This window comes from Spinacia oleracea, chromosome 4 (assembly GCF_020520425.1).
Source record: "Spinacia oleracea cultivar Varoflay chromosome 4, BTI_SOV_V1, whole genome shotgun sequence".
Classification (NCBI taxonomy): Eukaryota; Viridiplantae; Streptophyta; class Magnoliopsida; order Caryophyllales; family Amaranthaceae; genus Spinacia; species Spinacia oleracea.
The window spans coordinates 147,635,271-147,707,359 of NC_079490.1; the positions used below are offsets into that span (position 1 = coordinate 147,635,271).

General features: G+C 37.1%; 1 protein-coding gene, 1 long non-coding RNA gene and 1 other non-coding gene across 5 annotated transcripts; 1 reads left to right on the plus strand and 2 right to left on the minus strand.

Moving 5' to 3' along the window:
• Window positions 1–1,609: 1,609 nt before the first annotated feature.
• LOC130459838 (uncharacterized) lies at window positions 1,610–8,514 on the minus strand. Its single transcript, XR_008919506.1, has 3 exons — window positions 8,305–8,514; window positions 2,273–2,698; window positions 1,610–2,000 (listed from the first exon to the last, which is right to left on the minus strand). It is a non-coding gene; the product is annotated as an uncharacterized lncRNA (long non-coding RNA).
• LOC110778619 (DNA repair protein REV1) lies at window positions 4,738–21,816 on the plus strand. Of its 3 annotated transcripts, none has more exons than XM_056827429.1 (25): window positions 4,739–5,059; window positions 5,354–5,498; window positions 5,679–5,794; window positions 5,888–5,964; window positions 8,508–8,980; window positions 10,838–10,981; window positions 11,152–11,284; window positions 11,379–11,467; window positions 11,600–11,654; window positions 11,738–11,937; window positions 12,497–12,616; window positions 12,793–12,885; window positions 14,251–14,310; window positions 14,397–14,483; window positions 14,743–14,826; window positions 14,902–14,974; window positions 15,626–15,694; window positions 15,926–16,006; window positions 16,997–17,251; window positions 17,325–17,398; window positions 18,131–18,714; window positions 19,670–19,730; window positions 20,526–20,635; window positions 20,822–21,181; window positions 21,271–21,816. In XM_056827429.1, the coding sequence occupies exons 1-23, from the start codon at window positions 4,878–4,880 to the stop codon at window positions 20,574–20,576; spliced, it is 3,306 nt and encodes a 1,101-aa protein (XP_056683407.1). In that variant the 5' UTR covers window positions 4,739–4,877; the 3' UTR covers window positions 20,577–20,635; window positions 20,822–21,181; window positions 21,271–21,816. The 3 variants fall into 3 exon arrangements, with proteins under 3 accessions (XP_056683408.1, XP_056683407.1, XP_056683406.1); XM_056827428.1 differs by having other exon boundaries at window positions 21,284–21,816; XM_056827430.1 differs by lacking the exon at window positions 11,600–11,654 and having other exon boundaries at window positions 4,738–5,059; window positions 11,734–11,937; window positions 21,284–21,816.
• A 34,380-nt stretch (window positions 21,817–56,196) lies between these two features.
• TRNAH-GUG (transfer RNA histidin (anticodon GUG)) lies at window positions 56,197–56,268 on the minus strand. Its single transcript has one exon. It is a non-coding gene; the product is annotated as a tRNA-His (tRNA).
• Window positions 56,269–72,089: the final 15,821 nt, after the last annotated feature.

Below are 72,089 nucleotides of genomic sequence, written 5' to 3' on the forward strand. Positions count from 1 at the left end.
ATGAGAAAGAAAATAAAAACGAAAGAGAAACAGAAGGAGGCTACCGTGCATGAGCCGGTGGTCAGGATCTGCGCGGCGGCTGCGCTGGTGGTTGCGCCGACGACGAGGAAAGCTCACGGAGCTTCTGTGGTTGCGTGAAACCGAACACGGTTAAGGAAGAACGAAGGATAAAAGGGAAACGAAAGAGAAAGGGAGAACGAAGGATTACAGGTGGTAAAGGAGAGCGAGGAGAGGGACGACGATGGAGAAGCAGGCGGCGGTCAGGCGATTGACGGCGGCCTGAAGCAAGGAGGGGCAGCAACGCACTTCACGTGGAACTAAAGAAAAGAAAGGGTTTTGGTTTTTGTTTTACGTGAAATAGAAAAGAGGAAGGAGGATTATTTTGGGTTTATTGATTTGGGCTTTACCCATTTGGGCCTAGAATTAGGATTTGGGTTTTAGTGTTTGAGTCAAACCGAATAGGATTGTTTTCTAAATTCAATCGTGTTTTCGTAATTCGATTTCTTTTCAACGTAAAATTATAAAATTACTTTTGATTTCATAAATCGTTAAAAATATTTAAAATGTAATAAAACAAATATACGTTAATTATATATTTATTAATAAAACTCGTAAATTCTATTTAAATATAATTAACTATACATTAAAATATATTAATAAAATTTATAAAATTACGGGGGATTACACAACTTATTCAAAATCTATGCGCTTTTACCAATTTTCTCCTGATATGTATTTCCAAATACATATCGTAATGAGGGCTCTCCGCCCTCGTTTTATGAGGGGTCCGGTAGAAAAAAATTAAGCAATATAATATATAATTATACAATTATGCACAATTTTTAGGGGGGCTGTAATTAAAAATACATTACAAATTTTTTTGGTGGTGCCCAAAACAAAGATCCGCCCCTGCACATCGTGCCATGTTTGGTGGTCGGAATGCATCATTTTTACATGTCATATCTAGGGTTGGCAAAGTTAAATGGATATCCATTTACCCGATCCACCCGCAATCATTAAATGATTAGATACCCGAACTAAACGGATGATATGCGGGTGGCAGATCGGGTCGGATATGGATGACCCTCGCTCCATCCGTTTATCATCCATCCACCCGTTTAATACAATTTTCACCCAAATTTTAATAAAAATGTTATATACTCAAGAAAATCTTTTTAATTCTTGTTGCAAAGTATTTTGTTCAAAACATTGGTTGTTTTTTTTACTGATGAAAATGACTATATGTTAAAGTTGATGTAATTTTTTAATAATAAAATATTCATCCATTATTCACCCGATCCACCCGTTTCATCTGGGGATGACAGATGGGTGGATGTGGGGTAATGGGTTAAGCGTGTGAAGGATGGATGCGGGTGGAACGAATTGATAAACGGGTGGATGCGGGTGAAACCACACCCGATCTGAATCCAATTCATTGCCATCACTAATCATATCGTGTGTTGTTGTATTTTTCCAACAAAAATGTCTCTCAGACACGACCTTACACGCCAATAATGTGTCGCGCTATACCCATCTCATGTAGATCCATTCCATACCATTCTTTCTTCATACTCCGTATTGAACCGTGTCATGTCTCGAACCAGGCAAATCCCATATTGGTAAATGATGCATTGATGCTCCATTCAAAATGTGTTACTCGTATTTAAAAACTAGTTTTGAAGCCCGTGCGATGCACGGGTTTCGTTTTATTTTTTCTTTTTAGTAACGGTTTTGTATTTATCTTTTCCTCTAGGTCTAATTCCGCCACATTACAATGAAACACTTTCGCTAGCTCGGCTCTAAGATGGGAAATGCGAACACCCACAAAAATGGAAACAAAGTCAATCAAACCCACGTCAATTGCAAGAATAATTAATTAGCTTATTTAGTGTACCATATATATGAACTATACCTCCATATGTCTTTCAATTTACGAACCTCCGGAACATCAAGATTTATATATATCTTGGTTGACGGTGAAGTGGTTAGATTAATTTTTCCTGTATAAAATAAAATAAAAAATATAAATATATGGTTCATAAAACAATTTTTAAGAAATACATGAGACATAATATGTGATACCATTACCTAAAAATTGTTTTACCATGGTAGAGGTAACAACTATAGCAAAAGGTTTAGTGGAATCACCAAGTTGGGTTTTTTGTTGCGAATTAATTAACTCTTTAGAATAAGAAGAAAAAACTAAATAATAATAACACCATAAATAATATATTTAATTAACTCTTTAGAATAAGAAAAAAAAAATGTGTACCACTGGTCTTCTATTTCGATAGAATCTTCAACTTCATTCACAACCATACCAACGACATCTAAAAAGAGAAAAAACAACCAAGGAAAAAAAAGACAAAGTATTTAGAAAAATTGTTACGCAATAACTCAAATAAACTTTACTACAGAATAAATAACAGAATTATACATATCAGGGAGTGAATAGTTTTTAACAAACTGATCCAAGTGTTGTAACTGTACACAATCAAATCGATGCATTGGTATTATCTATATTTCCAACGGCATTTTGAAAAAATTGTATCATTATTTAGTTGTCGCCGACAATACGATATTGTTCCTTATTAGGTTGGACCGAAAAATATCTGTTTGTGTAGATTTTCCCCTCAATTAATTTTGGACGAAAGTGTTGGACAAAATTTGCTTTAATTGAGGCATGCATATAATCATCCTGCAGTTAAATAATAGCATTATAAGTTAATTAAGAAGTTTATTTTAAAATCATAAAGTACATATTAGAAAAATTATATACCTCTTCGTCGATGAGGACCATGTCCAAACTTATTAAACTATTTTGTTTGCGAAAGTTCACCACATCAATCAAGCGCGAAACACGAATGAATTGAACAATACGATCAATTTATAGGACTTAATCAATTATAAATTTGAAAATGATTAGAACTTCCAATTCTTATAAATTTATCTAATAGGATTATCAATCTGACTATTGTGTTATAATAGGACTATAAGTAGGTAAGCAATAGTAATTAATTTGTTAATATCTAATAGGAGTTTACGTAGGAAAATTGTGTTATAATAGGAGTATACGTAGGAAGCAATACTAATTAATTTGTTAATGAATAGGAGTATACGGCCTAATTCATTAGATCTAAGTCTTTTTTTTAGTTTCATGTATCTAATAGGAGTACGGCTTAATTCATTAGATCTAAGTCTTTTTTTTTTTAATCAAAACTTGTGTTATGATTTTAACACGTGAGTTTATAACTTTTTTGATTGCATTAAAATATATCCACGTGTCATCTAATTAATTATATACGTGGAACTCAATTATTTTAATTCAAAAATAAATTAGAAATCTTATTTTTAATTGGCCGAAACCATTAGTAATCTTACGTGGCGCTCTAATATTTCGGCAAAAATGACTCATTTATATATATAATACTAGATTTTAGCCCGTGCGATGCACGGATTCTATTAAATTGTTATGGTTAAATAAAAATCCTATGTACATACCACTTTTATATATTAGATTAGATTAGCTTTTTATTTTGCATGGAATTTCATTTTTGATTTTTTTTAATTATGAAAGTGTTTGTTTTTGGATGAAATTGTATATGCGTAATATTAATAAATAATTAATAAAAAATATCTACGTGAAAGTTAATCATTTCTTTACGTGACACTCGACTTTTTTAATTCAAAATTAATTTTGAAATATTATTTTTCATTGGCCGAAACCATTAGATTTTTCTATGTGGCGCTCTAATATTGGATTAATGTTTGATTTTAAATTGAATTTTATTTGTTTTATTTTAGATTATTGTTTTATTTTGGATGAATTTTATTTTAGATTTATTTTTTAATTATTAGAGTATTTGATTTTAGACGGAGTTGTATAAATTAGTAATTAATTAAAATATCTACGTGGCACTTAATTAATTATCTACGTGGAAATCGATTATTTTTTAATTATTAGAGTGTTTGATTTTCGATGGAGTTGTACATATTAGTAATTAATTAATTAAAATATCTACATGGCACCTAATTAATTATCTACGTGTCACTTGATTTTTTAAATTCAAAAAGTAATTAGAAATATTATTTTTCATTGGCCGAAACCATTAGTAATCCTAGGTAGCGCTCTAATATTTCAGCAAATATTCCTCCATTGGCCGAAGCCATTAAATTTCTCTACGTGGCGCTCTAATATTGGATTAATGTTTGAATTTTATTTATTTTATTTTAGATTATTGTTTGATTTTGGATGAATTTTATTTTAGATTTATTTTTTAATTATTACAGTGTTTGATTTTAGATAGAGTTGTATATATTAGTAATTAATTAATTAATTAAAATATCTATGTAGCACATAATTAATTATCTACGTGGCAATCAATTATTTTTTAATTATTAGAGTGTTTGATTTTCGATGGAGTTGTATATATTAATAATTAATTAATTAAAATATCTATGTGGCAACTAATTAATTATCTAAGTGACACTTGATTTTTTTAATTCAAAAAGAAATTAGAAATCTTATTTTTCATTGGCCAAAACCATTAGTAATCCTAGGTGGCGCTTTAATCTTTTAGCAAATATGCCTCCTTTATCTATGTATATTAGAAACCATTAGTAATCCTAGGTGACGCTTTAATCTTTTAGCAAATATGCCTCCTTTATATATGTATATTAGATTAGATTTTGGCTTATTCACAAAATATAAATAGCAGAATTCGTATTTGCCGCTTCAAAAATACTCCGTATTCCGTAGAAATTCCCACTGACTCTCTCATCCCAAGCTTTCGTTGTAAGTTTGTTGTCTTCCCTTTCACTCTGCAAACAACCTTCATCTTCTCCCGCGTTTTTTTTCCTAACAATTTCCGACGAAAATGAGCCACGATGTAACTCGTTCTGGAAATTCCAAACGGAGCTTCAACTCTAATTCATCCAATAACACCAACAATAAGAAGAAGAATACCAATCAGAAAACCCTAGGCGCTGCTTGGGGAGCTAATTCTCTCTCCTCTTCTCGTTCTTCCTTTGGCAGTGCCCCATTTTCCGATTTCGGCAGGTAATTTCTTCTTTTTCCCGTCAAATTTGTTAAATTTCATTTCAATTTTCGTTCACAATCGCCGAAGTTTATGTGGATTGTGTTCTCATATTGCTTAATTGATTTCAATTTCAATTAGTACAAGAATTCGATTAATATCGCTGCAATTCGTCAGTATTTTAATTATATAGTGATCGATTCAGAATAGGCCTAATTTTTAGTTGCTTATCTAATTATGGAAAATTCTGGCACTTGGTTTTTTTAGGGTAATTGAAACTGAAGCTTAATTTTTTGGTAACGAAATGTGTTATGCAGTTATATGGCTGTGAAGAATAAGAAATTACATGAGCAGTTTGATGCAGAAGCTTCAAATTCTACTCACAGTGGTTCTGATTCTGTAAAGCCCATATTTCAGGGTGTTTCTATTTTTGTGGATGGGTTTACAATTCCCTCTAGTCAGGTTTGTTGTTAAAACTTCACCACCAGTTTTATCCTTGTGTTACTGACTTGTAAAATACTAGGGTAGTATAATGCTTAGTAATGGTGCTATCGTAATATAGAATTCCTTTTAGTTGGTCCTTGAAGTGATTTTGAAGTGATTAGTACTTTTCATGATTAACATAAATTATAACCCTTATAGGAGCTCCGGGCATACATGTTGAAGCATGGGGGACGGGTTGAGAATTACTTCTCGAGGCATCGTGTCACTCATATAATATGCAGTAACCTGCCTGACAGTAAAATTAAGAACCTCAGGTTTTCTTCTTTTATCAAATGTTTCTTCATATTGATGGTAGAATACCACAGGTTTTATGGGATGTGGTTCAATTGTTTGCGTCTTTGGTATAGATCTTTCAGCGGTGGACTTCCTGTTGTGAAACCCACTTGGGTGTTGGATTGTGTGGCAGCTAGGAAACTGTTGAACTGTGAGTTCTCATCTGCTTATCCTTACTATTGATTTCATTTTCTGACACTTTATAAATGTGTTCAAGATGGTTTTAATCTGCTCACTTGTATTTTGTGATACGTTCCCATCCTTTAGTGTTTAGCTAAAACTAAAGGAAAGAAAACAGAAATGTTCCTTACTGAAATAGAGCCTACAGGCTGAAGGCTCACATGTACGATATGGGCTATTGCTATAGTCCCAGTTTGTCTATGGACTCTATGCAACACTGTGTATTAAGAAAATGCGATAACTGTGAGGAGAGGAGTGGTGCATAAATGTGTTAGCTGGATCCGAGTGATAGGAGTATAATTTTTCAACAACAAGAAAAGTTCAAAGTAAACCTATTAAAATGGCAGAGAGGGTCATGGACTCGTGGGGCATTAACTTTCACCAATGTCTTATTTACTTTATATATTAAATTATGTTTTACGATTGGAGAATAGGGTTTTATATATTAAATACCTCTTGTACTCACTTTCATAATTTTTTCCCTTCCCAGTAGACCAGCGAGAACACTCTATGGAAGATTTCTATGGAAAAGGTTAAGGGAAAGTGGGAAACATATTTGTAAGAAGACATTGGACTATTGTTTTTCTCTTTTCCATAATTTGGACTAATCCAGAATTTGGCAGGGAATAAGAAGTTTTCCACCAAGGAGAGAAATGTCGTGTCTTAATGATTTTGACTTTTTTTCCGAAGGACCTGTTTTTGGGGAGAACGTTGGGGTCTTTTGGGGACGCTAGTTTCTCTTTATCCTTTCTACCGATCTAGCCTTTCCCAAATCTGAAGTAGAATTCTCTTTCCTGTTGTGATAATGATGATCTTATTAAGAAATATTTGTGTTGTATATTCCGCTTGTTATAACCAAACGCGTGCCACGAACGATTGGGAACAAACCCTACCAATACAATGTAGAACAAATAACAAAAATAATAATAAAAGACACAAGTGTTTATGAGGAAACTTAGGTTTCCTCCCCCAAATATTATCGTACTAGTCTTATATGCACGCTATGCGTGCGAGATTATATAAAAACTAAAAATCGCGTTATGGCAACTAATCACATTAAATAATATGCTAGAAAAACCGTTCAAAAAGTTCATATGAAGGAATTTTAGATATAGTCAATTAGTCTCTAGCATTTACATAGTTAAACAATGTAATAAACATATTATACGACGAAAAATCTAAATTGTAGTACTAAAGTAAAGAAAATTAACATATAGTGTCTTAGAGAAATTGGTAAAAATAACTTCGGAAATTGATTGACTTTTTTCTTAGAGAAATTGGAAAAAAGTATTTCGAAAATTAGGTTTTGATAGCGAGTAGAGAAAGAATGTCGTTAAGTGGATTATTTGGACTGCAGCATTAGAACGTAGGTTTTTTTTTTTTTTTTATAATTTTTTTATGAATAAAAATGGAGAGAATTAAGGGGTTATGAATTAAAATGGAGAGAAATAAAGGATTTGTCATCTTTTCTCAAGTTATTAGCAATTTAACATTAATAAACATACATTGTAGAGGAGTATATTAATGGGTAATTGATTGACTTTTTGACTCTTTTTTTTAATTTTTTTAATTATTTTTGTGTCATTAAGGTGGGTTAGTTGGTTGTAATTAAGTATTTGGTAAAATAAAATTCCTTTTAATTTTTGGCCCTGATTTTGGTGGATTAAGTTAGCTATAATTAAGTATTTGGTAAAAAAAATTCCCCTTTTAATTTTGACTTTTTGCCTACGTAATCTTTATTGTGATCAGTTATTTTTTTTGTAGTTTTCCTTATTTATTTCTGACTTTTTCGCTTTATGACATTATTTATTGTGGCTATTGATTGATTTTCTTTTTCTTTTTTATTGTATTTAATACTTATTGTTAATATAATTTATGGTTAGTAGGGACATGTTAGTCTTTTACATGAGGGACACCAAAAATAGGATTACCGAAATGCCCCTCCCATCTTCCCTTATGTAATAGAGATTATTAAGTTCCTGCAAAATAATACAATAGCCTTGATTGATGATTCCTCTCACCAATGTATTTTCCCTCTTTTATTTTTTAGCTAGGCTTAAACCCTCTTTTATAGGGTACACTAGAAACCCACATCTACTAGAATTATACTTGCTCCCCAAGTCTAAATAATTCTAGAGATTGTTACATACCAAAATATATCTAGTTTCCTAATTACAATTCTAATTAAACTAGGAAACTAATTAAACTAACTACCCTAAAAAACTATGGAACTTGTATTGTTGAAAGCTACAACCTATTGATGCCTAGTGATTGATGTCTTTGCCGCAATTAACATTGATTCATTACTTACCAAGTGATGCAGCAATGCTATATCATTACGCTTCAAATGCCTCCCACGAACAAGTGTCCGCACCCCACTTTGGTTAGTTTGCCTGACTTCGGGCATGACCCAACTTAGACTTTGGACCCCAAACTCCGACACGAGCCTTCACCGGTTTAATTAAGTTATGTTTATTTCCTAACACCGCTAACTTTGTTGAGTTCTTTCTGTAGGGGTTCCATACCAACTCGATCAGCTGGTCAATGAAGCAACCAATCAACCAAAGCTGTCTGCTTTCTTCACTTTGAAACGCAACCCAGCCAGTCAAGTTGTTTTGTCTGATTCAACTTGTATGTTGCAAGCTGAAGCAGAAGGTTCAGATGTGAGGGATGGTGATTTGCTTAATCATGCCTCTTCTGATTCAGATGGATTTTCTGAATGTTCTAGGCAAAGTCAAAAAGTGATGGAGGATGATAGATGTAAGCAATTTGATACAGAAAATACTCTGGAGCAAACAATTGGAGAAGAAGAATTTTCACAACTAGAAAATGGGAAGTCAGTGGACGAAGTTGAGTTTAGTCCAACCAACAGTCACGATTTATATACAAAGCCTAGTGGGGAATCATCTGGTTCGCTAGTCAAGGGATCTTCCTGCCGCCGTAACTCAACCCTTGAGGATCCAAATTTTGTCGAAAACTATTTTAAGGTGTGAATACTATACATGTTTTCCTATTCTCTTTCACTTTTTTTCTCCGCTCCTGTGGGTTTAGTGGCTGGATGTTGGGTGAGGCTAAGGTTTGTGTTTTTAAAGAGTTGTTCCTGCATTATAAAATATAATGATTCCGTTGGTGAAAATCATGAATTTTCATTCAAGACCTTGATATTTATAAGTGACATAGATTATCTTTATTACTCCCTCAGTCCCTTCTTATTTGCCCATAACCCTTTGCACATGATTTAGGAGAGTTAAAAAGTAGAGAGCAGAAAGTGGGAGGGTGGCTGTGGGACCCAACTTGAGAGAAAAAGAGGAAAAGTTTACCAAAAAGGAAATGGGGCAAGCTGGAACATACCAGCAAAATGGGGAAAGTAAAATGGGACGTAGGCAGTTCTTTGTTTTATACAGTGACTTAGTGATTCTTAAAGAAAACATTCTAAGTTGTGACTTGTGAGTTCCTTTGGAGTTGAGTAAACATTTGGTGCATTGGTTATTGGAAAAACGTTTCTTCGAAATATCTGATGTATACACAAGATCAACAACCAAAACATTTCTTTGGAGTATTAGGGGAATGTTGAGGTTGTTGATCATGTGTTCCCGTGTTGTCCCCAATTTGTTGCAGGCACGAATGAATTAGCATAATATAGCTCGCAGGTGCATTGGTTATGATTGCATATGACTTTCTTGACATCCATTGGTTGATTTGCTGTTATTTTTACATAATTTTGCTTTCAACTGCATTTCATGATATATCATGAGGCGATTACTAGGATGCTCGGACTCGTTCCACCACCCCGTCGTACCGGTGTCGACACGACACGACGCGGGTGCGGACACGGAATCCGGATCGGACCCGCCAAGTGAAAAACCGACTCGTCAGTTAGGGTTTTGAAAACCCAGATCTGAAAATTGGGGGTCCAAATCAGGAATATAGAGAACGAAAACTGGGGGCTTTTGCTCGCCTGACAAATCCGATCCCAAATTATCACTCGCTTGAGAAATCTAAGGCTTTTGGTCGCCGGAATCTTCCACATTAGTCACCGGAACCACCCTATCTACACTATAGAGGCATTTTCAGCCTTCCATTTTTAAAAAATAAGAGATTCACGTGGGTAGAGTTGGGGCTTGGGTAAGCAGGAGAAAAGTCAAATATATTTAAAGATTTACAGCTGTACATTAAAATAATAAAGGACTTTTTTTTTTTTGAATGTAAATAATAAAGGACTTCTTTTCCCCATAAAGGACATCTATTTTATTTTAAGCTAAAATAGTAAATGACTTATCTTTACCATAAAGTTACTGTAACATCTTTAACTCTTTTTTAGATTCCTCTGCCATTTAAATGCAAAGTATAATTATTTTGGGATAATAAAAAATAATGACAGGAATAAAATATTTATGCATATTTATATAATAAATAAATTACATTTGTCGTGTCCCCGAGTCCATATCCGAAGTTTGGACACTTCTATAACGTGTCCCCGAGTCCTTCATTTTAGAATATTTCGTGTCAGACTCTTGGACTCGTACTCGAGTCGGACACCCGTACCCGAGTCCGAGCATCCTAGGGCGATTATGCTATTGATCTGTCAAAATGCACCAAAATTTCTTTCTCAGGAAATTCCTTAAACGCCTATGTACTCTATAGGAATGGTTTTGTTACACACTGAATATTTTTCAGCACCAAATGCATGCTAACCCCCTCCCCCCCTGTCCCACTCTCTCCCAAAGTCTCTAACTTGATTGGACATGTCTAGGGTTATTTTTTTTTCAAAATTTTGAGTACAGTCTTTTTTGCATCGCCTGTCCTAACATGAAGTATGTTAACATTTTTTTGTGGATGAGCAGAGTTCAAGGTTGCACTTCATAGGAACTTGGAGGAATCGGTACCGTAAGCGATTTGCATGCCCTTCCAATAAAATGAAGCAAAAAAACATTGATGTTAATGCTTCTTCTACTTCCCGAAAAGCCACTATCATCCACATGGACATGGTACTTAAGGATTTGAATCTTTTTCTTAAATTTTCCTCGTTCTGTAATCTGTTATTAGTTCTAATTCTCAAGTCTCATACACACAAAAATGAAAATGTATCCCCCCTTCCTCAAAGCCCCAGTTACAATTTTCCACTATCTCGACCCTCTTGACAAATATTCCATTGCAGGACTGCTTTTTTGTGGCTGTCGTTATCAGGAACCGTCCAGAATTGATGGACAAGCCTGTAGCAGTGTGCCATTCAGACAGTCCTAGAGGAACTTCTGAAATTTCTTCTGCTAACTATCCTGCGCGAGATTATGGTTGTTTTAAAATCCTTGTGCCAGTAAGCATTTTGGTTTAAATACACACTTTTTTGTTATTCATAGTCAAGTGGTTTTGTGTTTCTCGGAATAGGGGTGAAAGCTGGAATGTTCGTCAGAGATGCCAAGGCTCGTTGTCCTCATCTGGAAATCGTACCTTACAATTTTGAAGCTTATGAAGAGGTATTGTACCAACCCCCCCCCCCCCCCCCCCCCCCCCCCCCCCCCCTCCAAAACATAAGGGGAGAGGGGGTAATATTGAAGTCCTGATTTTTGTGTCTTTAGAGCTATATGAAACATCTGTTGTTGTGATAGGTAGCTGACCAATTCTACAACATCTTGCATAAACACTGCGATAAAGTGCAGGCATGTGTTAAAATATCCTATACAATTTAATCTTTACTGTCAGTCTGTTAGTGTTCTTTGACAGAATATCCGTTTATCTGCAGGCAGTAAGTTGTGATGAAGCATTTCTGGATGTCACTGACTTAGAAGTGGCAGAGCCTGAGCTTTTAGTTTCAGAAATAAGAAAAGAGATCTTTGAAACTACAGGTTGCACAGCTAGTGCAGGGATTGCTGCAAATATGCTTATGGCTCGTCTTGCCACCAGAACTGCTAAACCAAATGGTCAATGCTACATTTCTCCGGAGAAGGTATTCCTAAGAGTTTCATGTAAAAGATTTTTGGAAAAAGAAACTCAATAAAGTTGCATGACTAGGGCTGTTAATGAGCTTGTGCAAAGCTCAACTCGATCTTGCTTAGTCAAGATTGCTTGATTATGATGCATGAAAGATTTAAATTTCTGCATGCACAAAGTTGTAATTACCTTATTCTAACTAATTTGAAGAATAATTTAGAAGGTATTAATTTAAGCCAAAGAGCTGAGCTGCAGTCCAGGCGAGCTTCATTCAGCTTCGGCTTTACGTAATCTATGGTTTAGGGATTTCTAAATTGGCTCGGGTTTTCCTTTGCTTTCTTCTTTCTTTCTTCTACCAGAGCAATTAATATTCCAGTGAACTTTCTGTCTCCAGACGGATGATTTAGAACATCTTGGGCTTTATTTGATTGTAGCTTATCGGGTTTGAGAGCTCGCTCGGTTTTCTCTTTGCTGTCTTGTGCACAGATCTTATTAAGTTCCTTTCTCCGTCTCTCTCTTGGAGCCATTGCTCCCTTACAGTTGATTTTCTCTCTCTGAAATTATCACTCTTACAGGTCGATGAGTATCTGTTACCACTCCCTATAAAGGCACTCCCAGGAATTGGACATGTGTTGGAGCAAAAGTTGAAAAAGAAAGGAGTTCAGACTTGCGGCCAGCTGCGAATGTTTCCCAAGGTCTAATATTTAGTGAGAAGCATCAGTGCTAACTTTGATGTTGTCTGATTGGAATATTGGTTGATTATTTCTTTTATCTGCCTCTTTGTTCCTCCTGGATGTAAGATTATGAAACCTTACCAGGGAGTTTTCTCTTACAAAATTTCTCAACAAGGTTTGCTGTATTGAAACTGCAGGAGGCTTTACAGAGGGACTTCGGAACAAAAACCGGTGAAATGTTGTGGAATTACTCCAGAGGTGTTGATAACCGGCTAGTTGGAGTCATTCAGGTTTGGCATAATATATGATACTTGTCTCTTTGGTTTACTTAAAATTTTGTATGGTGGTTGCTCATGAGGAATTGAGAGGTTATGTACCTACTTTCGATGCAGTTACATCTTGCAGCAAGACTAGCTACGGAAAAAACTTTAGGGGTTCACATATTCCTTATTCGTTCTTTAATACTCCGTATCTTTGATGATATATGTAGCTACAAAAATGCAGCCGGTATTTTTGTCGAGGAGCAAATGAGAAGGGAATTCACAGTGTTTTCTCTGTTGAAGTTTCCGTGGTGTATTGGTACTTGGTAGGGGCTACTAGGGGGTGTTTTATTATCCTTTCAATCGAAGGGATTTGGAATCGACGTTTAACTGTTTAAGATTAGGTTTAACATGAACAACTATGAATAGATATTTACGGAAGATATTCTAGATAGGAGGTATGTAAGCTAAAAACATGGCGAGTCATTTCTAGAAGTCTATGACTCTTATGGAAGATTGAACTCAGCCTTTTGTGGTTCCTATTTAAGTGTCCTTTGTTTGGATGGCTCCCACTTCTTTTGATTTATTTGAGTGTACTTTTTTATCTCCTTTTTTTTTGCTTCGGAGATGCACTGAAGATTCATTTGTTCTTTTGGTTGTGGGATGTAATGGACTAAATCAAAATGGCTCTTAAAACCTCTTTACTTCATTTCCATGAAGTAGAAGATGGTTGTCCCGTTGTCGTTACGTTATCGCTTTTGGGTCAATTATAAACAACCTCTCTGCAATTGCAGGGGTAACGTTGCGTACACCCGACCACCCCTTACCCCGCTTCTTGTGGTAGTCTCTTTGAGGCAATGGGGTAATGATAATGTTGATGATAATGATGAGATGCACCGAAGAAAAACTGTGTTGTGAATTCCCAGGGCAGTGTTTCAATTTTCAAGCTTTTTTCTTTGGATATTGATTCTGCTTATTGTCCATTTCCGATGGAGCCAAAGATTCATTTATTTTTTTGGCTGTGGGGTGTAATGGACTAAATCAAAATGGCTCTTAAAACCTTTTCGCTTACTTTCCATGAATTAGAAGATGGTCGTTTCGTTGTCGTCCCGCTATCGCTTTTTGGTCAATTGGAAACAACCTCTCTGCAATTGTGGGGGTAAGGTTGCGTACGTCCGACCCCCCCTTACCTCGCTTCTTGCGGGAGCCTCTTTGAGGCAATGGGGTAATGATAATGATAATGATGATTGATTCTGTACCCTGTTATGTTTGACAAGCTTAGTATATGCCTTTGCTAATATGTATTGTATTTTTAAATACCTAGCTTTTTGCGTATAAGTGTTATGCTGCTTCCATCGAGTAGTTGTTTTGATTAGTGAAACACATTTTCTGTAGGAAAGCAAGTCGATTGGTGCTGATGTAAATTGGGGTGTGCGCTTCAAGGATGTAAAAGATGTTGGTTCTTACTTAGTTCCTTTTATGAATTCAATATTCAGTTCTGTGCCCTTGGATATGTATGACAAATATTTTCTCATGTTCAGAGTGAACGCTTTCTCTTGAGCCTTTGCAAGGAGGTATCTTTGCGCTTGCAGGGATGTGGATTACACGGACGTACCTTTACGCTAAAGGTACATCTCTTTTCTTTTCTACAAAAACTAGCTTTCTATGTTACCTTTTTTTTTCTGAAAATGTTTTATGCTCTTTAAGTTTTTTCCTTTGGCCTTTTCTTTCTTCATTTTCTTTCTCTTTCGCATATACGCTCTGGACTTCTGGAGTACTTCACAATTTTGTTGACTCTATTATACTTGTTTGTTTGTTATTCAAGGTGTTAATGACTCTTACAATTAAGCTTCAATCTTTGTCTTGGTTTGCCTTGCCAATTCCCAGATCAAGAAGCGTATAAAAGATGCAGGGGAGCCAACAAAATACATGGGTCATGGAGCTTGTGAAAATCTTAGTCACTCTACAACAGTATGTTTAGATTAAAGTTTGTCATTTTTCGTGGAAATCTGTGATCATCATTGGATTTACTAATTCTTATTTCAGGTTCCAGTTGCAACCGATGATGTGGAAATTCTTCAAAGGAAAACTTTGCAGTTATTTGGATCTTTTCACATAGGTTAGCTTGTGTCTGGGATCTTTTACTTTTTTCCGTTAAGTAATACTGGCTGTTATTGATGATGAGTACAGATTAAATTTTGTCTATATTACATGATAAATTGTGAATTCTAAATATTTGAAGTTTGAATTGAAAAAATAAATCAAGTGTGCTAAATTAGTAAATTCTGTTTCATCTATTGTAAAAATTAGTTAAGGCTGCAATATGCCACAAAAGCTCCTCTATTTTTTCTTTTTGGGATAGCCAGACCCCATTGATACTAGCTCTCTGCCGGTGTAGAGCTGGGCTATTGTCTTCTTACGCCTTTATCTAAACCCAGCTAATAAGAAAAGTTAAAATGTTTCTACTTATGTCCTTGATTCCTTGCGAGAGATGGGATGGTCCATGTTGCCTTTTTGTATGCGTAAGGCATGCATGAGCGGGGAAGTCAGGATATAGAGGTTTGAACTGTAGAGTTAAGCAATCGGTTTTTTTCCCCTTAGATTCTCACAACTTCTGTCACTTGTAGAACTATTGGCTGTTCAAATGTTTGAGAAACATTAGGTGTTTTCTTTATGTAGTAGTGTTTTGTTGTCAACTTATCCTTCCATCCCTCTTACGATAAATTTGGATTTCACCTGAAATCTTATTCATTGACTTATTTCTGTCTAGATGTCAAAGATATCCGAGGAATCGGATTACAAGTGACCAAGCTCGAGAGTGTCGATACTTTGAAGCAAGGTTTGTGTGAGCCTGTTTGAACACCTTGTCTTTTATTAACAATATCAGTTTGAGCACCTTGTCTTTTATTAACAATTTCTTTTGGATTCTGATATTTTCTAATTTCCATCTTGTTTTCTTTATCCTTTAGTAAATTATGTCTTTGATTTGTGCACCATGGACATGGATTTGCTACTACATTTTTAATATTTCTGACAGTATCTATTGTCACCTTTCATTTTTGTTCAAAAGGGAAAGAAAGAAACACTCTTAGGTCGTGGCTTGGATCTGGCTCAGCAAGCTCCAATGAACAGAGTAAAGTACGCGATACAGGTATGTTAAATCTACCATCTTCATGCACCAGTGTTTTATTAATCTTCGTGCTGAATGTATTTTCTTAACATATTAGAGGCACATGTTTGCTTGGGACATCCTACTATTCTGCTTTCAATATGCCTTACTTTTTTATCGTTGAGTCATATAGATGTAATCATAAATATTGATTCTTGGAAGGCCTAATTGGCGTGGTTGGATGTGTTGCATTTATATCTATGGGGCTTATTTCATTTGTTTAACATTCTATACGCTGCATTCTTTTCTCTTGTTAGTACATCCTGAATCTCAATCACGATGCAGGTGCTGCAACATCATGCAATGCCAACTTTAGCTTCTTATGGCTAGTTTTAGATGTACGGGAACTAACTTTTCTAATGCTTTTTTATATATATTTTTAAAAAAATCTTGAAGGTTACAGGGATCTCTTTGTAGTTGTTGATTCAGTTACCAGTGAAAATGTCTGGAAACAAAGTGAAGATAGAGTATGATTGAGGGAATACTATCATATCACCCCTCTCAAACAATGTCTAGGTCCAGGAGTGGTTACCCATTTGTTCCTGCCAACATGGGGTGGTATGACATGATGATCTCTGCAAAAGAATGTGCTTGGAAAGGACATTGCTAGTGACTAGCAATAAGCCCATTTCATAGTTTTAGGAGACTAGAATAATACCTCAATTCAGATTGCCGTATATGCTATATAAAAGCTGTTATATGTTTGTTTAATTGTGGTGCATGCTATTTAGTCAGATGGATAACTCAGTAAGAAAACGTGATTAATTTGCAGGATGTAAAAAGAATTCATGTTTCTGGGATAGCAAAAAGTAGTTGTCTGTTCTTAGTTTCTTATATTGTCATTATTTCCGGTTTACTTGCTTAAAGATGAAATAGATGATTTATCTTTAACTTTGTAATTAAATGAAGTATTCAACCTTTTCAGCTTTTTGTTGAGACATTGTATTTCATTTCATGTTAATTTTGGTGTAGGTCAATCTCATCTTGAGCTTGCTGGACCTTCAGCAATGGTTTCAAATCCTCCGTACCATCAAACTCACTTAAACCCAGGTGTTGCGCTACCGTCATTAGATGATCTTGATCTGGGTGTTATTAAGAGCCTACCTCCAGAGTTGTTTTCAGAGATTAATGATATGTATGGAGGGAAGTTGACTGATCTCATCTCAAAAATGAAAGGCAAAGCTGGCTTTCATAGTGTCTGTTCTATGCCTATGGAGGAAGTTGAAGGTAAAAATCTGTCTAGAACTCTAGATATATTTGAAAAATCCTGTAGTACTATCTAACCTCAATGGTCATTTAGGTGAACTCCTCCATGAACATGAAGTTCGTGCTTCTGCTGGTGTTCAAACTGACAACATTAATGACAAAGACAAGGTAGCTTGTTTTCTGTTGCTGATTTTCTTGTTGCTGACATTTTAACGATGCTTATCATAAGAGTCATCTTGTAGTTTTGCTTCTCTCTTAAATCACTTCACATATTGATGACTCAACTATTCAAGTATAAATACATAGTAGGCAATTTTTTTTACTGTTGCATCAGAATAACAGCCTTAAGCAATGTTGTGATAATTTAAGGAACAAATATGTCATACTTCGTATATGATAGGGTTTGTTGTTAGAGCAAGGGTTTTTTTAATTCAGCTCAAGAGTATACTTCAGTCAAAAACATGGAAAATATTTCAGGATTCTGAATCTGTGAGAAGGAAGAGGTTGAATGTTAGAATAAGCATTTAAAAGTCCATCTTCCGGAAAGGAACGAAAACATAGGATAAAAAATTCAAGAGACGCAGCTAGAGAAATCAGTTAGGTAAAACGATACGTAGGTGCCTTTCTAAATGAAGTTTGAAAAAGTCTGCAGTATTTGCCGCGTTGAGTTTTCCTCCTTTTACAATTGATTCTGCATGATTTTGAAGTTGATTTTTTTCCCAAACTGCCGAGTACAATTAATTATTTTTTTTTTTTTTTTGAAATAATAGGGAAAATATTGTATTGCCGTCTCATTCAAACATGAAACATGTAGACATGCTGGTTTGCTGCATTTAGTTGTTGCCCTTGTATGTATGTTATGTTTTGTAATGATTTTTTGTTGTGGTGATGTGCTTGTAGGCTGGGTGTTCCAAGAATCAAGAAAAAGAGGTATTGCCTGCTATTGGCACATCAACTGCAGTTATCTCCAATTCTGTGGTAGAATCAGAAATTGTCGATCTAATGCCTTATTCACTAAGCCAAGTGGATATGTCTATACTACACCAATTGCCTGAGGAACTGAGAGCAGATATAGTTGGGGCACTTCCTTCACACCGGAGGCCAAATAGTATGCCTGAGTCTTGTAACGTTTATGGGAAAGTGCAGGAAGTGAGATGTGGTGGAGATGATACTGAATTCCTTGAATGTGCTAAAGATAATAACCTTTGGGTTGGAAGTCCTCCTTGTTGGGTCCATAAGTTCAAAGTTAGTAATTGTTTGATGTTGAACATCCTTGCAGAGATGTTTCTCAGGTCAAGGTCTACTGGGGTGTTGTCCTCTACTCTGCAATGTTGTCTCTCAAGATTCCAGACGTGTAATGATGAAAGTGATGATGTGGCCGATGAAGCTTCTTATAGCTTATGTGAGCTCTTGAGGCAGTATATCCAGCTGAAGCTGGAAGGAGACATAGAAGAAATCTATGTTTGTTTTCGTCTTTTAAAAAGGTATGTTAACATGACAACTTCTGCTTAAATAGTACTTCGTAAATGACGTTTTTACATTTTCACATTTTGATGCACGATCTTAGCTCTGACAGAAATTTATCAAAATATCAGCCTGTGTTGTCATTTTATGTTTGTCTTTTTATATTCTTGATGTTATACTGCGCACTTGGGAACACTTAATCCCCGCTCATTTAGGGGCAAACTCAGGTGTCCAACCCTTTATGTACATCCTCAGATCGTTGTCACGTGATCTGAATTTTACTCTGAGGTACTCCTAATAATTTGCCTATGTTTTCATGGAGCATCTCAACAAAAGGACAAGGCAGACGTTAATAATGAAGCTTTAGTATTTTTCTTGGCCTGTGGCTACTAAATAGAGAAATCATACTATGATCTTCAAGCCATGAATGTCAATATTGTTAAGTACTGCCGTACTGGTATTCAGATTAAAGTGGATTCCCTCAACATCCATATTGGAATTCAAATCTGAGTCAAAGATGGGTTAGGTTTAGAATTTCACATGTGCAGTTGTGGAATTACTGGTTAAGGGCTTTCATGTTTGCTATCTCTGCAATTATGCTTCCCTTGACAAGTTTCAAAAGAGAGTAAAAAAATCTGAGTAAGCCTTGGTCATTCATAATTGGGTCTCAGCCTCTCAGATGCTTGGAGCATAGCTGCACTTTTTGAAATTTGCTTCTGGTTGCAATTCATTCTGCTTGGATGAGTTTATCACCTTCCGGTAATTATGAAGACTTCGATAAAGGTATATTGTGATCTAATGAGCCAATAGCCAAGTTCGGACTCTGGCATTAGTTAATTTGGATTTTATGCTAACATGAGCTTGTTGAAGGTGTCCCCTTTCTGTATTATGTTGTTTCCTTGGCCTTTTTTTTTTATAATAATTATTATCATCTTTCTGGTAATTCCTTATCATAACATTTGGTTTTTGGATCAGGTTGACAATGAAATCGAAGACTTTTAAACATGCATATGATGCTGTCTTGCCTTATCTACAGGTTTGTGTTTCACTTTTAGTAAGCACATTGTCCGACTGACCGATTCTACTAATTGTTTAAAGTAATTGTTAAGAAATACGTAGTATGATTTTTGAAGCTTATTTTGATGACTTCTGTTTTTCTTCTTTTGAAGTTCTTTGCAACCATCTTCTCATAAAGGATCAGAGAACTTTCTTTCTAATTGCAGCAGTTAACCTTGTGCTACTTTTTATTTTTATTTTGGTTCGGACATTTTTTTTAAAAAAATGAGTCTTTTATGGATTTTTGTCATAAGAGATATATTTGGCAAAAAAGGGTTGAACTGTCTTTATCTGCAAGTTTGTAATGATGATTTGCAAGATTAATTGGTTCCATTCTTTTTCTAAAGTTAGTCTGACAGAAAAACTTTCTTCGGTTATAGTACTAATTATTCTATATAAAAATTTTAAAAAAACTAATGTTTTCCCAGCTAAATTAACGTCCTAAGAACTAAGAAGGGAATCAGGAGATTAGATTATCATGGGTTTGGTGCCATTTTGGAAGGTTCTTCTTTTGTCTTTTACTTACAGTACCAGGGTTTTTGGATGATAAAAGCATTACTTATCTTATTTATCCATGGTTTGGTTCTCTGAATAGCTGACATTAGCAGATAGCTTAATTAGCTGTGTTGGTTGTGCTGATTATGATACCTAACTGTATTCCAACTTTCAACTGTCTGCTTCAATATTTCCCTATTGTGCTCCCATGAAGGCTTTGAGTTTAATATCTGTTTTAATTGTACATACGCTAACTATTGCCTTAATTTTAACATGCCAGGCCTGTATTACTGAAGGCTATGGAGGACTCTTCAATCTGCCTGCAATGTAGTAAATACCTCTGATATTCTTTCCATACGTGGATCAACATTATTTGCCTTTCAGTGACAGGTAGGTCCTGAAATTATAACGAATTTGTTTTTTTGTTATCATTGTTCTTTGGAAGGGGTAGTTAATATTGTTCAGAAGATGTCCCTGTTTATGATATTGTGTTTGTTATGACTCTTCCCACCCCATTTGTAGTGGAGGGACTTTTTGCTTATTATGCTTATCTGAGAAAGTGCTTTCATGTTTTAGGAACTACTCGCTGTGAGTCAACTTACGCTGTTCTTGTATTCATCCTGTCTAATGAGGACCTTGTTTGAGGCTATGCTCATTCTGCATTGTGATTGTTGTGGTGGTGCATCTGTGTTTCTCCGAGCTTTGAGTTAAACATAAACAGCTCCTTTGAAAATTGTGTTCCTCTGTGACCTTACTCCAGCCCACAATGGAACATAAGATGGAGAAACGAATGGAAGATAGATGATGAGATCCAAAACCTGGATAAATGACCAAGTGGCGCCTGATCAATCGAGTTGAACTCATGTCCTTAACGCCACTGTCCACGAGGAGATGGATCTATCATGATGATGTAGAATCCCAGCCGTAACCACATTTGTAAGCTTCAGACCCTTGTCTCTTTACTTGAAAGATTATGTTAATGAATCACATACTTGCTTGACATATATTCTCATTTAATTGGATAGTATTTGATTGCAGAATTTGCAGGTGATACAAATTAAGAATGTCATTTTCTGCACTAATGGGAAGTGGGAACTTTCATTCCCTCATACAAGGATCAAGTTGTAGAATTCCCTGCACACCTAGATCGTTGAACGAAGTGGGTGAACTCTTGTCACAGCGCGCAAGTTATTCAATACACGTGTACATAATCGTGTGTAGATGAAGAAACAGCTGAAGTGCTGAACCCTTGCTAATTTCTCCCTCTCCTAATCATGTAATACATTGACATTCTACTACCAGCTCCATTTCTGGGAAATCATGCATGTCATAATGTCTTGACAATACTAGTTGAGAATTCTAATATCATCAACCAAAATCAAGGACGACTAGTTCAAATTTAGAAAGTTGATTTATTGCAAACTAATTCTTTGTTGAATTCAAACTTTCTGAACATGTGCTTTCCTTGACCCGTAGATTGTATAAAGCTGATTGTTTGTGTGTTGTACACTGTGGACTAAACATGATGCTTACGTCACGTTTAAAGTTATGGTACATTTAATTTGTAACAATTCTATGGAATTTGTTGAGCTCTCATTTTAGTCATATCTTTGCCATTCGCATTTGCCACAGTAGTGGTTATACACACGTCTAAAAGGGTTGGCCATTCACACTATTATTATTCTTCTTTTGCTCAGCTTGCTGTCATGTATACATATTGATACAAATTTAGGGGGATTTACAAATCTAATACTCCGGTGTAAATGGAACTTTATTATAATTCTATGACTTGTTTAATAAAGAAATTAAATATAGAGTTAAAAAAGCAAAAGAAAGAGAATATATTACTTCCTACTTACTACAGTATAAAAGGTTCACTTTGACTATAAAGGTTGATTTACATCAAAATTTCTGCAATTGTATTGTTAAAGATTTTGCGTTAAAGGTATTGTTAAAGATTAACAAGTGGTTGGTATATTAGTATTAATGTTGACCATAGGCTTCATGGCCAAAAGTTATGGATATAGGCATATAGCAATGGCATACTAGGATTCAATTGTCGTATAAGTAGTTATTTTCTCTCATCTTCGTCAAATATGACGAATAGACAATATACATGTGGATAATAAAGGGGTTTTGATAAATTGTCATTGCCATCGATCGTATATTTGTGTAACTATTTAATGTAATATATCAACTTTTACTAAATTGTAACTAAAGATATTAATGAATAAAGTTATGTATTACAGTGATAAGTGTAAAGTTATGTATTACAGTGATAAGCGTAAAACACCAATTGGTGGTGCAAGTAATAACGAACGAAGGAAGGACATTGACATTGATCCAACAACCTTTTACATAAATACATGTGGTTTTATAGGATTACTCGTAAGCAAAGAACAATGGTCATATAGTGAATGAATTGTGTAAAAGTCCAACATATCATGGGTGAGTTTGGTCCCCCAGTAAAAAAAAAATCCGTAGTGTAATTTTAGTTCCGACATCTCCTAAAATTTGAATATAATGCATAAATTTCATATTATACTTCATTATTTAATTCTACAATTGGCCCTCTCATAAAACCGTTTAAAATCCGCCACCACACTATATTACTCAGTACATATTACGATTATTCACACACAAAGGATCACACTTTTTAGAATTGAAAGGTTATGGTGTGACCTGAAAAAATGTCAAAATATATCATTAATTAACTAAAGTTTGCAACTATTGGTAATTAATAGTGGTAGTGTACTAGGAATGTAGTCCGTACAATTGTACTAATGTAGTAAATGTAGTGTAATTAAGATAGGCAGCTTAATGAGAAAACACCAATATAATTGTTGCAGCTTAACCAGCGTACCAACTCTCCCACCTTTTTTCCGACACTTTGACTTCCTCTTAATTATTTTTGGTGTATAAATAGTTTTGCATGCTTCAAACTTTAACTCTTCAACCTGCTTCCTTCACACTTCATACACGTTTAATTCAAACCCACAAATTCAAACCTTTGAAAATTAACTACCGTTTACTTATTCCCCAAACACTTTTATTTTTAATTTTTAAAATTTTATCATCTCACCAACTTATAAACCCACGTCAATTTCTACTATAAATATTCAAACCCTCCCTTTTCATTTCTCCAAATCTCTCAAAACACAATCTAATACCAAACCCATTACACATTCTTACAAAATATTATTCAAAACCAAAACCAAAACCAAAACCAATATTACATTTTTATTTCTTGAAAATAAAAATGAAGAGCCAAATTATTGTATCACACTTGAATATGATTCTTCTTGCTATTCTAATTCTACTCATTGTATGTGAGTGTATCTGTGTGGAAGGATCGAGGCCTTTACGAGATCAAGAACAACCCGTTGATTCGTCGTTTTTCCGTTATATTATCAGTAGAGCTTACTCCGGTCCAAGTCGCCGTGGTGCTGGCCATTGACCCGTTATTATTGAAGACACATTAATGGTTTCTTTTATTATTTTATTCTACTTCTAAACCAAATCATGCATATTGATCTAATGAATTTAAGGGTTGTTGTATTTAAGGGTTTTGAACTTTTGATAGGTCTCGAACCCAAGTCTCGTGGCTCAAAATTTTGAGACATGCAATATATACTTGGAGCTGGCCTCACATACTTTTTTTTTATTTTTTTTATTTTTTACTTTCAACTTTAAAATTGTAGATAACTTTCAATTCTTGTAAGAACTATTATTTAGAGCGGGATATTTAGATTTGTGTCTTTCAGGTTGTACAAATGGAGTGGATAAATGAACTATCCATCACATACAATGATACGTAGTACAATATATTGAAAATAATTAACTGTATTTTTCTTTTCTTCTGATTTATAATAGATTTTTTTGTTCCTATATGTTGTTTGCTTGTATAATTAATGAGTGAATTATGCATGGACAATATCTTGCTACTTCTACACATGCACACACACACAAAAAACAATATTTGTGTTATTTTGATCGGATTCCGGCCAATCAACAATTTTGATATTTCAGGTTTAAAATTAAAAATATTTATGTTAATCAAGTTATTTAAAATGCCTATGTCCAAAAAAAAAATTAAACAACTTCATAACATAAGCCCCTTAATTAAGCCCTAAATGCTTCGCTAAAGCGATTACCTTACCTATACTATATTCCTAATATGTCTAAATTAAAACAAAAATAGTGGGAATTGGAAATAAAATACTAATATTGATCTTAGACTATTCCATGGATAAAATAGTCAAAGATGATAATATTTGACTATATATACGGAGTATTATGTTCAATTCATATCATATGAATTGATTATGTCGTGCCAGGTAGGTAATAAATTCACGAGCAACAAAATAGTGTTCGACATTCCAACCGACTTGGTAGTATAGTACGGAATATATTGTCACGAACAATACACGCACCCACATTTTCTGGTGCCAACATATTGTCCAACCATTCACACCATAATGATGCACCATTTACGGTGTTTCCAAGTGCCGCCAAAACCAACACTTAACTCAAATACAATCCATGCTAGCTACTACTTAAATTTATCTTATTCAATTTAGCCATATGGATAGTCGATTAGATACAAATTCTACTACAAGAATTTGTATCTTTAACGACAACCTAATTACGATGGGCTAACAACCAAACAAAGACGGGAACAACCGTCGTAAATGTCTTTTTACGACGGATTAACGACGGGATTTTACATTAACGACGACCCCCTTTTATGACGGGTTCGCGACAGGAAATCCCGTCATTAATCAAAGATTGTTGGCCTTTAACGAGGGGACTTTCCGTCGTTAATGGTACTATTTTTTGTAGTGAAAAGGCGTATAATAATTAGGCAATAAAACAAATATTTTAATTCGATCGACTACACTAGGTATGTACTACTTGGTTAAGCAAAAAAATAATTCGTATCTTACAATGTTACGAGGCTTGTGAACTTGTGTCTTTTGGGACAATAAAACACTAGATAGACACTATATAAGGTTTCATTTGGTTTGGTAAAAAATATTTTCAGTGAAAATTGATTTTTCAAAGAAAAACGCAAATTCCAAATTAATTTGCTTTTGTTTGATTCCTTTAACAAAAAATAAATAGAGAAAGGGAAAATAAGAGTAGGTAGATGGGGATTGAGGGGAAGAGAGAAGAGGGATCGGAGGTAAGGAGAAAAATGAAAATCAAGATGATCTTTTCCATCCTTGAGAGAGTTATTGAAAAATTATTTTCCACATCTTGCTAAAACAAGTACTCCCTCCGTCCCTTAATACTAGACCTGTTTTGACGCTTTGCACTATTCACATAATTCACTTTGATCGTATTTTATTTCCAGTATATGAAAACAAATGTTAGTATATATTATATTGTTGGCTTCATCTTAATATATATTTTCGAAATATTAATATTTTATAAGTTTTTATAATATGTAGTTTAAGAAATTGGTGGTCAAAGTTGTGCATTGGCAAGCGTGTCCGATCAAAACAGGTCGAGTATTAAGGAACGAATGGAGTAAAATATACTCCCTCTGTCCCTTAATACTCACACCGGTTTGACCGGTGCGGAGTTGAAGACATTTGAATTAACTTATTAATTTAATGAGTGTTTGTTGATAGTGGGGTATTTTTTTAATATAGTTAGTGGGAAATAGGTAAGGGTGGGGAGTGGTGAGTGAGGGGTGTTGATTTTTAAATGATTTTTTGTAGGGAATAGGGGTGTATGTGGGGTAGTAGGTAAGTGTGAGAAATAATATAATATTGGTAAAGATTTCCATTTATAGAAGCGGTACAAGTATTAAGGGACGGCCGACGGCCCAAAAAAAAAAAGCGGTGCAAGTATTAAGAGACGGAGGGAGTACTTTGTACTAGTAGTACGTAGTACACGTATTGGTATTATGTGTTGATGTACTCTTTATGAGATTGAGATAGATGATTTTGTAGCTCATCTAAGAAGACAGATGGTGATGCCGAGGTTACTTTGATGGCTTATTTATTTGATGACTTGTTCTAACTTTAATTTTATTTGATCTGATTAGCAAATAGTAGGTGTATAACTAGGTGACGATCAGTAATTGCACACACAAAAACAGGATTTAGTAGGTGGTATTACTAGTTAACGTGTCTTATTGAGAATTGATTGCGATCGAAAATGAAAATAACAAAAAGAACTCGGGCCGTGTGGGCTGCTTGGATTCGAGCCCCTTAATTAAGCCCTAAGTGCTTTGCTTAAGCGATTACATTACATACACTATATTTCTTATACGTCTAAATTAAGAAAATCGATTCTAAAAATACAACCTTTAAGCGATTTGCTTAAAAAGGGTCGACTTTATTTTTATCTAAGAATAACACAATCTTTTGGACCTGTTTTCTTTTAAAAGGCTTCCCTCTATAATAACTTGCTAAAATAGGTAATAAGCTACAATATTGTTTAATCTCCTTGTTAATTATATAAAGAAAATTGTTTAATTTGTGAGGTTGATGTTCATATTACCTATTTTAGCAAATCATTTATGAGGGGAGCCCTTTAAAAGAATACAGGTCTAAAAGGTTGTGTTATTCTTAGTTAAATGAAAAGTCTTTTTAAGAAGATCGCTTAAAGGTTATATTTTTAGAATCAATTTTTCCTCTAAATTAAAACAAAAATAGTGGAAGTAGAAAAATAAAATAAATCTGGTGTCATTCATGTACACCATCAATCCGTGGACTATGGACCATGGTGCACATAGAGCATGGTGCACCATGTGCACCAAAAGAACACATGTGCATAAACAAAAGAACATGACACTACGACAAAAGAACATGCAATATAATGTTTTACATTTTTGTTATAAAAAATCACAATTTATTAAAAATATAAAAAAAAGTATGTCCATGTTCTTTTTACGTAACCAGATGTTCTTTTAATTATATAATAATGTTCTTAAGGTGCATCATACTCTATGTGCACCATAGTCCACCTTCTAAATTGCGGTATACCATAATCATGCACCATTTACGATGTTCAGTAACGAAATTGGTCCCCAACAATGCGCAACTAAAAGTGCCACCAAAACCAACACTTTTTTTTTTTTGATAGAAACCAAAACCAACACTTAACTCAAAGAAAATCTATGCAATTGAAATTTATCTTATTTAATTATACTTCATCCATTCCGGAAATATTGCACCATTTGTTTTTTACACTATTCAAACTATGACTATGACCAGTTTTTGTGATTCGTACATAAGGAAATTTTAGTCATGTAGGGTCATGTTAGATCCGTATCGGTACATATTTTTTAAATATTATTTTTTTATAATTTACGTGCACACGATGTGAGATATTAATATTCAAAGTAATGGTTAGAAGAGTAAAAGTCAACCATGGTGCAATATTTCCGGAACGAATGAAGCATAGTAGATTAGATACAAATTCTTATAAAAGACAGTTGATATGGAAATAGAAAACCTTTTAAAATTGACTACCCTAGGACCTAGGTATGTACGTACTTGGTTAAACAATAAGATGATCCATCCTTACAATTTTACGAGGTTGTGCACTTGTGTCTTTCGGGGCAATAACAGTTCCATTTGATTTGGTGGAAAACATTTGCAGGAAAACTACTACATTTCTAATTAGATGCAACGCCTAAAATCGTTGCAGTAGGCATAAAAATCCGTTGCATTAGATCTAATGCGACGACAAATGACCCTTGCATCCGGAGGTGTTGCATCAGACCTAATGCAACGCTCAGTGACCTAATACAACGGAAACGAATACCGTTGCATTAGCTGGACATCTAGTTCTTTAGCTAATGCGACTGATATTTTAGCTAATGCAACGGAAATGCTAATTAATGCGACGAACATTTTAGCTAATGCAACATGAGTTTTAGCTAATGCAACGGGTATCTGCGATGGCTTAATGAAATAATGCAACCCCTTTTGCCTAACGCAACGCTAATTTTTTGTCAAAAAATCCTGTTACACACCTAATGCAATGACTTATTTATTATTAATAATGATAATTAAAATTATTATTATAATTTAAGAAAGGATGTCAATAACAAAAGATTTGCATTGACTTAAATAGTAATATTATAACATTAGTGCCAAGAGGACACATGCATTACAAAATAGTTATTCACTAATTAATTTAGTATTTTAAATGAAAAAATACATAAAATTAAAATCTATAGCCTCCTAATTCAACATTACTAGAAATTACAAAATGACCCAAAAACAAACAAGAGCCTCCACCGTATCATTTGCTAAATCTACATTTCTTCTCCATTTAGCTCACCATGCTCCTGCAAGTATAAATCACGAATGGGCACAACTTAAAGATGGGACACTAGCTAAAACACGATAAATATTAATGTAATAACATTTGTGTTTACTCAAATAAAAATATTAAAGACTTTATCAGCATCCCACCAGTAAACGAAACTAATCGCCAGAAACTCCCTACAGAAAAATGCATAAACTAAAGAAATATCCATAGCTAAAACCTGTAATATAAAATACCAGGAATACATCAGAGTGTGAGAAACATTGAAACAATGCTTGAATCTGATATAATAATAAGCTACTCTACAAGGCCTATTTGATTGACAAGGGGTTTCAGTTTCACAAAATAGGTTATCAAAATCCAATCTTAACTGGGCACTATAGGTAAAGTCACTCATCCCAGTCACTATATAAGGAATATAAACACCCATTTGCTGACATGCACTGATATTAGAATACTCCGTATGTATTATAACCAGAATACTCCATCTAAGTACTTGACACTCTATGTCAGTTCCTAGGGATTGCCTCAAGGCTGTACATACATCACCAACTCCGAATCAGGAAACATAACTTTAAGCTCATTTTTCACAGAAAAAGATTAAACACTACCAAGCATATGATTTCCCAAATATGAAGAAAAAAATAGATCAGGACAGTATAATGCCAGTGAGCAACTTGGTGAATCTGTGCAATTTTAAAACTATAATTGATCATTTCAGAAAAGTGCAGTTTAGAATGACAATTGGCTTCAGCCTGTAGACAATCCAAATCGAAGAAGTATTTCCTAACAATAGAGAAAAGGAGAAAAGGAGTGAAGTATCTGTTAGGTTATGATACATATGACAATACATAAATCATGCGGAAACAACCATTAAGCCAGGAATACATATTATTTACACATAATCATATAGCATAATTTAGATGCATACTCTTTGTTGCGTGCCTTCCCTAGCTGCGCCCGAACCGAACAAGAACAAGTCTTTAGGACTCCAAGTGTCGTCCCTCCGTAGATAGTCCACAGCACGTCCGGATCCGCCTTAAGATTGACCAACTAGAATCGCCCTTAAGGTACTAGAATTTTCGGCACTCTTAGGTAAGAAATATGGGTGAATTTTTCTCTCAAAACTCACTTTGAATACTTAAATTAATCTCTGAAAATATGTGACCCTAGGCACGTATTTATAGTGTTATGGAAAGGGAATTGGAATCCTAGTAGGATACGATTTAATTAAACTTAGAATCCTACAAGAACTCTAATTAATTAATTTATCCTTTTAGGAATAGGATTTTAATCATATACTAATTCTAATAGTTTTAGGAATCGTGCATGAACACAAACTCACACACACACGGCAGCCACGATGGGCCGCCCATGCGTGTGCGTGCGAGCAGCAGCCCACGCAGCGAGGCCATGGCCTTGGCGCGCGCTGGGCCTGCCTTGCGGTGGGCCTGGGCGCTGCCTTGGCTGGGCGCGCGTTTGGCTTGCTGGGCGATGGCCCAACTTCGTGTTGGGCCTTCGTCCGGCAGGCCTCGTCCGATGCTAATTCGTACGATACGATTCCGATTAAATTCCCGGATCCGGAATTCATTTCCGATACGAACAATATTTAATATTTCCGATTCCGGAATCAATTTCTGTTTCGAACAAATATTTAATATTTCCGTTTCCGGAATTATTTTCCGATTCCGATAATATTTCCGATTCTGACAATATTTCTGTTTCCGGCAATATTTCCGATTCTGGTAATATTTCCATTTCCGATAATATTTTCCGATACGTACCATGTTTCCGTTTCCGGAAACATCTACGACTTGGATAATATTTATATTTCCGATACGATCCATATTTCCGTTTCCGGCAATATCATCGTTTCCGGAGTATTCATTTCTTGCCTGTGACGATCTCAGCTCCCACTGAAACCAAGATCCGTCGATTCCGAATATCCATAGATGGAGTATCTAATGCCATTAAATACTTGATCCGTTTACGTACTATTTGTGTGACCCTACGGGTTCAGTCAAGAGTAAGCTGTGGATTAATACCATTAATTCCACTTGAACTGAAGCGGCCTCTAGCTAGGCATTCAGCTCACTTGATCTCACTGAATTATTAACTTGTTAATTAATACTGAACCGCATTTATTAGACTTAACATAGAATGCATACTTGGGCCAAGGGCATTATTTCCTTCAGTCTCCCACTTGTCCTTAGGGACAAGTGTGCATTTCCTAATTCCTTTGTCGCTCGATGCTTGCTCTTGAACATAAGGTAAGAGTTGTCATCCTTATTATGTCCAGAGGTGTTCCTCGGTTTCAGAGTTCAACTGATCAAATAAACAGATAATCATAGCCTATGATTCATCCGAGCACGGCCATGCATTTCACAGTTTCTAGCTCTCCGAGTGGCCTTGTACAACTTTTAAGCATCTCATCCCGATTTATGGGAGGACAATCCCAATCTTGCGATCTTGAGATTAGACTTCGTTTGATAGGTGATTACCTGAGCGTTGCCTTTATAGCCTCCTTTTACGGTGCGACGGTTGGTCAACGTCAAAGCAACCAGTTCTCAAACAAGTAATCTCAAATCACTCAGGTATTGAGGATTTAGTGTCTAATAATTTTAATGAAATTTACTTATGACAGACTTTCATCTCTTACAGTAAAGTTTCATAGGTCTTGTCCGATACTAGTCTTCCCAAAGTAAGTATCTATGCAAATGATTATGACATTGCCATGTCCACATAGTTCAAGAAACAGAACTACTAGTCATCTTGCATTCTAGTCGTCTAACGTTTTCTATGCGTCCAATTTTATAGAAAACTCCGACTAGGGACCATTTTCAACCTTTGACATTCAAGTTCACTTGATAGACATTTCTTAGTCACAGGACTGGTCCTGACAGTCTATCTTGAATATATCGTCAAATTTGAAGGGACTCATCATTTAATACTGAAGGAAATAATGCCCTTGGTCCAAGTATGCATTCTATGTTAAGTCTAATAAATGCGGTTCAGTATTAATTAACAAGTTAATAATTCAGTGAGATCAAGTGAGCTGAATGCCTAGCTAGAGGCCGCTTCAGTTCAAGTGGAATTAATGATATTAATCCACAGCTTACTCTTGACTGAACCCGTAGGGTCACACAAATAGTACGTAAACGGATCAAGTATTTAATGGCATTAAATACTCTATCTATGGATATTCGGAACCGACGGATCTTGGTTTCAGTGGGAGCTGAGATCGTCACAAGCAAGAAATGAATACTCCGGAAACGATGATATTACCGGAAACGGAAATATGGATCGTATCGGAAATATAAATATTATCCAAGTCGTAGATGTTGCCGGAAACGGAAACATGGTACGTATCGGAAAATATTATCGGAAATGGAAATATTACCAGAATCGGAAATATTGCCGGAAACGGAAATATTGTCAGAATCGGAAATATTACCGGAATCGGAAAATAATTCCGGAAACGGAAATATTAAATATTTGTTCGAAACGGAAATTAATTCCGGAATCGGAAATGTTAAATATTGTTCGTATCGGAAATGAATTCCGGAATCGGAAATTTAATCGGAAGCGTATCGTACGAATAAGCATCGGACGAGGCCTGCCGGACGAGGCCCAGCACGAAGCCAGGCCATCGCCCAGCAAGCCAAGCGCGCCGCACAAACAGCCACGCCAGGCCCAGCGCAAGGCCAGGCCCAGCAGGCCGTGGCAGCGCGCACAGCGCGCGCAGCGCGCGCGGGAGCTGCGTGGGCTTGCAGCTCGCGCAGGCCTAGCTGCGTGGGCTGCTGCTCGTGCGCACGCATGGGCGGCCCATCGAGGCTGCCGTGTGTGCGTGTGTAAGTGTTTGTGTTCGTGCACGTTTCCTAAAACGTGCAGAGTTCGGTTAATGATGAAATTCCTAATTCTATTTGATAAATTAATTAAATTAGAGTTCTTGTAGGATTCTAGGTTTAATTAATTTGTATCTGAATAGGATTCCAATTCCCTTTCCATACCCCTATAAATATGTGGCCTGGGTTCACAATTTATGACGAGTTTTAAAAGTATTCAAAGTGAGTTTTTGAGAGAAAAATTCAGCCACACATCTTGCTCAAAAGTGCCGAAAATTCTAGTACCTTAAGGGCGATTCTAGTTGGTCAATCTTAAGGCGGATCCGGACGTGCTGTGGACTATCTACGGAGGGACGACACTTGGAGTCCTAAAGACTTGTTCTTGTTCGGTTCGGGCGCAGCTAGGGAGGGCACGCAACAAAGAGTATGCATCTAAATTATGCTATATGATTATGTGTAAATAATATGTAATCCTGGGTTAATGGTTGTTTCCGCATGATTTATGTAATATCATATGTATCATAACCTAACAGTGGTATCACGAGCCCCTTATTATTTTCATAATCTAAATTGCATGAACATGGTTAAATATTACAAATTTGCAAGAATTAAAAGGGGTGATTAATTTTCGTAATTGTTAATTAATTGCAAATTGCGTTTATTTAATTATACGTACGCAGTTTTTCGGCAGTTTCTTCGTTACTCATCCAAATCGAGTGATTTTTGTGTCAATTCCGCATGTAAAAGACATTCTAAAATTTTGACAAAATAAGTATTTTTCTGCCGAACCCAGAATTCTCAAATTCGAAGCCTAACTATGACTTTTCGAAGGTTTTAGTTTTTCGAATGCAAAATTTCGTAAATTTAAGATGTTAAATTAAATATTTGCGATTCTTGTTGATAAATCTTGAATTTTTGATTGACCTACTGTATATGTTTAACAAGTTTGAATGCCTAGCCTTGTTAATTATGCAATCTAATTTGTAATTATGATTAATTTGTTGAAAATTAGAATAATTTAGAATTAATTTGATTTTCATAATTAATTATAATTTAATTAGAAACCTATGATTAAAAACCACCATAAAAATTGTAAATTTATGATAAATTTTAAATTTTTATGACCTACACTTGAATCCATAACAATCGGAAATCAATTGAATAATAAATTTTCGATTTTTCGCCCTAAAAAATTATGAAATTAATAATATTTATTAATTTGTCATTAATTTTATAAATTTTAAATTTTTTATGCGATTCGTTCATATAACTTGCACGCACAAAGCAATGGACGCTTCGTGTCGTGTTACCCTTAAGGGGTGTTGTATAGTGCGGGCATGCGACGACGAGCAAGGGAGCTCGTCGCCCGTGCGGCACGAATACAATGAGCAAGGGCGTAGTGCACGAGCACAAGGCAGCAGCCCTGCCTTGTGTCGTGGGCCACGAGCAATGGACGAATGGGCATGGGCGAAGGGCGAGCCAAGGCAGTCGCGTGTGGGCAGCAAGCGAGCTGCGCCACAACGCGCACTGCCTCGCGCAAGAGCGCGCAGCCTCGCGCGCAGCGAGCGCAAGCTCGCGTGCCACGAGCGCTGCGCCCAGCATTGCTCGCGCGCACAGCGAGCGATGTCGCGCGCCCAGCGAGCGATGGCTCGCACGCACAGCGAGCGATGTCGCGCGCCCAGCGAGCGATGGGTCGCACGCACAGCGAGCGATGTCGCGCGCCCAGCGAGCGATGTCGCGCGCACAGCGAGCGATGGCTCGCGCGCACTGCGAGCGATGGCTCGCGTGCGACGAGCGTTGGCGCGCGCGCAGCGTGCGATGGCTTGCGATGGAAATGCAGCAGCTATGCGACGAGCGCATGGGCTGCGCGCACATGGCCAGCGATGGCTGTGTGCGTGCGGCCCATGGGCGTGCAATGTGTAGGGTGTTTGCGTTACGATTAGATCGTTTTGAATGTTTAATTTGAAAATTTCAGTTCACGTAATTTTAATTAATTTTAAAATTAATAATTTAAATTATTTTCTTGGATTTTAATTTTGAATATTGTAATTATAATAAATGTTATTTATTCTAATTATTTTACTAAAATTAAAATCATGAATTAATTTAAATAACGACTGAAATTAAATTAAACTTTTTGGATTCAATTATAAATTTATATGAGCTTTAAATTTTAATTAAATTTGTATGTTTCCGGTTAGACTAGAAATACATTTTTATGTTTAAAATTGGTAAAGCATATGAATTTATTGGTTTAAGTGGGAGCGCTTTTTAGTCATAAACTCTTGATTAGGTCTACAAATCCTTAAGGTTAAAACAACTTGATTAGAATTAATAAGGACTGAATAATTGGTAGATTATTGGTGCCCTTGATTAATTGCTGCAAATGTTTACGTGATGCATAATGTGTTTTACTAACCAGCTATGTGGGCCATTCATGATAATGAATGGGTGAATGGTATATATTGTATATGTACTGTTTTGCAGGTTATGAAGTGACTAGTATGGCCCAAATAGGATAGAAAATATGGTCTGCGTACCATTAATTTGAATGTAATTGGTCTGAAGTACCAAAGTTATTTTTCAATTCAAATATGGTCTGCGTACCATCAAATAGTTGTAATTAGTTATAGCTTATCCTATTTGAAGAAAATGGTGCCTCCCACGGAGATTTTCAAGACGGACTTTGAAGTTAAAGCTTCAAGATGAAGTCGGGCCATACTAGATCACAAATATCTTATGCATGTTTTAAGTTATTTATTGCTTTTAAATATGTCTTAAAATGCATGAGATCAAAAGCTTGATTATGTTGCATGATTAAGGATTTTAGTTCACTTAAAATCTAACCAACATAGTAAGAGCCTTAAGTTCCAAACTTAAAAAATTGAGTTAAAAGGTGCCATGCCAAAATATACACTTGCTTGGATATCCTTTACATCAATCTAGTAATAGTTTTCGCTCAGCGAGGTGTTACTTATTGGTCCTAAAGGGGCAAGGTACACAAATAATTGTGAGTACATGTTAGTTTTGGTGAAACTCAACGATATAAGTAAGGAGTCCTTTTATGTCGTGGCAAAATCGATAGGTTTACCTAATAAGTTCTTAGACGTACCTATCAACCAAGAATAGTTTCTAGACTATTAGCAAAAGGCTTTTGCTTACCTAAGATGTTCTAGGATTAAGTCGACAAACTGTGCTTAGTTCTTCAATGATTTTAGGATCTTGGAATCATTTTATTCACACCTGCCGGAACACATAATTTGAATAAAATGCTTAATAAACATTGAATTATGCATGTATGCTAGAATTTAAGTTTATTAAGAGAAACTGTGAATGGTTATTTATTTGTTTATTCTTTTCAATTGTAGTTTTTAATATGGCAAACAACAATTCATTCAACATTCGATCAATTCTCGAAAAGGAGAAGTTGAACGGGAAAAACTTCCTTGACTGGCAAAGGAACTTGCAAATAGTTCTTATGCAGGAAGAAAAGGAGTATGTCCTAGATGAGGCGATGCCCGAAGCTGCAGGCGACGGGGTCACTCAGGCAGCCCTCAATCGTTGGATTGATGCCAACAAGGATGTGAAATGTCTAATGCTCGCCACCATGAGTACGGATCTGCAGAAAACGTTCATCAACTCAGATGCTTTCACAATCATCAGTGAGTTGAAGAACATGTTCCAAGATCTGGCTCGAGTCGAAAGATTCGAGATTCATAGGCAAATTCTTGAGACCAAACTTAAGAAAGGCGAGCCCGTAAGTCCACATGTTCTCAAAATGATTGGACTCATTGAGAATATGAGTCGGCTGGATCAGCAATTTTCTCAGGAAATGGCTATAGACACCATCCTCCATTCTCTTCATAGCGGGTATGATCAGTTCAAACTGAACTACAGTATGAATAGTCTGGACAAAACGCTCACTGAGCTTCACGGTATGCTGAAGACCGCTGAAAAGACGCTCAAAAGTGATAAGCAGGATGTGCTTATGGTGCGTGGGGGCAAGTTCAAGAAATCTGGAAAGAAGAGGAATGCTAAGAAAGGTGGCAACAAGGCCAGCCCAACTAAGCAAACTGGCGCCAAATCTGCAAAGAGGAAGGTCAGTCAACCCACTTCTGAATCCGAATGCTTCTACTGCAAGAAGAAGGGGCATTGGAAAAGAGATTGCTTGAAGCTAAAGGAAGATCAGAAGAACGGAACAGTCGTTCCATCTTCAGGTATTTTCGTTATAGACTGTATACTTGCTAATTCAACTTCTTGGGTATTAGATACAGGTTGTGGCTCACACTTATGTTCCAATCCACAGGGACTAAGAAGAAGTAGAAAGTTAAGCAAGGGTGAAGTCGACCTACGAGTGGGAAATGGAGCACGGATTGCTGCATTAGCTGTAGGAACTTACTATTTGTCGTTGCCCTCCGGGCTAGTTTTGGAACTGGAAGAATGTTTCCATGTTCCAAGTCTTACTAAAAACATCATTTCAGTTTCTTGCTTAGATGCAAAGGGATTTTCTTTTTTAATAAAAGACAATAGTTGTTCGTTTTATTTTAAAGAGATGTTTTATGGATCTGCTAGATTAGTCAATGGACTTTATTTATTAGATCACGACAAACAAGTATATAACATAAATACCAAAAAGGCCAAAAATAATGATTCAGATCTCACCTATCTGTGGCATTGTCGATTAGGCCATATAAACTTGAAACGCTTAGAAAGACTTCAAAGGGAAGGAATTCTAGAACCATTTGACTTAGAGGATTATGGTAAATGCGAATCATGTTTACTTGGCAAAATGACAAAGCAACCTTTCACTAAAGTTGGAGAAAGAGCAAATGAACTATTGGGTTTAATCCATACAGATGTATGTGGACCAATGAGTACAAATGCTAGAGGTGGTTTCAGCTACTTTATCACTTTCACTGATGACTTCAGTAGGTATGGTTATGTCTACCTAATGAAGCATAAGTCTGAATCCTTTGACAAATTCAAGGAATTTCAGAGTGAAGTAGAGAATCAATTAGGCAAGAAGATTAAAGCACTGCGGTCTGATAGAGGCGGTGAATATCTGAGCTATGAATTTGATGACCATCTGAAAGAATGTGGAATTCTATCAGAATTGACTCCTCCTGGAACACCACAATGGAACGGTGTGTCGGAACGGAGGAACAGAACCTTGCTAGACATGGTCAGGTCAATGATGGGTCAGGCCGAACTTCCATTAGAATTTTGGGGACATGCACTAAATACAGCTGCACTCACTATAAATAGAGCTCCGTCTAAAGCTGTCGAAAAGACTCCATACGAATTATGGTTTGGAAAGCCTCCAAATGTGTCTTTTCTTAAGATTTGGGGATGTGAAGTATACGTCAAACGATTAATTTCAGACAAACTTCATCCAAAATCTGACAAATGTATCCTTGTGGGCTATCCAAAGGAAACAAAGGGGTATTACTTCTACAATACATCTGAGAACAAAGTGTTTGTTGCTCGAGATGGTGTCTTTTTGGAGAAAGATCACATTTCCAAAATGACAAGTGGGAGAAAAGTAGACCTCGAAGAAATTCGAGTCGAACAACAAACTCTAGAGAATGCTCAAGATGACATTCAGGATGAAACTCAGAGATCTTTAGAAGAATCTGGTGAGAATCATGGTCAATCTAGAAATGTTACCCCGCGTAGATCGCAAAGATATAGATCTCAACCGGAAAGGTACTTAGGTATTTTGATGAACGAGAGCTATGACGTTCTATTACTTGAAAGTGATGAACCTGCGACTTACAAACAAGCTATGACGAGCCCTAGCTCCAAGCAGTGGCAAGAAGCCATGCAATCTGAATTAGACTCCATGTCTGAAAACCAAGTATGGGATTTGGTCGATTTGCCAGATGGCTACCAAGCCATTGGAAGCAAATGGGTTTTCAAACTGAAAAAGGACAAGGATGGGAAACTTGAAGTTTTCAAAGCTAGATTGGTTGCAAAAGGTTACAGGCAAGTCCACGGTGTGGATTACGATGAAACCTTTTCACCAGTTGCAATGCTAAAGTCTATTCGAATAATGTTAGCAATCGCTGCATATTACGATTACGAAATATGGCAGATGGATGTCAAAATCGCTTTCTTAAACGGCGTTTTAACAGAAACTGTGTTTATGACACAACCTGAAGGTTTTGAGGATCCAAAGAATGCTAAAAAGGTATGCAAGCTAAAGAAGTCAATCTACGGATTGAAGCAGGCATCCAGGAGCTGGAATATACGTTTTGATGAAGCAGTCAGTGACTTTGGTTTCATCAAGAACGCAGACGAATCTTGTGTATACAAGAAGGTCAGTGGGAGCAAAATTGCTTTCCTAGAATTATATGTCGACGACATATTGCTTATCGGAAATGACATTCCTATGTTGAACTCTGTCAAGATTTGGCTTGGGAAATGTTTTTCGATGAAGGATCTAGGAGAAGCACAGTACATATTGGGCATCAAGATTTATAGAGATAGATCTAAAAAGATGATTGGACTTAGTCAAAGCACTTATATCAATAAGGTGCTTGATAGGTTCAAGATGGCGGACTCCAAGCGAGGCTACCTACCCATGTCTCATGGAATGACTCTAAGCAAGACTCAGTGCCCAAAAACACTTGATGAGCGTAGACGAATGAATGGGATTCCATATGCATCATTGATTGGTTCAATAATGTATGCTATGATATGTACACGCCCGGATGTTGCGTACGCACTCAGTGCTACGAGCAGATACCAGTCAGACCCAGGAGAGGCGCATTGGACTGCTGCCAAGAACATTCTGAAGTACCTGAAAAGGCACAAAGATGACTTCCTGGTCTATGGTGGAGATGATGAATTAATTGTTAAAGGCTATACGGACGCAAGTTTCCAAACCGACAAAGATGATTTTAGATCACAGTCTGGGTTTGTCTTCTGCCTCAACGGAGGAGCAGTAAGCTGGAAAAGTGCTAAGCAAAGCACCATTGCGGATTCTACAACTGAAGCGGAGTACATTGCTGCACATGAAGCAGCAAAGGAAGCTATATGGCTAAGGAAGTTCATAGGTGAACTTGGTGTAGTCCCCTCCATTAAAGGACCAATAGCCCTGTATTGTGATAATAACGGAGCTATTGCACAGGCAAAAGAGCCTAGACACCACCAGAGAGTCAAGCATGTACTTCGTAGATTTCACCTTCTACGAGAGTTCGTTGAAAGAAAAGAAGTCGAGATAAGCAAAATTGGAACTGATGACAACATATCAGATCCATTAACTAAACCTCTGCCGCAGGCGAAGCACAACTCGCACACTACAGCTATGGGAATCAAGCATATTGGAGAATGGCTTTGATGTCTCTGTTTAATGTTTTAAAGTTTTAGAGTTTAAATCTTTGTAAAACATTATTGGTTAATCATTCACAATAAATGAAAAGAATTCATTTTTCCATTTAATTTGTGGTTTATTAAATGATGAGTCCCTTCAATTTGACGATATATTCAAGATAGACTGTCAGGACCAGTCCTGTGACTAAGAAATGTCTATCAAGTGAACTTGAATGTCAAAGGTTGAAAAAGGTCCCTAGTCGGAGTTTTCTATAAAATTGGACGCATAGAAAACGTTAGACGATTAGAATGCAAGATGACTAGTAGTTCTGTTTCTTGAACTATGTGGACATGGCAATGTCATAATCATTTGCATAGATACTTACTTTGGGAAGACTAGTATCGGACAAGACCTATGAAACTTTACTGTAAGAGATGAAAGTCTGTCATAAGTAAATTTCATTAAATTATTAGACACTAAATCCTCAATACCTGAGAGATTTGAGATTACTTGTTTGAGAACTGGTTGCTTTGACGTTGACCAAACGTCGCACCGTAAAAGGAGGCTATAAAGGCAACGCTCAGGTAATCACCTATCAAACGAAGTCTAATCTCAAGATCGCAAGATTGGGATTGTCCTCCCATGAATCGGGATGAGATGCTTAAAAGTTGTACAAGGCCACTCGGAGAGCTAGAAACTGTGAAATGCATGGCCGTGCTCGGATGAATCATAGGCTATGATTATCTGTTTATTTGATCAGTTGAACTCTGAAACCGAGGAACACCTCTGGACATAATAAGGATGACAACTCTTACCTTATGTTCAAGAGCAAGCATCGAGCGACAAAGGAATTAGGAAATGCACACTTGTCCCTAAGGACAAGTGGGAGACTGAAGGAAATAATGCCCTTGGTCCAAGTATGCATTCTATGTTAAGTCTAATAAATGCGGTTCAGTATTAATTAACAAGTTAATAATTCAGTGAGATCAAGTGAGCTGAATGCCTAGCTAGAGGCCGCTTCAGTTCAAGTGGAATTAATGATATTAATCCACAGCTTACTCTTGACTGAACCCGTAGGGTCACACAAATAGTACGTTAACGGATCAAGTATTTAATGGCATTAAATACTCTATCTATGGATATTCGGAACCGACGGATCTTGGTTTCAGTGGGAGCTGAGATCGTCACAAGCAAGAAATGAATACTCCGGAAACGATGATATTACCGGAAACGGAAATATGGATCGTATCGGAAATATAAATATTATCCAAGTCGTAGATGTTGCCGGAAACGGAAACATGGTACGTATCGGAAAATATTATCGGAAATGGAAATATTACCAGAATCGGAAATATTGCCGGAAACGGAAATATTGTCAGAATCGGAAATATTACCGGAATCGGAAAATAATTCCGGAAACGGAAATATTAAATATTTGTTCGAAACGGAAATTAATTCCGGAATCGGAAATGTTAAATATTGTTCGTATCGGAAATGAATTCCGGAATCGGAAATTTAATCGGAAGCGTATCGTACGAATAAGCATCGGACGAGGCCTGCCGGACGAGGCCCAGCACGAAGCCAGGCCATCGCCCAGAAAGCCAAGCGCGCCGCACAAACAGCCACGCCAGGCCCAGCGCAAGGCCAGGCCCAGCAGGCCGTGGCAGCGCGCACAGCGCGCGCAGCGCGCGCGGGAGCTGCGTGGGCTTGCAGCTCGCGCAGGCCTCGCTGCGTGGGCTGCTGCTCGTGCGCACGCATGGGCGGCCCATCGAGGCTGCCGTGTGTGCGTGTGTAAGTGTTTGTGTTCGTGCACGTTTCCTAAAACGTGCAGAGTTCGGTTAATGATTAAATTCCTAATTCTATTTGATAAATTAATTAAATTAGAGTTCTTGTAGGATTCTAGGTTTAATTAATTTGTATCTGAATAGGATTCCAATTCTCTTTCCATACCCCTATAAATATGTGGCCTGGGTTCACAATTTATGACGAGTTTTAAAAGTATTCAAAGTGAGTTTTTGAGAGAAAAATTCAGCCACACATCTTGCTCAAAAGTGCCGAAAATTCTAGTACCTTAAGGGCGATTCTAGTTGGTCAATCTTAAGGCGGATCCGGACGTGCTGTGGACTATCTACGGAGGGACGACACTTGGAGTCCTAAAGACTTGTTCTTGTTCGGTTCGGGCGCAGCTAGGGAGGGCACGCAACAAAGAGTATGCATCTAAATTATGCTATATGATTATGTGTAAATAATATGTAATCCTGGGTTAATGGTTGTTTCCGCATGATTTATGTAATATCATATGTATCATAACCTAACAAATACTAAACCAAGATTAAATGGAATATGAAAATACATTTCATATATGATAAATGTTCAACCCCAATGTTTTACAACCATGGGCCTCAAACCCATCTTCTAAAACAATTCATGGAATTCAAAGCTATGCTTGATTTCCAGTGCTACAACGTGAGTGTTTCTTCTCACTTGTTGTATAGGTTTAGTTATCATGCTTTGCCAATCTTAATATCCTTTTCATCGAATGTTCTTCGAGATATGATGATAAGATCTTTTCGAGTTTGTTTATTATGTGATCTAGTCTTTCTTACTTCGATGGTGGTTTTACTCATTTTGCAATGAAGAACCATCAAGTTAGCAGACGTTTTTCTTGCTTCAAGAGTGGTTCTACGCATTTTTCAATGAAGAACCATCAAGCCAGCAGATAGGTGATCTACCCAAGTTCAGTGAAGAACTTTAAACAACTCTGTTTTATTGCTTTGTAGGCAATAATTACTTTTACTTCAACTTTATAGGTTGCTAGTGATGCTTTGTTTGGATTTACTTATCCAAGCAGTTCACAGACATGTGGAAGACTTTCCAGCTGTATCTTAGAACATAGAAATTAATATTTTAATTTCCCACGCAACAACTCATGGTCTCCAATCCATGTTGCCATTTTCAAAACACGATGCTCTATAGCTCGTCCTTATCAATGGTTAACTCCAAAGGGTCTTGCTTGATCCTTTGCCAGTGTTTATGCGTGTAGCATCAATATTTAGCATATCTTTATTTCCTTGAATCAAGAACTATTCCTATGTACCATTTCAAGTACCATAAGTATTTTTGATCTCAATCTAGTTGATCTTTACTTAGATCAATAGAGATTGGTATATGTTCGTCATGGCTAAAGTCATACGATACGTTTTTGGCGATCCTCATATTATATCATACATGATAAATTCTTTTTGCAGAATAATTCCCAATTGAATTCTATTCATGTAACTTTAGCTCATCTAGTTTCAGTAGATACTAAATCCAGCTAAATTCTTTGACATATAATATAGGTTTAAGAATCTTACTTAGATTCTTTGATGTTTAACTTAGTAAATGCTTATACATAGTTAAAACATCCTTTACTTAGATTTATTCACATGGGTTGAATATCTCCAATGGAACTTTCGTGTTTGATTTAGTAAATGCCATTACTTAATCCAAAACAATATCATAAGATCTTTGTAAATAGATCTTAATACCCAGTATGTACTAAGTTTCGCCTTGGTCCATCATTGATAAATAATTTCAAATCTAAGTCATTAGCATTTGAATGTTATTTCACAATAGAGAGATATGTGTGTGATACACACAGGACCAATTAAGTTTTATGTACTCCCACTAAACTTCTTATATATCTATAAGAATCATGTACATTTTATGAAACTAAAATACTTATTAGCTTTCACTAAAATACATTTCTAATTCCCAATTGCTTGCTTAAATCTGTACTTAGATTTTATAAGCTAGCTTTCCTTTTCAAGCATTTATTTGGATCCACAAATCCTATGACATACCATGTACATATTTTATTCCAACATTTGATTGAGGAATATGTTTTGTCATCCAATTGCCATATGTACCAATATGCAATCATTGCTTGAATTATAGACTTAAGCATTACGATTATGCATGAGGTTTCAACACAATCCACGCCGTGAATTTGCTTGTAACCTTTAGCAACTAATCTAGCTTTGTGTGTGAACACAATTCAATGTTTGATGGTTTTTATCCTTAAAACAAACTTGCAACCAATAGGTGTGAAACTATTCTTGCAGATCAACAAAATTTCAATTTTGTCATCAAAACATTGAGTATGTTTTATGGCCTCTAACCATTTAAAACATTTGAGTCTATATATGGCCTCTAACCATTTTAGGGAATCTGGGTTTCGTCATAGCTTTCTTACAAGTCACAAACTCATTAATCTACATGATAACAGTTTGACTGCAAGTTGTAGGTTTCTTCACTATCTAATGGAAGAATCGCATAGCTTCAATGACCTGAACTCCATGTTTCTTCACTATCTAATAGAAGAATCTCATAGTTCCAGTGACTTGAACTCTATGCCTACTAGGGTATAAAACATCAAACAATAGAATATCCATAGCTACTTGAAAGTCCTTTGAATATTCTGTTCTCCTTGAAGCACTTGTAAAGTCTTCTAAGAGATGTCTATTCTTTAAAGCCACTTCTAAAGTCCTTAAAGAATAAGTTCGGATTTTCTGAAGCACTTCGAAAAGCCTCGGGAATGTCCGTTTATGTTTGTTGTTCGCCTCGAAGACTTTCGAGGTCTATTTTCTCCCACTTGTCATTTTGGAAACGAATCTCCAAAAGGAAATTATTTCGAGCAAACAAACATTATGTTCTCAAAAATTCGTGGTAGAAACAATACCCTTGTGTCTCATTTGAATAAATCACAATGAAACATATATCTATACTTGGGCCTTAGTTTGTCGAATGACAAACACTAAGTTCCCACTGAGTTTTGCAACTCTCTAGATATATTTTATGAAAAGTTATTCTGAAATTTCTTTTCAATAGCTTTGACGAATTTGGTTTAGTTTGGTGGTAGTTGAGCATTTTGTTTTAGAAATTATAGGAAAAGTCTTTATGATTCATCATTGATCGAATCAAGTACCAATTGACTTCGATCATTCCAACGTAGATATGCCATATCTTATGTAGCTAGATTGTGAAATTACAACACACAATCATTGATGATCATATTTGGTCTCAAGTAATCATCAACATGATCTAACCTAGATCTTTATGATTTCTTGCCAAGTGGATTTTATACTTCTGAATCTTTGAACTAGCCAAACAGATTTAACTTATATCACATTTGAGTAAATAAACCTATATTCACTCAAATCCATGTGAAATAATAAAGTCATAAAACCTTTCTTTAGCTTTGAACTCTATCGTCTAGGCGTTCTAACAATAGTTCATATTCTTTGTTACTTTCAACAAGTAAGACTAGCTTGTCTTAAGTTGATCTAGAAATCAACCAACTTTCAAAAAGTCCATCAAAATAGAGCTTATGAATGTTAACTTGTTGATATGGTCTAAGCAACAATGCCAAAGATTAATGGAACTCAAATCAAGGGTTTGATTTGAACCTAGTAAAGTTCTTTAAAGAGTTGTTTGTTTTAATCAAGCATATTGACTCAACCTGTAATTGACCATTTCATTCAAATAAACAAACAAACAAGCATTGTTTTTGTTCTTCTGAATGTGAGTCTTTCTGTGTTTGAAGCAGAAATTTAGGTATGCTGATTATGGAACAAAATATCCATTAAGTTCCAGCCTTTGAAAGGATTTAAAACAAACTAGATGACCCTACAACTAATGTAGCATTTCCATGCTTCATTTCCCACTTGTAGGTCATTAGTGTATCCTAGCTTCCATTGTTTGAGTTATTACCGAAGTAAGAACCTCAAGCGGTATATGATACCAAGGAAGTTTGATTGCTAGGTCACTTCTCTTTAAACATAAACTTATAGGTAGAAACGAAATCGTAAATTCCTTTCATTTGTTCCTCGTTTTCCTATTTCTTGTACCTTTTCTTATAGTCTTAAGAATTGAATTCTTTAGTGTTGACTTTTATACTTTGTTAGACATGTCCAATGTCACCAACAAGGTTCTTTACCATTTTAATTTATGTTGAATATTTTGTTTCAACTAGATGATCTTACCAGAAGCTTCTAAAGTTCTCTAAGCATCGATCTATTCGAATGTCTAGGAACTAGACTCATTCGAGAATTAAATGGACAAAGATATTAGGTTGTTAACCATTGGTAAAGCTGAGCGTATTAAACTCAATGCTTTATGATCTCAAAACTACAGTGTATTTTGAATTCACAAGCACCAATTGGTTTGCCATTCGATTTTGACGTTCGAAAACAACCATAAAAGTCGCTATAAGAAACGTACATTTTAAATTGCTCACTTTCTCTCATTTCCGTGAATCGTTCTTGGATTCACTACCAATCGAGGAAATTTACTGTTACCTTTCTAAAAGGATTTATTGCAGTGCAAGATATTTAATTATAAACAATAATTAAAACATACATTGAAGCATGCAAAGTCTAAACATTTATCATGAATAATAACTTGAAATTAAAGCAACCATGCAATTCAAACAAGTTATTAGCATTTTATTCGATTTTATTGTTCCGGCAGGTGTGAATAAAATGATTCCAAGACCCTAAAACCATTGAAGAATTAAGCACAGTTTGTCGACTCAATTCTAAAACATTTTAGGTAAGCAAAAGCCTTTTGCTAATAGTCTAGAAACTACTCTTGGTTGATAGGTACGTCTAAGAACTTATTAGGTAAACCTATCGATTTTGCCACGACATAAAAGGACTCCTTACTTATATCGTTGAGTTTCACCAAAACTAACATGTACTCACAATTATTTGTGTACCTTGCCCCTTTAGGACCAATAAGTAACACCTCGCTGAGCGAAAACTATTACTAGATTGATGTAAAGGATATCCAAGCAAGTGTATATTTTGGCATGGCACCTTTTAACTCAATTTTTTTTTTAAGTTTGGAACTTAAGGCTCTTACTATGTTGGTTAGATTTTAAGTGAACTAAAATCCTTAATCATGCAACATAATCAAGCTTTTGATCTCATGCATTTTAAGACATATTTAAAAGCAATAAATAACTTAAAACATGCATAAGATAACTTCAAAGTCCGTCTTGAAAATCTCCGTGGGAGGCACCATTTTCTTCAAATAGAATAAGCTATAATTAAAACTAATTACAACTATTTGATGGTACGCAGACCATATTTGAATTAAAAAACAACTTTGGTACTTTAGACCAATTACATTCAAATTAATGGTACGCAGACCATATTTTCTATTCTATTTGGGCCATACTAGTCACTTCATAACCTGCAAAACAGTATATATACAATATATACCATTCACCCATTCATTATCATGAATGGCCCACATAGCTGGTTAGTAAAACACATTATGCATCACGTAAATATTTGCAGCAATTAATCAAGGGCACCAATAATCTACCAATTATTCAGTCCTTATTAATTCTAATCAAGTTGTTTTAACCTTAAGGATTTGTAGACCTAATCAAGAGTTTATGACTAAAAGGGCTCCCACTTAAACCAATAAATTCATATGCTTTACTAATTTTAAACATAAAAATGTATTTCAAGTCTAACCGGAAACATACAAATTTAATTAAAATTTAAAGCTCATATAAATTTATAATCGAATCCAAAAAGTTTAATTTAATTTCAGTCGTATTTAAATTAATTCATGATTTTAATTTTAGTTAAATAATTAGAATAAATAAAATTTATTATAATTACAATATTCAAAATTAAAATCCAAGAAAATAATTTAAATTATTAATTTTAAAATTAATTAAAATTACGTAAACTGAAAATTTTCAAATTAAACATTCAAAACGATCTAATCGCAACGCAAACACCCTACGCATCGCACGCCCATGGGCCACACGCACACAGCCATTGCTGGCCATGTGCGCGCAGCCCATGCGCTCGTCGCATAGCTGCTGCATCTTCCATCGCAAGCCATCGCACGCTGTGGTGCTCGCTGCGCGCGCGCCAGCGCTCGACGCACGCGAGCCATCGCTCGCTGTGCGCGCTCGCCAGCGCTCGCTGCGCGCGCTCCATCGCTCGCTGTGCGCGCGAGCCATTGCTCGCTGTGCGCGCGAGCCATCGCTCGCTGTGCGCGCGAGCCATCGCTCGCTGTGCGCGAGCAATTCCGCGCGATCAACGCTGGGCGCAGCGCTCGTGGCACGCGAGCTTGCGCTCGCTGCACGCGAGGCTGCGCGCCCTTGCGCGAGGCAGTGCGCGTTGTGGCGCAGCTCGCTTGCTGGCCACACGCGACTGCCTTGGCTTGCCTTTCGCCCATGCCCATTTGTTCATAGCTCGTGGCCCACGACACAAGGCAGGGCTGCTGCCTTGTGCTCGTGCACCATGCCTTGCTCATTGCATTCGTGCCGCACGGGCGACGAGCTCCCTTGCTCGTCGTCGCATGCCCACACTATACAACACCCCTTAAGGGTAACACGAAGCGTCCATTGCTTTGTGCGTGCAAGTTATATGAACGAATCGCATAAAATTTAAAATTTATATTTAAAATTAATGACAAATTAATAAATAATATTAATTTCATAATTTTAGGGCGAAAAATCGAAAATTTATTATTCAATTGATTTCCGATTGTCATGGATTCAAGTCTAGGTCATAAAAATTTAAAATTTATCATAAATTTACAATTTTTATGGTGGTTTTTAATCATAGGTTTCTAATTAAATTATAATTAATTATGAAAATAATAAGGGGCTCGTGATACCACTGTTAGGTTATGATACATATGACAATACATAAATCATGCGGAAACAACCATTAAGCCAGGAATACATATTATTTACACATAATCATATAGCATAATTTAGATGCATACTCTTTGTTGCGTGCCTTCCCTAGCTGCGCCCGAACCGAACAAGAACAAGTCTTTAGGACTCCAAGTGTCGTCCCTCCGTAGATAGTCCACATCACGTCCGGATCCGCCTTAAGATTGACCAACTAGAATCGCCCTTAAGGTACTAGAATTTTCGGCACTCTTAGGTAAGAAATATGGGTGAATTTTTCTCTCAAAACTCACTTTGAATACTTAAATTAATCTCTGAAAATATGTGACCCTAGGCACGTATTTATAGTGTTATGGAAAGGGAATTAGAATCCTAGTAGGATACGATTTAATTAAACTTAGAATCCTACAAGAACTCTAATTAATTAATTTATCCTTTTAGGAATAGGATTTTAATCATATACTAATTCTAATAGTTTTAGGAATCGTGCATGAACACAAACTCACACACACACGGCAGCCACGATGGGCCGCCCATGCGTGTGCGTGCGAGCAGCAGCCCACGCAGCGAGGCCATGGCCTTGGCGCGCGCTGGGCCTGCCTTGCGGTTGGCCTGGGCGCTGCCTTGGCTGGGCGCGCGTTTGGCTGGGCGCGCGTTTGGCTTGCTGGGCGATGGCCCAACTTCGTGCTGGGCCTTCGTCCGGCAGGCCTCGTCCGATGCTAATTCGTACGATACGATTCCGATTAAATTCCCGGTTCCGGAATTCATTTCCGATACGAACAATATTTAATATTTCCGATTCCGGAATCAATTTCCGTTTCGAACAAATATTTAATATTTCCGTTTCCGGAATTATTTTCCGATTCCGATAATATTTCCGATTCTGACAATATTTCCGTTTCCGGCAATATTTCCGATTCTGGTAATATTTCCATTTCCGATAATATTTTCCGATACGTACCATGTTTCCGTTTCCGGCAACATCTACGACTTGGATAATATTTATATTTCCGATACGATCCATATTTCCGTTTCCGGCAATATCATCGTTTCCGGAGTATTCATTTCTTGCCTGTGACGATCTCAGCTCCCACTGAAACCAAGATCCGTCGATTTCGAATATCCATAGATGGAGTATCTAATGCCATTAAATACTTGATCCGTTTACGTACTATTTGTGTGACCCTACGGGTTAAGTCAAGAGTAAGCTGTGGATTAATACCATTAATTCCACTTGAACTGAAGCGGCCTCTAGCTAGGCATTCAGCTCACTTGATCTCACTGAATTATTAACTTGTTAATTAATACTGAACCGCATTTATTAGACTTAACATAGAATGCATACTTGGACCAAGGGCATTATTTCCTTCAGTATCTCCTCATGTTTGTGAGAGCAGATAGAGACTCTGTCAAGACTCTTTTTAATGCTTTCACTAAGTTTTCTAATGCTTCTGGTTTGGTTGCAAACCTTGATGCTGTTGCTAGCCATATTGTGTCTGACTTGGATATCCCTAAAGGGTCTTTCCCTTTTAAGTACTTGGGTGTGCCTCTTACTACTAGGAAACTCTCTTACACTGACTGAAAACCTCTTATTGAAAAGACTGTGGTGAGAATCAAAAGCTGGACCTCCAAATTGTTGTCATATGCAGAAGATTGCAGCTTATTAGATCAGTTCTTTTTGGCATTCAGCTTTATTGGTCCCAGATCTTTGTTATGCCCAAGAAATTGATGAAATAAATTCAAAGGATCTGCAGAACCTTTGTTTGGACTGGAACTGATGCTACTTCGAAGAAAGCTCATGTCTCTTGGGAGAATTTATGCCTCCCTAAATCCTGTGGGGTATGGAACTTGATGGACTTATTTGTGTGGAATAAAGCTGCAGTCATGAAACATTGCTGGGCTCTCTCCATTAAGCAAGATAGGTTATGGGTAAGGTGGATTCACACCTATTATGTGAAAACAAAATATTTCTGGAGCATAGATATCCCTAATGGGCTCACGTGGTCAATGAGGAAAGTCTAGAGCACTAGAACCTTACTGCAGAATGCTGGTGATTTTTCAAATTTTACTCATGCAGGCAAGTTTAAAATTAAGAAAATGTACTCCCATTTAAGGCATGAAGGAACTGTTGTTCCTTGGAAGAGAATAACCCGCAATAGTAGGGCAAGCCCTAAGAACACTTTTTTCACTTGGCTAGCTGTGCAGGATAAACTTGCCACCAAGAATAGGATGGTTAGATGGAACCTAAATGTGGATGATAAGTGTGTGTTCTTCCAGACTCACATTGAAACTGTTGCTCATTTATTCTTTGATTGTGTCTATTCTGCTGAGATCTGGAGGCAAGTTCTTTTGAAATGTGGTTTTGCTAGGCCTATCAAGGGCTGGCAGGATGAGATACAATGGGCTGGGAAGCTCTGCAGAAGCACCAGGAACAAGGGCAAAGTTGGTGGCATGGCTTTTGTGGAATCTGTTTATGCTATTTGGCTACAAAGGAACTCCAAAGTCTTCTCAAATAAGCTGGATAATTCCTCCACATTTGTGAACAGAATCATCTTTAGTATTGCTTGTAGGAGTACTGATGAAATGAAAGCATGTATGATGTAGTAGATTGTTTGTGTTTTGCTGTGTTGTTTCAGTCTGTTGACTGTTGGTGTGTATTGTGTACTTTTGATCAGTTGTAATCCTTTCTCTTGGTTAGTAATAATATAATTCTTATTTGCCAAAAAAACTAAATGAAGGGGAATAAAAAAATTTAGGGTTTAAGACTTCAGATTAATGATTTTGATATTCTAGCGTTTGGAATTTCAGATTAATTGAAGGTGGACTTTGAATTGAAAACCCCATTAAGTTGAAGAGCTCAACCCTTTTCATAAGAATTTCTTCTTCTTTTTCTTTCAGGTATGGGTAGAATAGAGGAGGAGTCTTGTTTTTGGTAGAGTAGAACGGAAGAGGTATAGTAGAACATAAGAGAAAGGTAAGGGTTTGATATTTTGGGCGAAAAAATAGAGGGGGAATAAAATTTTTGGGAAATTCCCACTAGTACACTTGTACTATTGGCTTTTGCCAATGATATACTCAATATAAATTGATTTGCTAATAGTACACTTACCATATTATTACGATGAACTTTTTCGTTAGATAGTGTAACTGCGGTTAATCATTGGTTAATTAAAAACAAAAAACCAAAAGACAAAAAAAAGACTTTGATTTGAACGCAGAACCCTAAAAGGATTGTCTTCTTGTTTTCTTCCTTTCTTCTTCCTCCGTCATCTAAAAACCTAAATTATTGTGAAAATATTCAACTTGACCTCAGTTGTTGAGCATTTTCGCTGCCACTTTGGTCGAGTATAAGTGAAGCGATCATTGACGGTGGAACAGGGAGTTCCGGTAAGAGGAGGAACAAGACCCACGCTTTGTGTGTGAGGTGTGGCTGCCGCAGTTTTCACCTTCAGAAGAGCCGGTGCTTTGGTTGTGGATTTCCTGCTGCTCGCAAGAGGAAGTGTTAGTTACTCTATCTCTCGATTTCACTCTCTTTGTGAATTTTTTCCGCCGTTTTTGAATCATTTTTGAGCTAAGATTTGTATGATCTTTTATCAAATTATGCGTATTTGGTCACTATTATGTGAATTGTATGATGTTTTTGTTATAGATGCATGATTGATCATGAAATGAAGTATTCTAGGTAGCTTGATTTTGAGAAATTGGGTGTTTTGGGATGATTTCAGGTTCTTTTGGGGTCAATTAAGGAGGAAATTAGCGTCTAAATGAAATTTATTGAACACGGAATAATTGGGTGGGAAAGTGGATGGTTTGTTCTAATATGTAATGATAACAAGTGATAATTGTGCATCTGAGTTTGGAATTAGAGGCATAAATTTGAAGCGGAAGGGATTAGATAACTTGTAGATTGAATTAATCATGCTCTCTAATTCACCAGACCGTGTAGATTGAATTAATTATGCTCTCTAATTCACCAGACCGTGTAGAAATTTCCCTAGCCGGTTTGGAATGGATTACCCCATAGAAATGATGTTTTCCAAATCAAGTGTTACGGACCTATGATCACTAATTTGGGACATTTTGAGGAATTCAGAACATTATGACCTTACACTATGGCTTGGATATTGAATGATCATGCTCTTTAATTCACCGGCCTATGTAGCGATTTCCCTAGCCGGTTTGGAATGATTATTCCCTAACAATTATGTTCTCCTAATTAATTGTTATGAACGTATGCTTACTAGACTTGGATATATTTATACAGTGTAACTTGGGACATTTTGAGGAAATTTAAATATATTTGCTAATTTGCTTGTTATTTTGCAAGTTAGAGAAGACGCAATCACCTATAGTAACATCTCTCATATCTTTTTATTGCAACTAGTGATCAAAGTTGATGGCTCTAAGTTCATGGATGAGGTACCTACGTAATGTTCCCAGGACGTTCAAGACCGGTTTCAGAGAAGGTACTCAAGCAGTTCCAAGAAGCACGTCACAGATGCATATTAACACTACAATAATTTGTATCTTTAATGACAACCTAATAACGAAGGGTCAAAAATTCCGTCGCAAAATCCTTTTGTGACGGGGCTAACTGAAGGAAATAATGCCCTTGGTCCAAGTATGCATTCAATGCTAAGTCTAATAAATGCGGTTCAATATTAATTAATTATGCAAGTTAAAAATTCAGTGAGATCAAGTGAGTTGAATGCCTAACTAGAGGACGCTTCAGTCCGAGTGGAATTAATAATATTAATCCACAACTTACTCTTGACTGAACCCGTAGGGTCACACAAATAGTACGTGAACGGATCAAGTATTTAAGTGAATTAAATACTCTAATTATGAATATTCGGAATCTACAGATCTCGGTTTCCTGTGGGAGCTGAAATCGTCAAAAGGCAAAATATGAATACTTCGGAAATGATGATATTGCTGGAAACGGAGATATGGATCATAACGGAAATATAAATATTATCCAAGTCGTAGATGTTGCCGGAAACGGAAACATAGTGCGTATCGGAAAATATTATTGGAAATAGAAATATTGCCGGAAACGGAAATATTACTGGAATCGGAAATATTGTCGGAATCGGAAATATTAAATATTTGTTCGAATCGGAAATATTAAATATTGTTCGAATCGAAAATGAATTCCGGAATCGGAAACGAATCGGAAGCGCGACGTACGAAACGATCGTCGGACGAGCTTGCTAGACGCAATGCCCAACACGAAGCCAGGCCCACGCCTAGCGAAGGCCGCGGGCACAGCAAGCAGCGAGCAACCCAGCGCGCAAGCAGCGAGCAACCCAGCGCGCAAGCAGCGAGCTAGGCAGGCCCAGACGCAAGCGCGCAAGGCCAGGACCAGCAGCAGCGCCCACGGATGGGCCGCGTGCTGCCAGCGCCTGCCTTGGGCCGAGCCGCGCACAACGCCCCTCGTGGGCTGCGTGTGTGTGTGTGCGCAATGCTACGAATCCTTGGTCGTTTAGGATTGCTTGATTAATCGTTTTCCTAATTCCACCAGAATTAAATGTTTTGTGGTTAATTAAACATTAAATTCTAATGGATTAATTTAACTAGAATTCTGAAAGAATTAGTTAATTGAATCCTAGTGGAAATCTAAGTCCGATATTTCCTCCCTATAAATAGGTGATTCATAATCACAATCAATAAGTATTCATATAGTTTAAGTTTAAGAATGAATTTAATAATTTGCCTAAAACTAATAACTAAGCTTTCGAATAAACATAATACCTTAGATAATATTCTAGTTAATTAAATTTAAGGCAGATCCAAACGTGCTGTGGACTATCTACGGAGGGGCAACATTTGGAGTCCTAAACTTGTTCTTGTTCGGTTCGGGAGCAGCTATGGAAGGCAAGCGTCACATGTATGTATCCTAAATTATGCTAATTGACTATGTGGCAATTAATTTGGATTCCTGGCTTTGTGGTTTTTCCGCATGAAATATATGTTTTATATTTGTCATAACCTAACACTAACAACCAAACAAAGACGGGAACAACCGTCGGAAATGTCTTTTACGACAGGTTAACGACGAGATTTTCCATTAATGACGGCCCCCTTTTATGACGGGTCCACGACAGGAAATCCCGTCGTTAATCAACGATTGTTGGCCTTTAGCGACGGGATTTCCCGTCATTAATGGTACAATTTCTTGTAGTGTAATTATGGAATCGCTGAAATTTTGTTGGGCTGACATTTTATCTTTAGGGTGTTAGAGTTTTCCATTAAGACTGTGAGATAGCCAATTTTGGATAATTTGTTGGAGAGCTGCAAAATTTGTATTAGGAATTAAATGTTCAAAATTCTGGGAAGTTCAGTTGTTTATCTAAATGGCATGATACCACAAACTAAAGTATTAGCCTCAGGTCTTTTGTTCAAGATATATTTTTGGTTGGAGTCTCGTTTACGTTATTGATGGCCAAGGATAGTTTTGTGTGACAGTTTTAACCTTTTTATTTTTAACCCAGCTAACCACAATTAAATTATTTAATGGAATAAGTCATGGTAATAAGGAATTCAATACATTAAGTACCATTGACAATATAATTAAAAATAAGTGTATAGTTGGAAGAAGCCAATTGTACAAGTGTACTTGTACTATTGAGAAATTCCCTAAAATTTATTAGGCGCTAGCCCAGCTGTCGTTGCAATAGGCAAGACTAATGCAACGACCTTGAAGAGCCCTTTGTATTAGCCTTAATTTTAAAATGACAATGAAGAAGCCGTTGCATTAGCCTACTCTATCACAACGGTGGCAAGGAGGTCGTCGCGTTAGGCCCTTTTGGGCCGTTGCATTTGTTAAAAAATGTAGTAGTTAAACGTTTGCAGGAAAAATTGATTTTCCATGTAAAACATCTTAATTCCAAGAAGAAACACAATTCCAATTTAATTTATTTTTGTGTGATTCCTTACAAGCTGAAAATTAATAGAGAAAAGGAAAATGAGAGTAGATAGGTGTTGGATAGACGGAAAGAGAGAAGAGGGAGGTAAGGAGAATAAATGAAAATTACGATGGTTTTCCTTCTTTTCAAATCTAATTTTTTTCACATTGAGAGATTTATGGGAAAATTGCTTTCCACACCTAACCAAAACAAACGACGTAAAATTATTAAAAGGGATACCATACCAAACACTCTCTAACAATACAAAGTAAAATATACAAGTAATATATACGTAGCGGAGTACTAGCTAGTACGTATTGTTATTACTGGTTGAAGTATCCTTTATGAGATTGAGATATACATAGTATGGTTTTGTAATTCATCCTAAGAAGACAGAAGGAGATGCCTAGGTTATTTTGAACTCTATGTATTTGATGACTTGTTCTAACTTTTATTTGATCTAATTAATTAGTAGCATGGTAGGTGTATAACTAGGTGAGGATCAGTAATTCCACACACAAAAATAGGGTTTAGTAGGTGCTATTACTACTAGTTAACGTGTTTAAAATGAACAATTAATTGCACCTTTAAAAAAAAAATTGACAATTAATTGCGATCAAACATGAAAAAAACAAAAAAAAAATAGGGTTTAGTAGGTGCTATTACTACTAGTTAACGTGTTTAAAATGAACAATTAATTGCACCTTTAAAAAAAATTGAACAATTAATTGCGATCAAACATGAAAAAAACAAAAAAAAAATAGGGTTTAGTAGGTGCTATTACTACTAGTTAACGTGTTTAAAATGAACAATTAATTGCACCTTTAAAAAAAAATTGAACAACTAATTGCGATCAAACATGAAAAAAACAAAAAAAACCATGTGGCTGCTGGGATTCGAGCCCAGGTCTCCACAGCCACAACGTGGAATTCTTACCACTAAACTACAGCCACTTTGATATAATAGTGTTGCAGAAGAACAATTAAATGGTCTTTATACTCAATATAAACGTACCTACCCTACTATCTAGAGATGGACAACGTGGCGAGTTGGGTGGATCATGGGTTGGTTTGGTGGGTCGTGTGTCGGGGATAAATTGACATACAACCCGCCTTAGTTAAACTAGGGTGGGTCAAGTTCTTGATTGTGTCGGAAAAAATGGACCCAGTACATGATGGGTCGTGGGTTATGTAGACACCTACTTTTGTCCCCATTCCCGAAAGGGAAGGTTCGATGATGAGAACATAAAATCTCCACTTGGAAACGCATCTCCTATAAAATAACGAATCTCAATCACCCTTTTCATTTCACCCGAACCTGCTATTTATAGAAACCTGCTAAAATAGTAACTTCCGTAACGGGTAGTTGCTAAAAGTGGCAAGACATAAAAGATAGAAACCTGTCAGAATTAGGTGTTGCACTCCAACATAAATCCTAAAAGAGATATAATTTGCAAGAGGAATCCTGTTCCTAGTATAACTCGAAAATAAGAGTTACGTATTAATTAAAATCCTAACGAACTTGGAGTTCGTAACGGGCCCAGACGCATTCCGTCATAAAGTTAATACGCACTAAAAGACTCGGATAAGTCTCAAAGACTTCGTATTTCACGAGTCCAAATCTGACAAGGAAATACGGCCCAGACCCTATTTTCAACGCCTAGCTCTGGGCGCCGAAATCTTCGGCGCCCAGCCCTGGGCGTTGAAATTACCTGGGTACGTATTCTCTCCTAATTCTTCTTGGATTAGAGCTCTAAAATTCTATCTTTCCACGAACTCTTCCCTATAAATACAGCCCCAAATTCGACGTGGACACAATTCATATTCTGAGTATTGACTCCAACCCCTAAGCCTAAGCCTCACGCTGCGAAATTGATCCCGCGTTCTGTCACAATCGATCCAAAAATCGAACAGAACTTATCCTGTCCCTTGTAGCTGAAAAATTAAGCCCGGAAACTTGAGATTCGTTAAATAAAAGGAGAAATAGCAAAGCCAAAGTGGTTAGTTTTCTGAGAACCGTGACGCACCTCTCAAGGGTGCGTCGTAATGTGTCCCTTCGCATGATTTAATCGCTTTCCTCGCCCTTTTATAAAACTGTTAAACTATTAAATCTGATTGTTCTATCACGCCTAATAAAGATAATATCTTGGGAAATTGAACTATCATGCTAGGTCCCTTAAATCAATCTAAACAAGATAATCACGATCGATCTAGTATTATGTGTTGCATATTGTTAAAATCAATTCAGATTAGTTTAATAGTTAACGCATGTCCCTTCAATTATTTATGCTGAGCTAGTAAGGATATCCTGCCTTTGGAGTTATCGAAGAGCGAGTACTCCTCTCGGTAGTTACAGTCCCCCGAACTCTCAATCTCTACCTTGCGGGTGTACGTTGAGAGATCCCCACACCAGGGATCACAAGGGAACCTATGGCCGTAGTGGTCAAACATAATTGCACTCCCTTTATGTCACGATAACCGGGTTTTGTCAGTTTTTTTCATTGTCGTTAAAAACTGAATGGCGACTCCTATATTACTAGTCAATTGGGTGTAAACTCACAGGAAATCCAATTACACTTAATTTGACAAAAAGAAACGTCACGCCCACGAGGGACGAGGTCACGCATTAGCCTCGTGCTTTTTCGACCCCCTCACAGTGGCGACTCCACTGGGGAAAGTGAAGGAAATACTCGTGCTTGTAGGTAATCAAAATAGCCGAAGGGTGAAACGATCCTACCCCGCGTTTATTTCCCCATCAAGTTGGGACTGTTAGGTTATGATACATATGACACTACATAGATCATGCGGAAACAACCATTAACCCAGGACAACATATTATTTACACATAATCATATAGCATAATTTAGATGCATACTCTTTGTTGCGTGCCCTCCCTAGCTGCGCCCGAACCGAACAAGAACAAGTCTTTTAGGACTCCAAGTGTCGTCCCTCCGTAGATAGTCCACAGCACGTCCGGATCCGCCTTAAGATTGACCAACTAGAATCGCCCTTAAGGTACTAGAAAATTTCGGCACTTTTGAGCAAGATGTGTGTTTTAATTTTCTCTCAAAAAAACTCACTTTTGAATACTTTGAAACTTGTGTATAAATTATGACCCCTAGGCCTTTATTTATAGAGTTATGGAAAAGGAATCGTAATCCTAGTAGGATACGAATTAATTGGAATTAGAATCCTACATGAATTCTATTCAATTAATTTATCCAATTAGGAATAGAAATTTAATCATACACTGACTCTTGTAGATTCAGGAATCACGCATGAGCACAAACTCACACACACACGGCAGCCACAAGGGCTGCCCATGCGCGTGCGAGCAGCAGCCCGCGCAGCACGGCCCACGCAGCCGTGGCCCTTGGCGCGCGCTGGGCCTGCCTTGCGGTAGGCCTGGGCGCTGCCTTGGCTGGGCTTGTGGCGCGCATGCTTGCTGGGCGATGGCCCCGGCTTCGTGCTGGGCCTTCGTCCGGCAAGCCTCGTCCGATGCTAATTCGTACGATACGCTTCCGATTAAATTTCCATTTCCGGAATTTATTTCCGATACGAACAATATTTAATATTTCCGATTCCGGAATTAATTTCCGTTTCGAACAAATATTTAATATTTCCGTTTCCGGAATTATTTTCCGATTCCGGTAATATTTCCGATTCTGACAATATTTCCGTTTCCGGCAATATTTCCGATTCTGGTAATATTTCCATTTCCAATAATATTTTCCGATACGTACCATGTTTCCGTTTCCGGCAACATCTACGACTTGGATAATATTCATATTTCCGATACGATCCATATTTCCGTTTCCGGCCATATCATCGTTTCCGGAGTATTCATTTCTTGCCTGTGACGATCTTAGCTCCCACTGAAACCAAGATCCGTCGGTTCCGAATATTCATAGATGGAGTATTTAATGCCATTAAATACTTGATCCGTTTACGTACTATTTGTGTGACCCTACGGGTTCAGTCAAGAGTAAGCTGTGGATTAATATCATTAATTCCACTTGAACTGAAGCGGCCTCTAGCTAGGCATTCAGCTCACTTGATCTCACTGAATTATTAACTTGTTAATTAATACTGAACCGCATTTATTAGACTTAACATAGAATGCATACTTGGACCAAGGGCATTATTTCCTTCAGTCTCCCACTTGTCCTTAGGGACAAGTGTGCATTTCCTAATTCCTTTGTCGCTCGATGCTTGCTCTTGAACATAAGGTAAGAGTTGTCATCCTTATTATGTCCAGAGGTGTTCCTCGGTTTCAGAGTTCAACTGATCAAATAAACAGATAATCATAGCCTATGATTCATCCGAGCACGGCCATGCATTTCACAGTTTCTAGCTCTCCGAGTGGCCTTGTACAACTTTTAAGCATCTCATCCCGATTTATGGGAGGACAATCCCAATCTTGCGATCTTGAGATTAGACTTCGTTTGATAGGTGATTACCTGAGCGTTGCCTTTATAGCCTCCTTTTACGGTGCGACGGTTGGTCAACGTCAAAGCAACCAGTTCTCAAACAAGTAATCTCAAATCACTCAGGTATTGAGGATTTAGTGTCTAATAATTTAATGAAATTTACTTATGACAGACTTTCATCTCTTACAGTAAAGTTTCATAGGTCTTGTCCGATACTAGTCTTCCCAAAGTAAGTATCTATGCAAATGATTATGACATTGCCATGTCCACATAGTTCAAGAAACAGAACTACTAGTCATCTTGCATTCTAATCGTCTAACGTTTTCTATGCGTCCAATTTTATAGAAAACTCCGATTAGGGACCATTTTCAACCTTTGACATTCAAGTTCACTTGATAGACATTTCTTAGTCACAGGACTGGTCCTGACAGTCTATCTTGAATATATCGTCAAATTTGAAGGGACTCATCATTTAATACTAAACCAAGATTAAATGGAATATGAAAATACATTTCATATATGATAAATGTTCAACCCCAATGTTTTACAACCATGGGTCTCAAACCCATTTTCTAAAACAATTTCATGGAATTCAAAGCTATGCTTGATTTCCAGTGCGACAATGTGAGTGTTGCTTCTCACTTGTTGCATAGGTTTAGTTATCATGCTTTGCCAATCTTAACATCCTTTTCATCGAATGTTCTTTGAGATATGATGATAAGATCTTTTCGAGTTTGTTTATTATGTGATCTAGTCTTTCTTACTACATTAGTGGTTCTACGCATTTTGCAATGAAGAACCATTAAGTTAGCAGACGTTTTTCTTGCTTCAAGAGTGGTTCCACGCATTTTTCAATGAAGAACCATCAAGCCAGCAGATAGGTGATCTACCCAAGTTCAGTGAAGAACTTTAAACAACCCTGTTTTATTGCTTCTTAGGCAATAATTACTTTTACTTCAACTGTATAGGTTGCTAGTGATGCTTTGTTTGGATTTGCTTATCCAAGCAGTTCACAGATATGTGGAAGACTTTCCAGCTGTATCTTAGAACATAGAAATTAATATTTTAATTTCCCACGCAACAACTCATGGTCTCCAATCCATGTTGCCATTTCAAAACACGATGCTCTATAGCTCGTCCTTATCAATGGTTAACTCCAAAGGGTCTTGTTTGATCCTTTGCCAGTGTTTATGCGTGTAGCATCAATATTTAGCATATCTTTATTTCCTTGAGTCAAGAAGTAATCCTATGTACCTTTTCAAGTACCATAAGTTTTTCTTGATCTCAATCTAATTGGTCTTCACTTAGATCAATAGAGATTGGTATATGTTCGTCATGCCTAAAGTCATACGATACGTTTTTGGCGATCCTCATATTATATCATACATGATAAATTCTTTTGCAGAATAATTCCCAATTTGAATTCTATTCATGTAACTTTAGCTCATTCAATTTCAGTAGATACTGAATCCAGCTAAATTCTTTGAAATATAATATAGGTGAAGAATCTCATTTAGATCCTTTGATGTTTTAACTTAGTAAATGCTTATACATAGTTCAAACATCCTTTACTTAGATTTATTCACATGGGTCGAATATCTCCAATGGAGACTTTCGTGTTTGATTTAGTAAATGCCATTTACTTAATCCAAAACAATATCATAAGATCTTTGTGAATAGATCTTAATACCCAGTATGTACTAAGTTTCGCCTTGGTCCGTCATTGATGAATAATCTCAAATCTAAGTATTTAGCATTTGAATGTTATTTCACAATAGAGAGATATGTGTGTGATACACATAGGACCAAATAAGTTTTATGTACTCCCACTAAACTTCTTATATATCTATAAGAATCATGTACATTTTATGAAACTAAAATACTTATTAGCTTCACTAAAATACATTTCTAATTCCCTAATTGCTTGCTTAAATCTGTACTTTAGATTTCATAAGCTAGCTTTCTTTTTCAAGCATTTATTTGGATCCACAAATCCTATGACATACCATGTACATAGTTTATTCCAACATTTGATTGAGGAATACGTTTTGTCATCCAATTGCCATATGTACCAATATGCAATCATTGCTTGAATTATAGACTTAAGCATTACGATTTTGCATGAGGTTTCAACACAATCCATACCATGAATTTGCTTGTAACCTTAAGCAACTAATCTAGCTTTGTGTGTGAACACAATTCCATGTTTGATGGTTTTTATCCTTAAAACAAACTTGCAACCAATAGGTGTGAAACTATTCTTGCAAATCAACAAAATTTCAATTTTGTCATCAAAACATTGAGTATGTTTTATGGCCTCTAACCATTTAAAACATTTGAGTCTATATATGGCCTCTAACCATTTTAGGGAATTTGGGTTTCGTCATAGCTTTCTTACAAGTCACAAACTCATTAATCTACATGATAATAGTTTGACTGCAAGTTGTAGGTTTCTTCATTATCTAATAGAAGAATTGCATAGTTTCAGTGAGTTGAACTCTATGCCTACTTGGGTATAGAACATCAAACAATAGAATATCAATAGCCACTTGAAAGTCCTTTGAATATTCTGTTCTCCTTGAAGCACTTGTAAAGTCTTCTAAGAGATGTCTATTCTTTAAAACCACTTCTAAAGTCCTTAAAGAATAAGTTCGGATTTTCTGAAGCACTTCGAAAAGCCTCCGGAATGTCCGTTTATGTTTGTTGTTCGCCTCGAAAACTTTCGAGGTCTATTTTCTCCCACTTGTCATTTTGGAAACGAATCTCCAAAAGGACATTATTTCGAGCAAACAAACATTATGTTCTCAAAAATTCGTGGTAGAAACAATACCCTTGTGTCTCATTTGAATAAATCACAATGAAACATATATCTAGACTTGGGCCTTAGTTTGTTGAATAACAAACACTAAGCTCCCACTGAGTTTAGCAACTCTTTAGATATATATAATTGAAAAGATATCCTGAAATTACTTTTCAATAGCTTTGACGAATTTGGTTTAGTTTGGTGGTAGTTGAGCATTTTGTTTTAGAAATTATAGGAAAAGTCTTTATGATTCATCATTGATCGAATCAAGTACTAATTGACTTCGATCATTCCAACGTAGATATGCCATATCTTATGGAGCTAGATTGTGAAATTACAACACACAATCATTGATGATCATATTTGGTCTCAAGTAATCATCAACATGATCTAACCTAGATCTTTATGATTTCTTGCCGAGTGGATTTTATACTTCTGAATCTTTGAACTAGCCAAACAGATTCAACTTATATCACATTTGAGTAAATAAACCTATATTCACTCAAATCCATGTGAAATAATAAAGTCATAAAACCTTTCTTTAGCTTTGAACTCTATCGTCTAGGCGTTCTAACAATAGTTCATATTCTTTGTTACTTTCAACAAGTAAGACTAGCTTGTCTTAAGTTGATCTAGAAATCAACCAACTTTCAAAAGTCCATCAAAATAGAGCTTATGAATGTTAACTTGTTGATATGGTCTAAGCAACAATGCCAAAGATTAGTGGAACTCAAATCAAGAAGTTGATTTGAACCTAGTAAAGTTCTTTGAAGAGTTGTTTGTTTTAATCAAGCATATTGACTCAACCTGTAATTGACCATTTCATTCAAATAAACAAACAAACATTGCTTTTGTTTTTCTTGAATGTGAGTCTTTCTGTGTTTGAAGCAGAAATTTAGGTATGCTGATTATGGAACAAAATAGCCATTTAGTTCCAGCCTTTGAAAGGACTTAAAACAAACTAGATGACCCTACAACTAATGTAGCATTGCCATGCTTCATTTCCCACTTGTAGGTCATTAGTGTATCCTAGCTTCCATTATTTGAGTTATTACCGAAGTAAGAACCTCAAGCGGTATATGATACCAAAGAAGTTTGATTGCTAGGTCACTTCTCTTTAAACATAAACTTATAGGTAGAAACGGAATCGTAAATTCCTTTCATTTGTTCCTCGTTTTCCTATTTCTTGTACCCTTTCTTATAGTCTTAAGAATTGAATTCTTTAGTGTTGACTTTTATACTTTGTTAGACATGTCCAATGTCATCAACAAGGTTCTCTACCATTTTAATTTATGTTGAATATTCTGTTTCAACTAGATGATCTTACCAGAAGCTTCTAAAGTTCTCTAAGCATCGATCTATTCGAATGTCTAGGAACTAGACTCATTCGAGAATTAAATGGAAAAAGGATTTTAGGTTGTTAACCATTGGTAAAGCTGAGCGTTTAAACTCAATGCTTTATGATCTCAAAACTACATTGTATTTTGAATTCACAAGCACCAATTGGTTTGCCATTCGATTTTGATATTCGAAAACAACCATAAAAGTCGCTATAAGAAACGTACATTTTAAATTGCTCACTTTCTCTCATTTCCGTGAATCGTTCTTGGATTCACTACCAATCGAGGAAATTTACTGTTACCTTTCTAAAAGGATTTATTGCAGTGCAAGATATTTAATTATAAACAATAATTAAAACATACATTGAAGCATGCAAAGTCTAAACATTTATCATGAATAATAACTTGAAATTAAAGCAACCATGCAATTCAAACAAGTTATTAGCATTTTATTCGATTTTATTGTTCCGGCAGGTGTGAATAAAATGATTCCAAGATCCTAAAACCATTGAAGAATTAAGCACAGTTTGTCGACTCAATTCTAAAACATTTAGGTAAGCAAAAGCCTTTTGCTAATAGTCTAAAAACTACTCTTGGTTGATAGGTACGTCTAAGAACTTATTAGGTAAACCTATCGATGTTGCCACGACATAAAAGGACTCCTTACTTATATCGTTGAGTTTCACCAAAACTAACATGTACTCACAATTATTTGTGTACCTTGCCCCTTTAGGACCAATAAGTAACACCTCGCTGAGCGAAAACTATTACTAGATTGATGTAAAGGATATCCAAGCAAGTGTATATTTTGGCATGGCACCTTTTAACTCAATTTTTAAGTTTGGAACTTAAGGCTCTTACTATGTTGGTTAGATTTTAAGTGAACTAAAATCCTTAATCATGCAACATAATCAAGCTTATGATCTCATGCATTTTAAGACATATTTAAAACAATAAATAACTTAAAACATGCATAAGATATTTGTGATCTAGTATGGCCCGACTTCATCTTGAAGCTTTGACTTCAAAGTCCGTCTTGAAAATCTCCGTGGGAGGCACCATTTTCTTCAAATAGGATAAGCTATAACTAATTACAACTATTTGATGGTTCGCAGACCATATTTGAATTGAAAAATAACTTTGGTACTTTAGACCAATTACATTCAAATTAATGGTACGCAGACCATATTTTCTATCCTATTTGGGCCATACTAGTCACTTCATAACCTGCAAAACAGTACATATACAATATATACCATTCACCCATTCATTATCATGAATGGCCCACATAGCTGGTTAGTAAAACACATTATGCATCACGTAAACATTTGCAGCAATTAATCAAGGGCACCAATAATCTACCAATTATTCAGTCCTTATTAATTCTAATCGAGTTGTTTTAACCTTAAGGATTTGTAGACCTAATCAAGAGTTTATGACTAAAAAGCGCTCCCACTCAAACCAATAAATTCATATGCTTTACTAATTTTAAACATAAAATTGTATTTCTAGTCTAACCGGAAACATACAAATTTAATTAAAATTTAAAGCTCATATAAATTTATAATTGAATCCAAAAATTTAATTTAATTTCAGTCGCATTTAAATTAATTCATGATTTTAATTTTAGTAAAATAATTAGAATAAATTCCATTTATTATAATTATAATATTCAAAATTAAAATCCAAGAAATTAATTCAAATTATTAATTTTAAAATTAATTAAAATTACGTGAACTGAAATTTTCAAATTAAACATTCAAAACGATCTAATCGAAACGCAAACACCCTACGCGTTGCACGCCCATGGGCCGTACGCACACAGCCATTGCTGGCCATGTGCGCGCAGCCCATGCGCTCGTCGCATAGCTGCTGCTGTCCTATCGCAAGCCTCCGCACAGCGCCCCATCGCACGCGAGCTATCGCTCGCAGTGCGCGCGCGCGAGATCGCTCGCTGGGCGCGCTGGCTCGCTCGCTGTGCGCGCGAGCCATCGCTCGCTGGGGCGCGACATCGCTCGCTGGGCGAGCGACATCGCGCGCTGCGCGCGCGAGCAGTGCTGGGCGCAGCGCTCGTGGCACGCGAGCTTGCGCTCGCTGCGCGCGAGGCTGCGCGCTCTTGTGCGAGGCAGCGCGCGTTGTGGCGCAGCTCGCTTGCTGCCCACACGCGACTGCCTTGGCTCGCCATTCGCCCATGCCCATTCATTCATTGCTCGTGGCACACGACACAAGGCAGGGCTGCTGCCTTGTGCTCGTGCACTACGCCCTTGCTCATTGCATTCGTGCCGCACGGGCGACGAGCTCCCTTGCTCGTCGTCGCATGCCCGCATTATACAACACCCCTTAAGGGTAACACGAAGCGTCCATTGCTTCGTGCGTGCAAGTTATTTGAACGAATCGCATAAAAATTTAAAATTTATATTTAAAATTAATGACAAATTAATAAATATTATTAATTTCATAATTTTAGGGCGAAAAATCGAAAATTTATTATCCAATTGATTTCCGATTGTTATGGATTCAAGTCTAGGTCATAAAAATTTAAAATTTATCGTAAATTTACAATTTTTATGGTGGTTTTTAATCATAGGTTTCTAATTAAATTACAATTAATTATGAAAATCAAATTAATTCTAAATTATTCTAATTTTCAACAAATTAATCATAATTACAAATTAGATTGCATAATTAACAAGACTAGGCATTCAAACTTGTTAAACATATGCAGTAGGTCAATCAAAAAATCAAGATTTATCAACAGGAATCGCAAATATTTAATTTAACATCTTAAATTTACGAAATTTTGCATTCGAAAAACTAAAACCTTCGAAAAGTCATAGTTAGGCTTCGAATTTGAGAATTCTGGGTTCGGCAGAAAAATACTATTTTTGTCAAAATTTTAGAATGCCTTTTACATGCGGAATTGACACAAAAATCACTCAATTCGGATGAGTAATGAAGAAATTGCCGAAAAAACTGCGTACATATAATTAAATAAACGCAATTTGCAATTAATTAACAATTACGAAAATTAATCACCCCTTTTAATTCTTGCAAATTTGTAATATTTAACCATGTTCATGCAATTTAGATTATGAAAATAATAAGGGGCTCGTGATACCACTGTTAGGTTATGATACATATGACACTACATAGATCATGCGGAAACAACCATTAACCCAGGACAACATATTATTTACACATAATCATATAGCATAATTTAGATGCATACTCTTTGTTGCGTGCCCTCCCTAGCTGCGCCCGAACCGAACAAGAACAAGTCTTTTAGGACTCCAAGTGTCGTCCCTCCGTAGATAGTCCACAGCACGTCCGGATCCGCCTTAAGATTGACCAACTAGAATCGCCCTTAAGGTACTAGAAAATTTCGGCACTTTTGAGCAAGATGTGTGTTTTAATTTTCTCTCAAAAAAACTCACTTTTGAATACTTTGAAACTTGTGTATAAATTATGACCCCTAGGCCTTTATTTATAGAGTTATGGAAAAGGAATCGTAATCCTAGTAGGATACGAATTAATTGGAATTAGAATCCTACATGAATTCTATTTAATTAATTTATCCAATTAGGAATAGAAATTTAATCATACACTGACTCTTGTAGATTCAGGAATCACGCATGAGCACAAACTCACACACACACGGCAGCCACAAGGGCTGCCCATGCGCGTGCGAGCAGCAGCCCGCGCAGCACGGCCCACGCAGCCGTGGCCCTTGGCGCGCGCTGGGCCTGCCTTGCGGTAGGCCTGGGCGCTGCCTTGGCTGGGCTTGTGGCGCGCATGCTTGCTGGGCGATGGCCCCGGCTTCGTGCTGGGCCTTCGTCCGGCAAGCCTCGTCCGATGCTAATTCGTACGATACGCTTCCGATTAAATTTCCATTTCCGGAATTTATTTCCGATACGAACAATATTTAATATTTCCGATTCCGGAATTAATTTCCGTTTCGAACAAATATTTAATATTTCCGTTTCCGGAATTATTTTCCGATTCCGGTAATATTTCCGATTCTGACAATATTTCCGTTTCCGGCAATATTTCCGATTCTGGTAATATTTCCATTTCCAATAATATTTTCCGATACGTACCATGTTTCCGTTTCCGGCAACATCTACGACTTGGATAATATTCATATTTCCGATACGATCCATATTTCCGTTTCCGGCCATATCATCGTTTCCGGAGTATTCATTTCTTGCCTGTGACGATCTTAGCTCCCACTGAAACCAAGATCCGTCGGTTCCGAATATTCATAGATGGAGTATTTAATGCCATTAAATACTTGATCCGTTTACGTACTATTTGTGTGACCCTACGGGTTCAGTCAAGAGTAAGCTGTGGATTAATATCATTAATTCCACTTGAACTGAAGCGGCCTCTAGCTAGGCATTCAGCTCACTTGATCTCACTGAATTATTAACTTGTTAATTAATACTGAACCGCATTTATTAGACTTAACATAGAATGCATACTTGGACCAAGGGCATTATTTCCTTCAGGGACGACCTGAAAATCAGTATATTAATGTGACCAGATAGAACCGCATAACGAATCTTGGCTCCCTTGGATGTTTCATCTCGGGAGTTGGGACTAAGGATACCCATCGCCAACCGGGGGGTGCATACGCTTCGAATGTTGTCCACTCGGCACTTTCGCTAGTAGTACACCCGTCCCAAACCCAATCGCTCGCCCACTAGGTCCCTCTCATTGGTGCATGCCCCCTTGGCTTACATCGTGATTGGCCTCTTGGGCGAAATTCGTCTGTTGAAAGCACTACCTCGACCGGGGCATGTGTTGGATCTGCGATAGAAGCGGTACCAAGCCGGCGCAAATACTACCCATAGAAGCCTATCATAAACTACATGACATATTATTATCTTGCCTCATGATGTAATGTTAGTTATGTGTAGCGAATTATGTGATTGTGTGTGACAAATAATGCTAGAAAACCAACGACCTTAAAAATTGCCCAAACATTCATAAACCAATTGGCCAAAGAGTTATACTAAAATACGTGTTCCGCAAACCTGAACGATCGCCACAAAAATAAACGACGCTCGGGATGGCCCGTAACGAATCCCACAAACGCTGCACAACGCGTAAAGGACGTTATTAGGCAAGCACGCAAAATCAAAGTCGCATAAGCGAAAAGATATACGCAAACGAAAGTCGAGGACCAGCCAGGGACGCATTTTCAACGCCCCTGGTTGGGCGCCAATATTTCTCACGCCCTTCGCTGGGCGCTGAAGTTGCTGCCTGGCCTTTTGGTCAGGCACAGCAGCCTCGGCGCCCGCGCATAAAGAAAATACGTAGCAAAAAAAAAACTTTTCGTAAAAAAATTGCTGCGAGGGCGTATGAAAAGGCACTCGATTCTAAAAGCGACCAAAAAAATAGTAATAAATAACTCTTCGTGTCGTTGTTAGGCCTCCCACGACGACAATGTTCGGCACCAAAACCGAGCATGCTAATAACTATGAATGTCACACGGGCAAGTGTTTCGAAAATCCAAAGAATGACCAAGGAAAAAACCAAAAAGTGTACCAACAAAGGAGAGAATAAAAAAAACCCGATAGAGAGAGTCAAAAGTCTAGACTAAGTAACGCTTAAAACTTTGGGGCCTAAACTTTAGCTTATCTTATGCATAGGGCTGGTCCTGCCTCTTGGTGCCGATCTGAAAATCAAAGGTTAGTGCGTCTCGAAGCTACATCACCAACGCAAGGTTTAGTAACTCCAAGCTCCGTCCGTTATTCCCCCTTTCAAGGATATCCGCTCCCCCAACCTCGATTCGCACCCTCAAACATGTCCATTGAAGAATTGCGAGACCAGATGGTCCAAATGACCCAACTCATGAGCCAACTGAAAATGGAAAACGAAGCCTTAGCAGCTGCGCAAGCCAAAAACGACCTCGATAACGAGAAGAGGATCGAAAAAATGGTTCTACAGCAAACCATGGGGAGCAAGTACTTCTCCCTCGATCCTGAACCTTTTCCTGGCAAACTACCAGAAAAGTTTAGTTCATATGACTTACCGAAATTCAAAGCCACGGACAACCCCCGTGATCATCTCTTGAGCTTCGTGAATGCCATGAACAAGTCCATGTATTTACCTGCCTTTCCTTTGTCCTTGGAACCTGTGCCGCTCAAATGGTACTACCACCAGGACCCTAAGCTCTTACCCACTTGGGAGGACTTTGTCAATGTCTTCATCAAGCAATACTCGTCGAACATGGATTTTCAAGTCACCATGCGCGAGCTGGAAGTCCTCTTCCAAAAGAAAAATGAAGGTTTCACAACCTACTTTGCTAGATGGAGGGACCAAGCGGCCCAACTAATCAATAGGCCTCCTGAAACAGAATTGGTCCAAAAATTCATTGAAAACCTGGACCCGGCTTACAGACAACACGTTAGGTACCTGGGCCTTGATACTTTCAAAAGAGTTTATGATGTGGGAATAAAGATCGAGGATGATCTCGCGAAAACAATACAAAGCAAGCCCGCATACAAAAGTAACACCTACAACAGGGGCCACATATCCCAAGCCCAAGAAGTCCATACCGTAGAGGAGACCCCCGCCCGGAGAAGCCCTGAAAGATGGGTCCGAGATCGAAAGTTTGCCCCACTCGGGTCGACTTTGGTACAAGCCTTCGAAAGACTAACTAATCAAGGAAAGTTGAGGCCTATAGGCCCCACCCGTGACCCTCCTGTCAAAAATAAATATTGGGTCGAGGGTACTTACTGCAAATTCCATCAAGGAAATGGGCATGACACTGAAAACTGCTGGAATCTAAAAAACACAATCCAGGACATGATAGAGGATGAAGTAATACCTCTCCCTAACGTTGGCAAACCCAACAACAACAAGAGCCCACTCGGCTCTTGTCACATCTCTCTCGACCAACCAGAAAATAAGAACTTCGACCCTACGGTGTACATTACACCTCAAGGTGCACCACTTGCTGTGGTCCCTATGGATCGAATCGAGAGAGAAGTGTGCGGTGTGTGGGATGATGATGCTGAAGATGTCTACCTATCTCAAGTATCGGGCCAGGACCTCTTTACCGAAACTTGGGCCGGGTATGCTCTCATTGACACCACCCCTCAGGAGCCCAAAGTCGACAATCTCACCCGATCCGGAAGGATATACCAACCGGATATTCGCCCACCGCCCATGGACGATATCCCGGTCAGACAGACTCCTGAAAACGTGCGGCACACCACCGTCGCAGAAGTCATCGAAAATCCTCTCTTGAAGCAACTAAAAAGAACCAAAGCCGAGATTACCATCTTGGATCTCATGTGCACTTCAAAGGAACATCGTGAAAAACTTATTCGCTCACTTGACCTCATCTCAGTCCCTACGGACATCACACCTGACTCGTTGGTTAGCCACGTCACGAGAGATGTTGAGGAAAAAGCAATAGTTTTTACTGACAAAGACTTACCTAAAGAAGGAGGCGCCCACAATAAGGCTCTCTATCTAGTGGTTGGATGCAAAGGGCAAAACATCCCCCTAGCGCTCGTAGATAACGGTTCGGCAGTTAACGTTTGCCCATTGCGAACCGCCCATTGCTTGGGGCTAGGAAACGATGACTTCCAAACCTCCACGCAAGGAGTACGAGCTTATGATAACTCTCGAAGGCCTGTGTTGGGAAAAATCAACCTTACAATACAAACCGGGCTTGTGGCACGCACCACGGAGTTTCAAATAATCGACATCAAGCCCACTTTCAACCTCCTCTTGGGGCGCCCTTGGCTCCATGACTTAGGAGGTGTGGCTTCTACCTTGCACCAAATGGTTAAACTTAACCATAACGGGGTAATTCTGGAAATCCGCGCTCCTCCTCTCGACATCAGTTGTACCATGGTTGGAACGGCCGAAACTGCAGACGACCTTTACGGTTTTCAAATGGATGAAGCCATCCAGTTCATCGAGGACTATGATCCAGCATTCCTAGACCCACACGCATCCCGAATCATCCCTAAAATGCTGTTAACTCAAGGTTTTTTTCCCAGGAACCCCATTGGGCATAAGGAAGAAGGAATGCACGTTCCATCCTCTACCCAACAAATCTACTCCCTTTGGCCTAGGCTATGAACCAACGGAGGAAGATATTGATGACCGCTTGTCTGGGCTACGCCTTAACCCAGCTAAGGCCAAACAAACCACCCTTCTTCCCCCATATCAAAGAACTCT

Bases quoted from the DNA above. Each gene is read 5' to 3' on its own strand.
- LOC110778619 (XM_056827429.1), top strand. From the start codon at position 4,878: ATGAGCCACGATGTAACTCGTTCTGGAAATTCCAAACGGAGCTTCAAC. The intron at 17,252-17,324 runs GTAAAAATCTGT...ATGGTCATTTAG, and splicing joins GCCTATGGAGGAAGTTGAAG to GTGAACTCCTCCATGAACAT. The intron at 19,731-20,525 runs GTTTGTGTTTCA...TTAACATGCCAG, and splicing joins CTGTCTTGCCTTATCTACAG to GCCTGTATTACTGAAGGCTA.